The 72089-nt window shown below is 37.1% G+C and overlaps 3 protein-coding genes and 2 pseudogenes across 3 annotated transcripts; all 5 read right to left on the reverse strand.

Annotated features, from left to right (window-relative positions):
* Window positions 1-15434: 15434 nt before the first annotated feature.
* On the reverse strand, window positions 15435-16223 carry LOC133043763 (olfactory receptor 52N1-like; annotated as a pseudogene).
* Window positions 16224-28311: 12088 nt separating this feature from the next.
* LOC133044570 (olfactory receptor 52N2) lies at window positions 28312-29277 on the reverse strand. The gene has a single exon (XM_061126406.1). It carries the CDS (start codon window positions 29275-29277, stop codon window positions 28312-28314), a length of 966 nt encoding a protein of 321 aa, XP_060982389.1.
* Window positions 29278-37762: 8485 nt separating this feature from the next.
* Window positions 37763-47447, reverse strand: LOC133045102 (olfactory receptor 52N2-like; annotated as a pseudogene).
* Window positions 47448-48883: 1436 nt separating this feature from the next.
* LOC133053567 (olfactory receptor 52P1-like) lies at window positions 48884-49872 on the reverse strand. Its single transcript, XM_061138147.1, is given in 2 exon segments — window positions 48884-49794; window positions 49797-49872. Coding segments are annotated over 2 exon segments (987 nt in total).
* An 8688-nt stretch (window positions 49873-58560) lies between these two features.
* Window positions 58561-59484, reverse strand: LOC133045820 (olfactory receptor 52P1-like). The gene has a single exon (XM_061128758.1). The coding sequence runs from the start codon at window positions 59467-59469 to the stop codon at window positions 58561-58563; it is 909 nt and encodes a 302-aa protein (XP_060984741.1). The 5' UTR covers window positions 59470-59484.
* Window positions 59485-72089: the final 12605 nt, after the last annotated feature.

Genomic DNA, 72089 nt, shown 5'->3' on the forward strand with positions numbered 1-72089 from the left:
AAAAAAAAAAAGTTAATCCTCCTGTGACTATGTTTTTGTACCATGAGGTCTATAGTTACCACCTTCATTATTAGTGTCCACTCTACCCAGTTCCACAGACTCTATCTCTAAATTTGGTCTAGCAGCATTAAACTCTTAAAAGCTGTTGGCTTTGATTTACAAAAACAGAAGGAAGATGATATAATTAGAATGTATGATATAGCCTGGAATAATAATGAATATAAAAATGCCAATGCCATGGCTTGCAAACATGGCGCTGAATTTCTGTGAGCAGGAGTCCAGGCCTTCTGGAGTACACATGCCAAATCTTCTAGAATTGTGCTAATTCATGGAATTTCATGGAGACTGGTGCAGTAATAGGTTTTTTACTATACACACTCTGAGATCACAGAGATCCAGCATTTCCTCCCCCTGAGATCTAACATCATTGTGACTGAAAGTAGCAGCCTTAGTTTGCCATGTCGGTATTCAGATTTCAGACATGCCTTCTCATGATGTCTAAGCTCCTTGTCCCTTTTTGTTGAGATGCCCAACATATATTACACTTCCAGTCTAGATTACACCATGGATGAGTAGATTTACCCAACCAGGACAAAAGAGTGCTTGACGTAAAGAGGCTAGAAATCCTCCCACATGTGAGTAGATACAGGTAAGTAAATGCAAAATGGGAATTAGAGAAGTCAGTGAACATGGAAAAATAGTTTAGGAGGAAGAAATAGCAGAGAACAAAATAATTTACTGCCGAAGATGGTGGAGGAGTAGGGGGACATGGAATACATCTCTCTCCATGATACATCAGGGATCCCCCCTTCATACACAGAAGTGCATGCAGAACACCAGTTGAGAGCAGACAGGAGTACCTGATCAATGGAAAAGAATATATAGAACCAAAGTAGGATGAAGGAACTAGGGGGAAAAACAGGAGTGTTAGTAGGACTGGACTCGCTCTCAGCAGGTGGGGGAACAGATGCAGTGTTGATAATCACATTGCGGCAATCCTCTGAGTCAGAAGAGAAACATTTAAGGCTGAGAGTGAAACAGCTGATCTGTTTCAGCCTAAATAGAATGAGAATCAGACAGTCCTTGCTGCAGCCATACCCACTCCAGTCAGGGGTGCAAGTGACCTAGAAGGCACAGTGGCTGTGAGCTGGAGTTTAGGGATTGTGGAGCAATCCCAGGGTGGTGGCTGCTGCTGACTGCAGAGAGACAGATCGAGGGGATGTAAGGGAGGAGATTGTGGTGGGAAATGCCTGTGGAGGAAAGCCAGGTAGCCACAGAAGCAAGGCAATACTGCTGAGTCACGCATAGGGGGTGGAGTCATCACCATAGACTCTCCCCGCACGCCAGCATTGGCAGCTGAACAATAGAGAGGCTGGCCCATCAAACACCTGACACATTGAACCACAGGGTACAACCCCACCCATGGTGCCCCTTTAACTACCTGAAGCACTGATCTACAGATTAGGACCCCAGCCAGGGAGCCCCCTTTATGTGCCTGACCTATTGAACGACAGAGAAGGACACCAGGGCAAGGGAGCCCTCTAAATGCCTGAACAGGGGGAGCTACGGAGAAAGACTGGCCAAAGAGGCCTTCTGATCATCAGCTACAAGAGGCTCGAAAAAAGACTCTGATAGGGCCACAACTCCTGTGGCAGAGGCAGTCCATGTCCCCTGCACACTTGGCACCACCAGGGTCCCTGCAAGCCAAGCAGCTAGCCACCTTCACGCTCAGCCCTCACTGGGGCAGAGTTGCCACAGGCAAAAAAAGTCTTGCATCTATGCATGCAGGGTCACTTCGGTCATGTCTGACTCTTTTTGACTCTGTGGACTGTGGCCTGCCAGGCTTCTCTTTCCGGGGGGTTCTCCAGGTAAGAATGCTGGAGTGTATTGGCCAATACTGATCGCCATACCCTTCTAGAGCACTGTATTTCCTGCTGCCCTAGACATCGACTCCCCTGAGTACCTGCTGCTGCCAATACCCCTGCCACCCACCCAACTGCACCACCTCCACACCTGGCCTTCACTTGGGCAAACTCAGGTCCTCCAGGGCAGCCTCAGGAGCAAAGCCAGTGGACAACCCTCATGCAGAGGTGGAAATAAAACCACAGTTGAAAGCCAGGGGCAGTGTGACTAAGGAAGATGACTCAAAACCTTCCAACCAGCTGTACAAGCTAATTAAACCCACACAATCAATGAGGCAGACTCTGTCTATGGAATATATAAAGGGACACTGAGAGCTCCCACAAAAGAAAACGCACTAGTTCTGATAGCTGTGGACATTGGAGGCAAGAACACACAGAAGTAGGGCCAGATTAGAATCTGAGCATCCCCCCACAGCAGGTCCAGAGACCAGCACAGTGTTGGAGGGCATCCTGGGGAGGTGAGGTGGACTGTGACTCCCAGCGAGGGAAAGGACTCTGACTGCAGTAACTCAAGAAAAATTTTTATTATTCTTATGTTTTGACTTGTTCTGTAGATTCTTTTGGATTTTTTCTCTTTTTTCCCCATCCCCCCACCTCGTTTTAGTTGTCGATTTTATTGGCACTATGAAAACTAATTAAGCTTTTGAGCTTTTTTTTCCCTCAGTCACATTTTTTATTGTCATTATAAACTTCTGCCTCTGCAATGGGCTTTTGAAGTTCTGTGGAGTTTTCCTTTTTTCTTCCTTTTTTTCCTCTTTTTTATACATTTTAAATTTTAATTTTTTAAACCTACTATTATTTTTTTACATTTATTTATTTGTTTGCTTTTCCTACTGTTCTTTTCCCCTTGCAGATAATCTTTAATGCATATAAATCTTCTTTATCTACCTCTGTTTAAGTTTCCATATATAATCTTTCTTTCTTTTCTTTGTTTCCTTTCCTCTTAACATATTTGTTAGTTTTGTTTTCATTGCTTTATTCCCCACTTGGCACCTTGCTTTAGTTTTGTTTTTCAGTTTGTGCTTTAATTAGTTTTGTTCTTAACTGGTAGATATAATTTTTGGTTTCCTTTGTTTGCTGGGTCAATCTATTGTACTTTATTTTTGTTGGACTGTTTTGATTTTGCTTATGGGTGTATATGTATATATGTATAATCCACTATTCTAATTCCACTATTGCTTACCTGATTTTGTAACTGCCATTTGTCTGGGGTTCATCTTTGGTTTCTCGTTTTTAGTTATTTGTTTTAATCTCACTTAACACCATAACAAAACACTTGTGGAATATTCATTCCTGACCAGAGGTCGAGCCCTGAGCCTTTGGACTGGGAGCACTAACTCCAAGACCATAGGTTACCAAAGAACTAACCATGGGGAGTGTCAAATAGTGAGAACTCACACAAAGGAAACCACTTGAATACAAGACCTGGCATCACCCAACCACCAGTAGCACCCTGTGCAGGATGCCTCATCTAAACAAAAAGCAAAGCAAAAATACAAACCCGATCATCAGCAGTCAGGATTACCACCTCACTCAGCCTTGCCCATCAGAGGAAAAACAAATGAAAACAAAAACTCAGCACAAATCTCACCCAATAGTAAGCTTACACAAACCACTGGACTATTCTTAGGAGGGCAGAAACCAAAAGGAAGAAAGAATACAACCTTGAAGCTTGGGAAAAGGAGACCTCAAACACAAAGAAGTTAAAAAAATAATAATAATGAATAGGCAGAGGAATATTACACAAATGAAGGAAAAAACCAGAAACACAGAAGTCCAAATAAATAAAGAGAAAATAAACAAACTATCTGAAAAAGAATTCAGAATCATAATAGTAAAGTTGATCAAAAATCTTGAAAGGAAAAGGGAGAAAATGCAAGAATCAATTAACAAAGACCTAGAAGAATTAAAGAATAAACCTACAGAGACAAACAACAATTACTGAAATTAAAAATACTCTAGAAGGAATCAATAGTAGAATACCTGAAGCAGAAGAACAAATCAGTGAGCTGGGAGATAAAATGGTGGAAATAACTTCTGAAGAGCAGAATAAAGTAAAAAGAATGAAAAGAACTGAGGACAGTCTCAGAGACCTCTGGGACACTATGAAATTCACCAACATTCAAATTATAGGGGTCCCGGGAGAAGAAGAGAAAAAGAAAGGGTATGATAAAATTTTTGAAGAGATTATGGTTGAAAATTTCCCCAACATGGAAAAAGAAATAGTCAATGAAGTCCAAGAGGCACAGAGTCCCATACAGGATAAACCCAAGGAGAAACACTCCAAGGCACATACTAATCAAACTAACAAAGACTAAACACAAAGAAAGAATATTAAAAACAGCAAGGGAGATGCAACAAGTAACATATAAGGGAAACCCCATACATTTAACAGCTGATCTTTTCAGCAGAAACTCAGCAGACCAGAAGGCAAAGGCAGGATATATTTATATATATAAGTACTGAAAGGGAAAGATCTACAACCAAGATTACTGTACCTGGCAAGGATCTCATTCAAAATGATGGAGAAATAAAAAGCTCTTCAGATAAGCAAACGTTAAGAGAATTCAGTACCACCAAATCAGCTTTATAACAAATGTTAAAGGGACTTCTATAGTCAAGAAATACAAAAGAAGAAAAAGATCTACAAAATCAACCCCAAATAATTAAGAAAATGGCAATAGGAACTTATATATCAATAATTACTTTTAATCTAAATGGATTAATTGCTCCAACCAAAAGACACAGACTGGCTAGATGGATACAAAAACAAGACCCTTATATATGCTGTCTACAAGAAACCCACTTCAGACTTAAAGACACATATAGACTGAAAGTGAGAGGATGGAAAATATATATTCCATGCAAATGGGAAGCAAAAGAAAGGTGGAGTAGCAATCCTCATATCAGACAAAATAGACCTTAAAATAAAGAAGATTATAAGAGATAAGGAAGGACACTGCATAATGATCAAGGGATCAATCCAAGACGAAGACATAACAATTGTAAATATCTATGCATACAACATAGAAGCACCTCAATACATAAGAAAAACACTAACAGACATAAAAGGAGAAATTGACAGTAACATTATAATCGTAGGAGACTTTAACTTCCCACTCACACCAATGGACAGATCATCAAAACAGAAGATTAATAAGGAAACACAAGTCTTAAATGATACATTAAATGAGATGGCTCTCATTGATATCTTCAGGACATTCCATCCAAATGCAGACGAATACACCTTCTTCTCAAGGGCACATGGAACATTCTCCAGGATGGACCACTTCCTGGGTCACAAATCAAGCATCAGTAAATTTGAGAAAATTAAAATTGTATCAAGCATCTTCTCTGACCACAATGCTATGAGACTAGATTTCAATTACAAGAAAAAAACTGTAAGAAACACAAACACATGGAGATTAACAATGCATTTCTTTTTTTAAATTAAGTTATTTTAATTAGAGGTTAATTACTTTACAATATTGTAGTGGTTTTGCCATACATTGACATGAATCAGCCATGGGTGTACATGTGTTCCCTATCCTGAAACCCCCTCCTACCACTCTACCCATCCCAACCCTCTGGGTCATCCTAGTGCACCAGCGCTGAGCACCCTGTCTTATGCATCGAACCTGGACTGGTGATCTGTTTCACATATGATAATATACATGTTTCAATGTTATTCTCTCAAATCATTCCACCCTCACCTTCTCCCACAGAGTCCAAAAGACTGTTCTATACTTCTGCGTCTCTTTTGCTGTCTCACATATAGGGTTATTGTTGCCATCTTTCTAAATTCCATATATATGCATTAGTATACTGTATTGGTGTTTTCTTTCTGGCTTACTTCACTATGTATAATAGGCTCCAGTTTCATCCACCTCATTAGAACTGATTCAAATGTGTTCTTTTTAATAGCTGAGTAATATTCCATTGTGTATATGTACCACAACTTTCTTATCCATTCATCTGCTGGTGGACATCTAGGTTGCTTCCATGTCCTGGCTATTAAAAACTGTGCTGCGATGAACATTTGGGTACACGTGTCTCTTTCAATTCTGTTTTCCTCTGTGTGTATGCCCAGCAGTGAGATTGCTGGGTCATATGGCAGTTCTATTTTCAGTTTTTTAAGGAATCTCCACACTGTTCTCCATAATGGCTGTAATAACCAACAGGTTACTGAAGAAATCAAAAGGGAAATAAAAAAAATTTTCTAAAAACAAATGACAGTGAAAACACGACAACTCAAAACCTAAAAATGCAGCAAAAGCAGTTCTAAGAACAAAGTTTATAGCAGTACAATCCTACCTCAAGAACAAGAAAAACATTGAATAGACAACCTAACTTTACACCAAAAACAACTGAAAAAAGAGGACTAAAAAAACCCCAAAATAAGTAGAAGGAAATAAATTATAAAGATCTAAGCAGATATAAATGAAAAGGAGTGAAAGAAACAATAGTAAAGATTAATAAAATTAAAAGTTGGTTCTTTCAGAAGATAAAATTGACAAACCTTAGCCAAACTCATCAAGAAAAAAAGAGAGAATCAGATCAACAAAATTAGAATTGAAAAGGAGAGGTTACAACAGACAATGCAGAAATGCAAAGGATTACAAGAGACCATTATAAACAACTATATGGTAATAAAATGGATAACCTGGAAGAAACAGACAGATTCTCAGAAAAGTTCAATCTTCCAGGACTGAACCAGGAGGAAACAGAAATTATGAATAACATAATTTCATTACAATCACTGAAATTGAAGCTGTGATAAAAAATCTCCCAAGGAACAAAAGCCCAAGACCAGATGGCTTCACAGGAGAATTCTGTCAAACATTTAGTGAAGAGTTAATGCCTATCTGCTAAAACTCTTTCAAAAAATTGCAGAGGAAGGAACACTTCCAAACTCATTCTATGAGGTGACCATCACTCTGATACCAAAAGCAGACAAAGACAACACAGAAAAAGAAAACTACAGGCCAGTATCACTGATTAACATAAATGCAAAATTCCTCAACAGAATTTTAGCAAACAGAATTCAGCAACACATCAAAAAGCTCATACACCATGATCAAGTTGGGTGTATTCCACGGATGCAAGGATTCTTCAATATACACAAATCAATCAATGAGATACACCATATTAACAAACTGAAAGATAAAAAACATGATAATCTCAATAGATGCAGAAAAAGCCTTTGACGAAATTCAGCACCCATTTATGATTAAAACTTCAAAAAATGGGCATAGAAGGAACCTACCTTAGTATAATAAAAGCCATATATGATAAACCTACCACTTCAGTTCAGTGACTCAGTCACGTCTTATCTTTGTGACACCATGGACTGCTGCACACCAGGCTTCCCTGTCCATCACCAACTCCTGGAGCTTACTCAAACTCATGTCCATTGAATTGGTGATGCCATTCAACCATCTCATCTTCAGTCATCCCCTTCTCCTCCCACCTTCAATCTTTCCTAGTATCAGGGTCTTTTCAAATGAGTCAGTTCTTCACATACAGCAATCATTATTCTCAGTGATGAAAAACTGAAAGCATTCCCCCTAAGATCAGGAAGATGACAAGGATTTCTGCTTTCACCACTATTATTCAGCATAGTTCTAAAGTCCTAGCTACAGCAATCAGAGAAGAAAAATAAATAAAAAGAATCCAGATGGAAAAGAAGAAGTAAAGCTCTCACTGTTTGCAGAGGACATGATACTGTACATAGAAAACCATAAAAATAGTATCATAAAATTGCTAGAGCTAATCAGTGAATTTAGCAAAGTTGCAAGATACAAAATCAATGCACAGAAATCACTTGCATTTCTATATACTAACAATGAAAAATCAGAAAGAGAAATTAAGGAATCAATCCCATTTAACAGTGCAACAAAAAGAATTAAATATCTAGGAATAAACTTACCTAAGGAGACAAAAGAACTGCACACAGAAAATTATAAGACACTAGTGAAAGAAATCAAACATAACATAAACAGATGGAGAGATAAGAATTAAGACTGTGAAAATGACTTTACTACCAAATGCTATCTACAGATTCAATGAGATCCCTACTGAATAACCAACAGCATTTTTCATAGAACTAGAAAAAAAATTTCACAATTCATTTGGAAACATGAAAGACCCCGAATAGCCAAAGCAGTCTTGAGAAAGAAGAATGGAGCTGTAGGAATCAATCTTCCTGACTTCAGATTATACTACAAAGCTACAGTCATTGAGACAGCATGGTACTGGCACAAAAACAGAAATATAGACCAATGGAACAAGATAGAAAGCCCAGAAATAAACCCATGCACCTATGGGTACTTTATTTTTGACAAAGGAGGTGAGAATATAAAGTGGGGCACAGAAAGCCTCTTCAATAAATGGTGGTGGGAAAACTGGAAAGCTACATGTAAAAGAAATAAATTAGAACATTTTCTAACACCATACAAAAAGATAAACTCAAAATGGATTAAAGACCTAAATGTAAGACCAGAAACTATAAAACTCTTAGAGTAAAACATAGGCAGAACACTCGATGACATAAATCAAAACAAGATCCTCTATGACCCACCTCCAATAGTAACATAATTAAAAACAAAAATAAACAAATGGGACCCAAATAAATAGAAAAGCTTTTGCACAGCAAAGGAAACTTTAAGCAAGGTGAAAAGGAAACTCTCAGGGTGGGAGAAAATAAGAGCAAATGAAACAACTGGCAAAAGATTAATTTCCAAAATATACAAGCAGCTCATACACCTCAATACCAGAAAAACAAACAACCCGATCAAAAAGTGGGGAGAAGACCTAAACAGACATTTCTCCAAAGAAGGCATACAAATGGCTAACAAACACATGAAAAGATGCTCAACATCACTCATGAGAAATGAAAATCAAAACTACAATGAGATATCACCTCACACTTGCCAGAATGGTCATCATCCAAAAGTCTACAAACAATAAATGCTGGAGAGGGTGTGGAGAAAAGGGAACACTCTTGCACTGTTTGTGGGAATGTAAATTGATACAGCCACTATAGAAGACGGTGTGGAGATTCCTTAAAAAAATTAGGAATAAAACCACCATATGACCCAGCAATCCCACTCCTAGGCATATACCCTGAGGAAACCAAAACTGAAAAAGACACATGTATCCCATTGCTCACTGCAGCACTATTTACAATAGCTAGAACATGGAAGCAACCTAGACGTCCATCAACAGATGAATGGATAAAGAGTGTATATTCCATGTACACAATGGAATATTACTCAGCCATAAAAAGAACATATTTGAGGCAGTTCTGGTGAGGTGGATGAACCTAGAATCTATTATGCAAAGTGAAGTAAGTCAGAAAGAGAAAGATAAATATCATAAATCACTGCAGATGGTGATTGCAGCCATGAAATTAAAAGAGGTTTACTCCTTGGAAGGAAACCTATGACCAACCTAGACAGCATATTAAAAAGCAGAGACATTATTTTGTCAAAAAAGTTCCATCTAGTCAAGGCTATAGTTTTTCCAGTGGTCATGTATGGATGTGAGAGTTTGACTATAAAGAAAGCTGAGTGCCGAAGAATTAATGCTTTTGAACTATGGTGTTGCAGAAGACTCTTGAGAGTCCTTTGGACTGCAAGGAGATCCAACCAGTCCATTCTAAAGGAGATCAGTCCTGGGTGTTCATTGGTAGGACTGATTTTGAAGCTGAAACTCCAATACTTTGGCCACCTGATGTGAAGAGCTGATTCATTTGAAAAGACCCTGGTGCTGGGAAAGATTGAGGGTAGGAGGAAAAGGGGATGACAGAGGATAAGATGGTCAGATGACATCACTGACTCAATGGACATGGGTTTGGGTGGACTCTGGGAGTTGGTGATGGAGAGGGAGGACTGGCGTGCTGCAGTTCATAGGGTCGCAAAGAGTCAAACACGACTGAGGGACTGAACTGAACTGAATGCATATATACCGAATCTATAAAAATGTTCCTGAAGAATTTACAGGCCAGCAATGGAGAAACAGACATAAAGAACAGACTTATGGACATGGAGAGATGGGAGAAGAGGGTGAGATGTATGGAAAGAATAACATGGAAACTTACTTTACCATATGTAAAATAGATAGCCAACAGGAATTTGCTGTATGGTTCAGGAAACTCAAACAGGGGCTCCGTATCAACCTAGAGGGGTGGGATGGAGAGGGAGATGGGGGGAGGTTCAAAGGGAGGGGATACTTGTATACCTATGGCTGATTCATGTTGAGGTTTAACAGAAAACAACACATTTCTATAAAGCAATTATCCTTCATTTAAAAAATATATTAATTAAAAAAAAATTACTGCCTTATGTGATGGGGAGAACTGTGAGCATGATTCACTCTCTCAGCATTCAGTACTGAACTGATGACTCATCTATCAACAGATTGCATAGTATTCAGTAGGAGACCAACTGCATCTCTGAGTGTCCAACATTTAGGAACCTTGAAAGATGAACACTTGTTTATCAGTCTAATCACTTAGACCAAGGAGGCCTCTCTTTGTCATGCCTAATTCCATCAGAAACCTAGGCCATTTAAATCCATAAATCCGAGAGTCTGTTCATTAACATTGTTGAAGATGACACTGGTGAATACTAAATAATATACTCATGAAAACTGCCAAGGAACTATTTACAAGGAACAGCTTTATGCAGGTTATCTATATCATTAGGCAAGTGGTTCATTTGATTCTTCAGGGGAAGTAGGTACTAGGCACATGAAACGTCATTGTGTTGATTTTTGTAGTGTTCTCTTGCTGCCAGAACTGTGGAAGATACAAGCCATGAAATAATAAGCAAAGGTTTAGGATATTCTAATGATAATGAATTATCTTTCCACATGCTTGAATTGGTATTCATCGGAGTCTACAGTTGGAAGTCAGTGTCTCTGATTTGTCATTAAAATCATCAGATAACTCCAGGGTGCCAGGGCGACCTTCAGCATGTAATTCTTCCATCTATGGAATAACTGATTAACAATTCTAACCTCATAAGGTTGGTGTACAAGTTTTTAATCTTCATTGTCCTAATCTTCCAGATGATTCACATTCTCTCTTAACATCCTTTATATTCTAATAATTAAGGGATCAATGCATGAGCACCAAACCTTCCAACAATCATGAGGAGAACTTCTATATCTCAGTATTTTTGCCATAACAGGGTTAGGAATACAATAAATCTCAACAATTTTGTTCCTGGTTAGTTTAGTGAACTTACTTGGTTCCCATTGGAATCACCGACTTAATGATGGGGAGGGGTGGGACAAGATGGGGAAATCATTATCAAGTGGTTACATATACCCACACTGTTAGCCTCTTTCTTTCTGTTCCCACTTAATGAAGGTGAATGGCATCCCAGCAATAATGCGCTATGAGAGAGTGGCTCTCTGAGTCTCAAGACGAAAGTCAGAGAATTTATTCATTTGTTTCACCTTGCTATAGCAAATAGATATGGGGAAATGTAATCAGGTGTCTCTTCTATGCATTTGGATTTTTAAATTGTATTTTATTCAGCACAATGGAATTTATTCTCTTCAACATCTAGATATTAGTTTAGCCCATCCCTCAGGGAATCTATGACATTTTGCTTGATTCCCTCTAAAACCATTGAAAAAAAGGCTTTGGAAGTCTCTGTTTATGAAAGATTTACTACTGGGAAATCAAAAGTATTGGAAAACAAGTAACCTTGAAATCTTTATTGGGTAGATTACTTATCTCCACTTGACTTATTTTTGCTTAAAGCGTTTTACCTTGTGCCTTTGTTTGGAACATACAGTTTATTGCCTCATTTTGCCTAATTCTTGTTTATTTGTAAATATTTTGTAGGTCCTTTACTTAAAAAAAAAAAAAAAAACATTTTTTGATCTTGGACAAGTAGACTTATTTGGGGGATGTGCTATGGGGCCCAGCAGCACAGTCCCCTCTGGTCAACAGAGCTAGAGACTTAGGGATGCCACTTCAAGCAGATTATTCTTATCTCTTAAGTGGTTCTTTGGTCTCTACTCACTGGTTCACTTTCACAAAGTATACCTTTAACTGACCAGATGATTGGCTCCCTGAACTAACTCTGCCAGACAGCTCATTGACCAGGCCTATAGGAGGAAAATGTATTTACTGGAAGACATTTGTGGAGAAAGGAGTATTAGCAGTTGTGCAGATTTTTCCTTGTCAATTGTAATCCAGGGTAGTATTCAGATGTCTTATAGGGCCAGATGTCAGATTCTAGGAGAATAAACCCTGATCCTTGAGTTGGGGACTTCAAATTATATTAAATCACCAGTCCCTTGGGATCCATTGGGTTATAAAACAGCATGAGGGGCTAGAAAATTAGCTTCCAACTTTATTCTAACATCTCACATTCTTTATTTGGGGGAATGATAATTAGAATGGTTGGGGGGTCAGGGTACAAATAATGCTGATACAACAGTGTATCCTGTTTAAAACCTGGCCACTCACCTGTTTCTGCTTTTCAGTAGTCAGGATGTGAGAGTCAAACACCTCCCTGGCATGACCCAAGGGCTTGCAGACAAGCCTCGTGATTGCTGATTATAACATGTTGACAAGTACCCTGATCCACCACCTCAGGATGTTACATGTATCAGCAAGTTTGAGCACTTATCAGTGACCATTTTCCCTGATGATGTATTATGTGTCAACTATATTTCTAGCAGGTCTGCATGGAGAGAATTCTTCAAGTTAACTTTTACTTTTAACTCATACTTTAATTGTAGATCTCAAACTTCCTTTATAACCCGCAATACCTGTATTATCTATGATGCAAAGTCTTCTGGAAATTATTTTAATTTTAGTCTATATGACTTTCCAGTTGATGAATTTAGATTAGTATTTTGTAGAGTAGCAGTTATTTATTCTTCCATCTAACAAATATTTATTTAGTACCTGCATGTTGTAAGAATCATTCCACTGAACACAACAATGATTCATTTATAGTGACTTTTTTCCCTACTATTCAACAACTTCTGTACTTGATGCTAAAGTCCCTGCTCAAAAAATTATTTTCCTGTTTATCTGACATGAAGTTAATTTCTTAACATTGACTTTATTTATATTTTATACCTTTTTTTTCTTTTTAACATTTATTATAAAGTTTAGAAAGAATGTAGATTGTCAACTGAGCACTACTCTAATTGTTATATACCAATGAAATGGCTTTCAAAAGAAATAAGAGAACACGCACAAACTGACATCAGTGATAGTAAGTATAATTTATAAGTTCATATGTTATCTTTTTACATATCTTTTTAATTAGTTATCTTTTTTTAACCTCTAAATTGAAGCATGATTGACATTAAAAAATGCTGTGCATACTTAATTTCTATGACTTAATGAGTTTGGGGATAAATATATACCCATGAAACTATCACAACAATAATGCAAAAAGCATATCCATCACTTCTAAAATTTTCCTTTTGGCCTTTGTCTTTATTCCTTCCTCCCTTCCTTACTTTCTTCCTTTCTTCTGTCCTTTCTTCCTTTGCTTTCTTTTTTTCTTAGTTTCATTCAACAAATGTGCTGAGGCTTTGCTAAAGCTATGCCAAAGACATAAGTCCTTTCAACTTACGGTGCTAGAATAATTAGATAGTCATACACACAAACCAGCAAAACAAAGAAATAAAAATGCAAACTTTCATCCTTACCTTACATTATTTAAAAAATTATGCAAAGTATCACAAAAATAAATGTGAAATATACTATAAAATATCTAAAAGAAATCATAGAGAAAAAGTTAGAGACCTTGAGTTTGGCAAAGTTTTTGAAATTATACTATAAAAACAAAATAATGAGCCATTAAATCTGGTTCATTCAAATAAAAATAAATTGTTCTTCAAATATTATTGTTTCCAAAAGAAAGACAAGGCTTAGATTGAGACAAAGCATTTGAAAAATTTATCCTGTATACAAGGTTTGTATTCAGAATATAAAAAGAACTTTGCAAGTTAATAATAAGGAGGCAAATAGCCCAGTTTAAAAGTAACAAAATATTTAAACAGATATTTCAAAAGCAAAGGTGTACAGATGACAAGCAGAGATAAAGATACTCAACATCTTTAGTCATTAGATAAATCCTAAAATAAAAAACAGTAAAATACCAACACACTCTTACTAAAATGACTAAAAAAGTAATAATAATAAAGCTGACCATACTAAATGTTTGTGAGGATGTGGAACAAGTAGAACTTTTGTACACTACTTGTGGGAATGTAACAGAGAAATATTCTGGAATAACTTTAACAGTGGTTTTTTTTTTTTGGTTTTTTTTTTTTTTGAAGTTTCATGTATATCTGCTATTCTACTGTTAGGTATTTATTCAAGAGAAATGAAAATACATCCCTGACCAAAGACTTGCATATGAATGTTCATAAAACCTTTTTTGTAATATACTGGACTATATTGTAAATAAACTGGAAGCAAACCAAATGCCCAACAACAGATAAATGGATAAGCAAATTTTCATGTATCCATGAAACAGAATACCACTCAGCAGGAAAAATATTTGCATAATTAACCCAAACAATAACTTGATGAAACTCAAAGTGACTGTGAGTGAAAACAACCAGACTAAAAAGAGCATTCAGTAATATTTCACTTATATAAGATTTAAGAATTTTATACAGCTAATCTACAGTGACAGAAAGGATGTCAGTGGTGTCAGGTTTGGACCATGCATGGATCACGAAGGTGTACAGGGTATTTTGAAAGTGATGATATGTTAATTGACTTGACTCTAGTGATAGCTTCATGTGTGTATATACATGTAGTAATGTTTTGTTTTTATTAGTCTTTGTACTAAAAATTCATAAGACACAAGGTATTTAAAGACGTTTATGGTATGCATGAATAAACGAATAGGCAGCATTGAACTTTATTCCTTAATAAATAATACATTTTCTAGTTTAATGAAAATCTACAATTCAAGAGGCAGTGGTTTCACTATACATTATCAATATTTTTGATTAACTGGCATGCTGCCTTTTCTCAGTTTTATCTACTAGTGGAGAAATTTTTGCTTAGGGACAAAACTCTTATATATCTCTTCCAAATAGCATCAAATTCAGTAATAGGACTAATGGAAAGGCTAGCGATAGTGTTATTAGATTTAATTAAATTGATTTGTGGGTCTTTTTAAAAGGAAAGGTTCTCAGCTTTATATATAAGGTTCTAGAGAAGTATAAGTTCTGTTAACATTCATGGTTTGAAAAATGAATAGATGCTGTCAAATCACATATAGACAGCCTGGTACAAATGTCTTCATCTATGAAGATGTTTTCCTCTCATTTCGTTGGGATTTTCTTTTATCTCTTTCTTCAGTGCTCTTTTGCTAAAAAAGGTTTGATCATTCCTTCCTGTATTTGCTTAGTCTTTATTCCATAGATAATAAAATTCAGAGTAGGTGGCATAAACAGTTATATGTTAGCCACAAAAGTGTGAATGCTGTGAGAGATTGTATGACTCCCAAATCAGTGGGTACAAAAGGTGAAGAAGGCTGGGGCATAGGTAATTATGATGGCACAGATGTGGGCAGTGGAGGTACTGAAGTTCTGCTGAGCTTCTGCTGAGGACAGGCTGACCACTGCCTCGAGGATCATGGTGTAGGAGACTGGATGCACAGATGTCAAAGCCCCCAATCAGGAGGGCAACCATTAGACCATAGATGGCATTGACCTTGATATTTCCACAAGGCAACATGGCCAAAGACACGTGGTCACAGTAGGTATGGAAAATCATATTGCCTTTGCAATAGCGCAGTCTTTTGGTGAGTACTGTAAAAGGAATGACAAGTACCATGCCTCAAAGGAAGGTGAGAAACCCACCTTGGCAATGACAGAATTGGTGAGGATAGTAGCAAAGCATAGAGGGTAGCAGATGGCCACACAGCGGTCCAGGGCCATGAGCATGAGCACCCCAGATTTCATCCCTGCGAATTTATGAGGAAAGAACATCTGCACCAGGCAAGCACTGAAGCTAAGCTCTTTGAGATCAAACCAGAAAATGCAGAGCATTTTGGGTACAGTACTTTGTACACTGAACAATGTCAGTGAAGGAGAGTAAGGCTAAGAAATACTACATGGGCCAGCATAGGGACTCCTCAAGATAAATGAGATAGAGGAGCCCACAGTTCCCCAGTACAGTCACAAGGTACATGGAGCAAAATGGGAGGGAGATCAGATATGTGTTTCTTCTAGCCCAGGTACCCCATTCAATATGAATGATTCTGGGGTCAGTCTAGAACAGTTGTAACCATGCATGGTGGCCAATAGAGGATATGTTACTTTCTTCAATTTTGATGCATCTCTGAAAAGAAAGAGTTTAAGAAATATATATTAATGTATTAGTTATTATTTTAACATTTTTGCATAAATCATCTCAATGATATCAATTACCCATAGACAGAAATTATTATATCATAGTTAAAAAAAAATTGATACTAGTGAGGTACCATTGGCTGTAAGTCTTGGCTTTTTACCACAAAGAATGCATATATATATATATATATATATATATATATATATATATGTATATTTGTAATTTTTCTCCTCTTAATCCCTTTAAGATCTCAAATTCTATGTTATTACCTAATCATTAGTATAATTTTGACCAATGATAATGTGTCAACTAGTGAGTATTAAGATGGTTAACAAATTCTTTACCAGGAAATTGTGAAGTGAGTTGTAAGAATTTTCCTACTTTCCAACTGTGGATATGGGTAAGGAGATCTGCTTACCAGCACGAGTATCAGCTGTTCTTCAGGTTCTGAGATAGAAGATTTCAAAACATTGTCAATTATACTCTTGGCTATTCCCCTCTTCATAATCTAGACAGGTTGATCAGCAGAGGATAATGAAAATGGACTCATTAATAAGGGAACGCACTAATGTCTTTATGTGGCTAAAAAGTGATACTAAACCTTCAGCACAAATACCCTGGCACCACATCAGAATCCACATTACTCTTTCAGTTGCTGTTCATCTCTTCATCTTTGAAACTAAGTCCCCCAAGAACTAAGTTCCCCTGCTGATTTTATAATTAACCTCTCTATCCAAATCTTTATTCCCTTTTTTGTCCCCCACCACTCATTCCCCTCAAGACTGAGGTGTATAAAAGAAAAGGAATTGAAACCAAGCAGGACCCTATGGGATGTCCCAGGCACAAGTTCTTTTGTGTCCACCTCTTGTTTGTGGAATAAAACTTTAGTCTCCTAGATCTCCCCAAGTTCCAAAGAACAGGCTCAAGCAGTTAGTTATTCAAAAAGGGGTAAAAATGGGGAAGAAGAAGGTGCAGTCAAACAAGGAAGGAGGTAATAATAACTTAAGAGATACGTCAAACTATGGGATTGCATCATAATTTTCCTTGAGGAAAGCAGATACCAACGTCTGACACAAATTCTTCAGTTTTTTTTTCTTTTTTCTTTTTTTAACAAAAACCAGTCCCCTGCCCTGTCCTCTTCCCCCACCCCCAATCAGGTGGAAACTGCTGACCTCAAACATGTAGACCCTGGACTGGAGTCAAAAGATTGATAATGTTAAGTCCTGAAACACCACCACCATCCTACTACCTCACCTAATCAGAAAATAGTCTATGGACTGATCACACATCGCATGAGCCACTTTCCTAACACTGTCTTTAAAAATGCTTGCTTAAAAGACATCAGGGAATTTTGACAATGAGCTGCTCATTTTTCCTTGCTTGGCACCCCTGCAATAAACACTGCACTTTTCTTCATCACACTTTCAGTAGATTGACTTTGCTGCATGTCAGGCAAGCAGATCCAAATTCTGTTTGGTAGCGTCTTACTCTCCAGCTTTATGTCAGGCTTCTAATATTGTTAAAGAACCCTATTTGAGTCCTTTAGATCTGGCTCCAAAACTTATTACTGAGTGAGGCAAACCATGTTGCTCACTAAATACCTTTGTCTTAATTGAAAATCTCAACATCCACTCCTATTTTCAGTCTCAAGTACTTCTCTGTTTATATCTATATATTTTTTTCTCCCACAGTGGAGTAACAAGGCATATATTAAAGAAAGAGACTCCAATTGGTAAATCTGCTTTAGTAGATCTGGCATAACTATATATATACCTGAAGCATAAAGAAAGGACAATGGCCTAGGAATCTAATGACAACGCTGTATATGCTATCCACAAATTACTCACCAAGGTTCTTCCTATTCTACAAACTTGGTTAGTCATACTCATTTTAGCCTCTCAGGGTACGCTGATTCCTAGAATCTTGGATAAAGTATCAAGAATATTGACCATCCTATTTACCTGTTACAACCTCAAATATGTTCTATTTCTTCTTTCAGTCACAAACAGCATAAAAGTCAAAACAAGAAGTAGAGCAGGGGATTATTTTTTGGAATAATACATGGAAAAGTTAATGAAACTCAATTTCCTCTTCTAGGGCTCTGCTATGTCACCACAGCCTTTCCCATCATTTTCTCATTCTTACCAAGAAATTACTTACCAGTTTCCAGCTTTTCTTTCCAAACAGAACTCTAATTCTCTACCTGTTATATAATGACCACATACATCTGTTTTTACACTCTTCAGGGTCAATGTCTCTATTCTAGTACTTCAGAGGCAAATATGTAAGATGAATATCATTCAGTATTTTAGACTCTGAGTTTATAACTCCAGGGACTCCAACTCCCCTCTCACGACACCATTTACCATATAGACATTTAAGTCATATGACTGCATGGAATCCTTGGAGAATATGTCATCTCAAACTTAATGCAGGTCAATGAGTTCTAGATTTCAGAACTGTGACTTGGTGTAAAAGGCATAATACATGAATATTAGCATTGCTATGTAAATTTAGCCTAATATGTAGAGAGCTGACTAGATATATCTAAGCAGGAGAAAAGAGAATTATAATTAGAAACTAAAATTCCCAAATCTTGTCCCAGATAAATCACATTTTGTGATCCTGAAGAAAATAAATGCACATGGGATAAAGTTTAGGAAATGCATGTACTTTAATCATTGTATGGCAGAATTAACATACCCACTCATGTTTACAATGGATTGTGAGTGAAGTTACTGGGGAGAAGTGAACAACCTTACTGCTTTAAAAATATGGTTATAATTATTCATTGTGAAAAATATGCATTCTTAATAAATGAATTGAGGTATACAAAATGCTGACAATAGACAATTTCCTGTCCTTCATATGTTATCTTTTCCATTACAGAACTCCAAACTCATCACTATCCTCTATCTAGAAGCAGAAGTGGGATGAGGATTAGATGGATTTTAAAAATAGCAGTACTTAAAAAAAAATTACAAGATACATAGGGGACAGGAAACTTGATTTCTGAGAATAGAATAGGGCTTTCTGAAAATGGAGAAAGGAGTTAAAGAAAATTAACACCTAGTCTTCAGTTGAAAGTGATTGATCTCTAATATAATGAAATGCTAAAAGACAAATATCAACATTAAAATCTAACTGGATTCTGCAAGTGCCTTTCCAAGTGATAAATATGCCCCATTAAAACTGCAGGCTAAGGAACTTATATAAGTATTTGATGGTATCTGTCTTTGTAAAATTCTGGAGAAGGAAATGGCAGCCCACTCCAGTGTTCTTGCCTGGAGAATCCCAGGGATGGAGGAGCCTGGTGGGCTGCCGTCTATAGGGTCGCACGGAGTCGGACACGACTGAAGCGACTTAGCAGCAGCAGCAGCAGTCTTTGTAAAAGAACTTTTCAAATCTCATAAATCAGCATTAACAGATGACCATTTACAATCAATTTTGATGAGTGGAAACAGTAATCTTGAGCCCTATGTAACTGCAATGTTACCACAAAAACAGGACTCTCTTTCCTCACTAGCAGATCTGAATTACCAAAAAAATGTACTAAATAATTTTTATTGTGTTTTGAATTTTTTCAGTAAAAATTGTAGACATTTGTTTTCTATTTTTATAAATGACTACTTAATATTCTTGCATCTTGCTTGCAAAACCTAAATTAAGTACTATATTGCCATTTATAGAAAATGTTACCAACTCTTGGTTTGGAAAACTGTGGAAAAAATTTCCTTTAATTTTGGAATTCCAATTTTTTATTTCCTTTCCTAAGATGTTAATCTAATATTAGTATTTATTCTGTGCTTTCAGAAATAATCAATGCTTATTTCTTTATTCACATTTGCATGTTATAGTGGTTCAGACATGTCCAGCTATTTGTGACCCTATGGACTGTAGCCTGCCAGGATCCTCTGTCCACTGAATTCTCCAGGCAAGAATACTGGAGTGGGCAGCCATTCTCTTCTCCAGGAGATCTTCCTGACCCAGTGATTAAACCTGGGTCTCTTGTATCACAGGCAGATTCTTTACTGTCTGAGCCACCAGGGAAACCCTACTCACATTTTATGCTTTATAATTTTTAATTTTTTGATTTGTAAATTTTATTTCAAAGAGTCTTTATTAGTTGTCTAAGTTATGCTTAGTCTTTGCTAATGCAAAAATTAGGCAATGGATAATTTAGAATGAAAATTCACCTAAATTCTAGGGAATTCTTGTCTATTAAAGAGAAAAATGAAAACTCATTGATCTCAAAACTTTCATCATATGGAAGGCTAATAAGTCTGCAGTAAGCAGTTCTCATGGGTAGGACTCTGTTTTGTTCACTAAAATATCTTGCTGGCTTGTAACAGTATGTAGTATCTCATAGGTACACAACATCTATTTGTGGAGTGGACAAACAAATGAACTGTAGGGATGGAAAACTTTTTCCTTCTTCCCTAATAGATTCTTTGACTGGTTTAGCAATTAAACTGACATAAGACAGGTGAACAGGAGGGAAAAAAATTTTGTATGTATAGGAGCCTCACAAAAATATGAAACTCAAAGGCAGTTAATCAATTGAGGCTTATATGCTATCTTGAGATTAAGAATAGGATAGAGAAGGTCTTTTCTCCACTGGATATCTTTCCCCCTTTGTTATAGATTAATTGATCATAAGTGTTTAGGTTTATTACTGGGTTCTAAATTCTGTTCCTTTTGAACTGTGGTGTTGGAGAAGACTCTTGAGAGTCCCTTGGACTGCAAGGAGATCCAACCAGTCCATCCTAAAGGAGATCATTCCTGGGTGTTCATTGGAAGGACTGATGATGAAGCTGAAACTCCAATACTTTGGCCACCTCATGCGAAGAGTTGACTCATTGGAAAAGACCCTGATTTGGGGAGGGATTGGGGGCAGGAGGAGAAGGGGACAGCAGAGGATGAGATGGCTTGATGGCATCACCGACTCGATGGGCATGAGTTTGAGTAAACTCTGGGAGTTGGTGATGGACAGGGAGGCCTGGCGTGCTGCAATTCATGGGGTCGCAAAGAGTCGGACACGACTGAGTGACTGAACTGAACTGAACTGAAATTCTGTTCCATTGTTTATATTTCTGTTTTTTGTGCCAGTATTATAGTGTTTTGGCTACTATAGCTTTGTAGTATAGCTTGAAGTCAAGAAGCATGATTCCTCCAGTTCTGTTCTTCTTTCTCAAGATTGTTTTGGCTATTTAGGGTCTTTTGTGTTTCTACACAAATTTTAAAGTTATTTGTTCTAGTTCTTTGAAAAACGCCTTTGGTATTTTGATAGGGATTGCCTTGAATCTGTGGCTTGCCTTGAGTGGTATGATTATTTTAACAATATTGATTCTTTCAATCCAAGAGTATGGTACATCTTTTCATCTCTTTGAATTGTTTTCAATTTCTTTCATTCATGTCTTATAGTTTTCCAAGTATAGGTCTTTTATCTCCTTAGATAGGTTTATTCCTAGGTACTTTATCCTTTTGATGTGATGGTAAATGAGACTGTTTCCTTAATTTCTCTTTCTTATGGTCTGTTATTAATATATAGAAATGCAACAGACTCTCTTCAATAAGTGGTGATGAGAAAATTGAATAGCTACATGTAAAATAATTAAATTAGAACATTCTCTAACATCATATACAAAAATAAACTCAAAATTCATTAAAGATCTAAATATAAGACCAGAAATAATGAAACTCCTAGAGGAAAACATAGGCAGAACACTCTTTGACATAAATTATAGCAATATTTTCCTTGATATGTCTCCTAAAGCAAAAGAAATAAAAGCATTACAAAAAAAAAAAAAAAAAAAAAATGGGACCTAACTGGACTTAAAAGCTTTTGTAAAGCAAAGGAAACCGTTGACAAAATTAAAAGACAATCTACTGAATGAGGAAAATATTTCATATGACCTATAAGGGATTAACATATATAAACATGTCATACAACCCAACATCCCCTTTCCAAAAAAAGCATTTAAAAAAGGTCAGAAGACCAGAATAGACATTTTTTCAAAGAGGAAATGAAGATGGCCAACAGATACATGAAATAATGCTCAGCATTGTGAATCATTAGGGAAATGCAAATCAAAATCGCAATGAGATATCACTCTAAACTATCAGAATGACTATCATCAAAAAGACACAAATAGCAGATATTGGTGAGCATATGAAGAAAAGGGAACCCTTGTACATTGTGTGTGGAGATGTAAATTGGTTCAGTCACTATGGAAAACTTGTAAATGAGCTCTGTTGTGTTGGCTTAAAGAAAATTTAATTTTAATCCCCACATAAATGTTCAAAAAAAAAAAAAAAAAAAGCGAACACAAATGAATTTCAGGTTCATGTGATCAGAAAAAGATTCAATATTATATGAAAACTGGTATTAGAGTTAGTTTAAGTTTGTTGGTTTGATTAACACAGACCTATCTGTATATATATATAATATTGATAGTCATCAATATTAAGTATAATAATTTTATTATACCTAGACTTACTGTAAGTCAGTGAGATCTTATTATTTCTATTATAAAAGTTTGTCAGCAAGAAAAATAACTTGGTCTGATAAAACTTCTAAGTAAATTAAATGTAAATGAAATATGAGTTTTTAGGTAAACCTTTTAAGAATAATTATATTTTAGGTTTGTCTATCTAAAAATAGTTTCTCCAGAATTTTGGTAACTTGCAACTTTAGAGTTTTTCAAAGTTAAATAAAGTTAATTCATTGAATAATATTTATCATTTCCAAACAAGATAAAGCACTGGAATATTAACCACTAAACAAGGTTAAGTTTACCCACTTTTGTCTTATTAGAGAAAAACTAAAGATGTTTAAGTTGGTTGGACACACATCTTGTACTACGCTGAGGAAAAAGTTATACTACGAGAAAATAAATGTTTCTTGAGATTACAGAATATATTCATAAGTTTGTCAGTTGGGAAATACTGATATGACAAACATTTCACAGTTACTTGCTTCTTGGTTTTTGCTAAAGCTTAAGGTTTTAAGGTTAAAGATTGAAATATATATAGACATGTCATTAAAGTTACAAAGAAATAATAAAAATATTTCAGTATGCAAATAAAGTAAGATGTGTGTTTTCAGTAGAATAAGGTACAAGAAGTGGAAATGTATTTTAAGGGAAGAAAAAGTAATTTTATCCCAAATTTGGTTGTTTCTCAATTTAAAAAAAAAAGGGAAAATTAATATGAGTACAGGAAGTTTTGGAAAATTTTTGGAAAAAGAACCCTGAGAAAGAAATTTAGTGTATGATAAGGACTGGCTTGGCAACCCGCTCCAGTATTCCTGCCTGGAGAATCCCCATGGACAGAGGAACCTGGCTGGCTATAGTCCGTGGGGTTGCAAAGAGTTGGACATGACTGAATGATTAAGCACAAGGACTGGCTAAAATTAGGTTGAATTTAATTGAGTAAATGAGTAAATGACTGAGTAAATTGAGTAAATGACTTTTGTTATTGAGAATAATTTGGAGCAAAATCAGAATTTGATTTTCTGTCTCTGTTAAGAGAACAAAGTTTTCTTGGAATGCTGATATGCTTTAGATTATAAGTTTCTCTACCTTTAAGTATTCTGTTGTAACTTTCTGCATTTGCCTTTAAAACTTTTATTGTCATTTTGATTAAGTGAATAAGTGCTGTTTCACAATAGCCTATGATCCTTCCTGACCAAGTGTTTTAAAATCTCTTGAAGACTTTTGCATACTTACAAACTTTTCAAGGGTCAGATTTTAATTAAATTTCTTTTGGTATTTAATTAACTTTGGAATGCTTTGGAGGGGTTCTCAAATATGTAAAGATATATTAAATTAATTAGGGTTATGTGGTATGTTAAATTGATGGAAACACTGTTAAATAAGTGGTGCTAAACTTCATTAGGTTGTATTATATGAGCAAATGTCATAATCTAAATGCTCTAAAAATTATATAATATTAAATTTCTAAAATTTGTGTATGTCCTAGCATATTATCTTTCATAATTCTAGTTATTATCTTAAAGTATTATATGTCACAAAAATAACCAAATTTCTTTCTCACTTACATTGTAATAAGATCTTTCACCATGACCTGCTAAATCTTTGTCATTTATTGACAATTATTGTTGTCTCCCATGTTTTTGCAAAAATGTTTCATTTTCAAGAAGATTCATACAAAGGACTTCTAGACAATGACACCTTTCTGATAAATTTCAGATCATAACACTGAATTGGGTAAGAAATTAAAGAATTCTAGTGGAAACTCAGATGATTTCATAAAAAAACTGTTGCCAAAAGATTAAGATCAAGGATGAATTACATAGGACTGTGTGAACTAATGAAGAAGGTCATAAGTTTTATGTCTTTTGCCTAAAGTATTACTGACTTAATTTTTGCTTTCTGTATATTAGGCACTCTTTCCCCTTAAATTAATTATGACTTACAGAAATTTAGTAAATTGTACTTTTATAAGTAGAATTGAAATATTTACTTTTTCTATCTATCTAATTCAGCCAGAATTTGGAAACTCAGTGAGCATTTTTATTTTTAGTAATATAGTTACTTGCATAAGTTCAATAAGGGTTGCTCCTTATAACAGACATAACTGGAAACATTGGTTATATTACCATGATGCTGATTGAAATATTATATTTGTGAATACCCATAAAATCAGATATAATCAAACTGCTTTAAAAAACTAAAGTAAATTTGTGGAACTGTGAAAACTCTTGGAAAAACTACCTGGTATCTTGCTTACAGGGTTTCCCAGCAGCCTTACCAGTTCACCACAGTAATCTATCTTTAGATGAAGATTAGATGCCCTATGACCTGAAACCTGGAGATTATGCATATTGGAAAAGATATCAGATAAAAGACTTTTTACAGCCACATTGAAAGGAATCATATCAGGACTCCTCTTCTGAATGGACTGCAATTTCTGGATGAGAAGAAGAGGACATCTGAAGTAGACAGCTGACCCAAAATGCTGGACCAGGTCTGTATATGATTACCTTGATGATTGTTCACACTTTTGCTTATAAATAAATGTATTTCTCTCTTGGGATCAGTCATATGCAAGTATCAAAAACCAGTTCAACTTTAGTTTAGTGGCCAATTTCTAGTATTCCTAGGTTACCTAGGTTGATTTGTCCTCATCATTGCTCTAGTTGGATGGCCCTTTAGGAAGTTTATTTTAACAAAAGGAAGTTATAGTTCTGTTCTGATCAGTATTGATATTACTAGATAAGACCATTTTCTGTTGTTGAATAATCATACTTGCTCTGGCCATGGCCATAAATGTGAGCTTTCTTTAAAGTTACACAGACTCCATTAGAGCAAAAGGCTAAATTACAGTCAAAGAATATAACTTCCCTGTTATTAGAAGGGCCACTTCCTCAATTATGGGATGAATTTGCATGGCTAACAACAAGCTATGGTCATTTAAATTTAAAGGCCCTCATGTTGGGAATAGTTAAATCATTTTAAGGGTAAACAGCCTAATAACACTAGGAAATTGAGCTGAGTGCCTGATGAACAATGGATATATCATTACCTTTGAGAATCAGTAGTTGTTTTGGAACTGATTGAGATGACCAGGAAAATACTGTGTAGCTTTTAACAGGATCCATTGGATTTATGGAACAAACTTATGGACTTGGCTCACCCCAGGTTGGTAGGAAGATGCACAATTGGTTTCCTTCGGGCTCAGGTTTGCTTGATTGGGCTTCCCTGGTGGCTCAGTTGGTAAAAATCTGCCTGCAATGCAGGAGACCCTGGTTTGATTCCCTTCTTCACTGGAGAAGGGATAGGCTACCGACTCCAGTATTCTTGAGCTTCCCTTGTGGCTCAGCTGGTAAAGAACCCGTCTACAATGCAGGAGACCTGGGTTCAATCCCTGGGTTGGGACAATCTCCTGGAGAAGGGAAAGGGTACCCACTCCAGTATTCTAGCCTGGAGAATTCCAAGGACTAGTCCATGGGGTCACAAGGAGTCGGACATGACTGAGCGACTTTCACTCACTCACTCAGGTTTGCCTATGGGTAGCCTTGAAAGTGACCCTACCAATCTACTTTTAATGTAGCACACTGGGTCCAATCAGTTTTCTAGTGGTAAGGTCATTGGGCTGCAATGTTTGCTTCTTCGCTTGGAATGAAGGATGTCATTAATCACATAGAGGTTTTAACAAAATTTACTTAGCAAGCTTTGAATGATAGTAATCAAGGCATTAACTTGGTAAATTTGAAGTCTCCATGATGAAAAAAGTGGTCCTACAGAATCACTTGTCCCTCAACTTCCCAAGGGTGAGACTTATGCTATAATATGTACTGAATGTTGTGTCTTTAAATCTGATGAGTCTTCTAATATAACCCATCTTATGATACATAAGAAGAATCAAATTTCTACTCTGAATGATCCTTTTCTTAGTTTAGACAAAATATTAGGAAAATAGACTTGTTAAGGAGAATCTGGCTTAAATCTGTATTAATGACATTGTTACTCTTACTGGCAATTTGGATTACTTGTGTAAGATAATAATATCTAAAAAAGTTGAACTACTGGTCACATTTGTAGTTGTTTATAAATTAATGAGCATAAACAATGTACTTGCAAGGTAAAATTGGCATAAGTCTTGCTGGACAACTTGGAATTGACTGTCAGTCCTTCCAGACATCCAATCAATACAGCCTATATAAAAGTAAAGAAATAACTAGACTAAAAGGCCTGGCATTGAGGGACATGATTGATTCAAGACAGGAAAGCAACCATGCTGGCATCAATGGATGAGATAATTGATCAACTAATTCTTTCTATCAAGAGATTAATAATCAAAAGGGGGAATTAATGAAATAAAATTATTTTTATGACAGGAAAAGAAAAATTCTACATAAAATTTTCTCTGCCATTAAGCGACTACCATCATTTGATAAAAAGCATGGAAGCTGAAATTTAGAGAGATTAAAGTCTGTCAAAACTTGTAATAAGAAATTAAGACACAAAATTTATGCTTTGGAACTCTCCAAATCCAAAATTAATGTGGTCCCCAACTCTTCTGCACTGATTTTTTGCTCTCTCAATATTGAATCCACTTTTTATCTTGTCTTCTCTTTCACATATGTTTCCTCTCATGATCCCTGGCTAAAATCTAGCTTCCAAGCACCTTGAGGCCAGAGATTACATCATACTCAATTCTGCGTTTCTTTCATTAAACCCAAGGTATGACCCACAATATGACCTTAATAAGTATCTGGGGAAAAAAAAAGAATGAGTGAATGAATTATAACATATACTAGAAATTTAACAAGTGCCTTTGCTTGCTTGAATGATAATATCACAGTTATATTTTTAGGTGTATTTTAAATGGAGAGTCCCAAACTGATAAAATGAAAAAAATAGAATACTTAGATATACATAAAATGAAAAATATTTAAAAAAACTTTGTTGATAATTAAAATTGGGAGATTTCACAAAATATCTGAATTTAGCTTGCTTAAAAAATACTGGAAAGTATTTAATACTTGGCCCACATAACCCCATAGCAATAATGTGCTTTATTTGAGTAGAATCTGTCCGTTATGGAGAGGATGTGCTTGCTACACATCACCACAGCTTCTCGTTCTTACACACAATGCTTTCATTGATATTAAGCCTGTGTTTGTCATTTTCTTACCTGTCTCTTCACACGTCATGAGTCTATTAACCCTTACATAAAATATAAAACCTATAAGAAATGAGTATGTGACTTCTTTATTCTGCATTTTCTTTTTTGGTAGAATAAAAAAAATTTTTTCTACACAGGAAAAAAATTTCATAATGTATACTTGAAAAGGTTTCAAAGAATCTATCTACTGGAGGACTTAGCTTTTAATACTTTTTTTTTTTTTTTTTTTACAAACATTTCACAGCTTTTACAGATTTCTTGCTTCTTTTACAAATGTATTCACATCTTTTACAAATTTCTTCTTCATTCTATTTTACCACCCCCCCCCACCCCGCCCTGCATAACCCATCCCAAGCAATGTATCTGTTTTAAGATTTATGTGTCTTGGGTAAAAGCAACCTTCTCTCCAAGCAAAAATTTGATTACACCCTCACGAATCTGTTTGGTCTTGATACCATAAACAATTGGGTTCATTGTAGGAGGCAGTAGCAGATAAAGGTTGGCCACAATGATGTGTATGTGGTGAGGGATACTGTGTCCTCCAAAACGGTGGGTGAAAAAAGTGAAAAAAGCTGGGACATAGGTGATCACAATAGCACAGATATGTGATGTACAGGTGCTGAAGGCTTTGTGACGAGCATCTGTGGATGACAGGCTCACCACAGCTCGCAAGATCATAGTGTAAGACATGGAAATACAGAACATGTCAAACACACCAATGAGGAGAGCAACCATCAGACCATAAATAGCATTGACCTTGAAATTGCCACAGGACACCTTGGCCACAGACATGTGGTCACAGTACGTGTGGGGGATGAAGTTGCCTCGACAATAGGGCAGGCGCTTGGTAAGGAAAGTGAATGGAAAGATGAGCATCACACCCCTCAAGAAAGTGGCAAGACCAGCCTTGGCAATGACAGCACTGGTGAGGATGGTGGCATAGCGTAAGGGGTAGCAGATGGCCACATAGCGGTCCAGCGCCATGAGCATGAGCACCCCAGACTCCATCCCAGTCAACATGTGGACAAAAAACATCTGAGCCAGGCAGCCATTGAAGTCAATCTCCTTACGGTTGAACCAGAATATGCACAGCATGTTGGGTACCGTGGTGGTGCACAGGGTGACGTCCGTGAAGGAGAGCAGGGCCAGAAAGTAGTACATGGGGCGATGCAGGGCCTCCTCATGGCCGATGAGGTAGATGAGTCCACAGTTGCCCACAACAGCAATGACGTACATGAAGCAGAATGGCAGGGAGATCCAGATGTGTGCAGCTTCCAGCCCAGGAACACCATTCAAGATAAAGAATTTCGGGGTTAGACTGGAGCTGTTGGCTCCAAACATAGTGGCTGACAGGAAGAGGGCATATTACATTCTTTAAAAGTGGTCCTTTCCTGGAGAAGAAAATAACTCAGAGGTGAGCAGAGGGCTTGAAAACAAAATGTAAAACAACAATAATCAAAATGACTTTTCAAACGATAAGTATTAATTAAGTTCCTTGGATTCACCTTATCTAAATTCATATTCCATCTCTGGTTCTTACCTAGGATATGATATTGATGAGTTTATATTGATGAGTTTAGCCATTTTATGTCTGTTTTCTCAATATAAAATGAAAATAATAACTGTGGCAAGCTCAGAAAGTTGTCAATATTGCTCAATAAGATAATCTAAATGTTGTGCCAAAACTGTGTATAACACATAGTGAATACTCAAAAAATATTAGCAGTAATATGCTGTTGTTATCACTATTATTATCATTTCTTGCATGCGTGCTAAGTTGCTTCAGTCATGTCTGACTCTGTGTAACCTATGGACTGCAGCTTACTAGGCTCCTCTATCCCTGGGATTCTCCAGGCAAGAGTACTAGAATGGGCTGCCATGCCCTCCTCCAGTGGATCTTCCTGACCCAGGCATCAACCCTGCATCTCTTATGTCTCCTACACTGGCAGACAGGTTCTTTATCACCAGTGCCCCCTCACCTTACCTCAGGTGAGGTAAGGTGAGGTAAGAGTGCCCCTTATCTCAGGATAAACATCCCATGTGATCGAACTTGCCCTGACTAATATAGTAAATTTAAATGGAGCTACTCAGCTCTGCTGTAATTCAAGTGCCATAGTGCACTTTAGGACAGGAGAGGAATATGAGATTTTGAAAAACCTCAATTATATTGAGATGATTGAGAGGTGAATTTTAGATAGCAAGTGTTAGTTACTAGGAACTCCAAGATTAAAATATATTCTCATATCTTAGAAAAAAATTATAAATGTCTCAACTCTGAAATCTAGGGACATCTTATCCAGCTCAATCCCTGCAAGTTCTTGCTGATTCCAGGTAGCAGGTAAGCATGTAGCAATTGGAACTTCTGCAAAGAGAATTGGCATATATGAGATTCCACCTCTGATGTCTGCCTCCTTCTAAGATAGTTCCAGGGCACTAAAGCCACAAGACTGAAAAGAAAAGACCAAGATATTAAGATATCAGAGGAGGAAAAACTTTTGGCTCTGCTTATCTAGCTTGTAAATTAAAACTGATTATGGCAAATTCTCAGGGTCCCAAACATCAACACCATATAAGTAAACAATCTATCCACACTTATTAAATCATAAACAGATGAACAGATCACCTCAGTAGCCAGTTCTTTTCCCCCTACCTTCAATAAGATTTCTCTTATATCCTCCCTGCTAGATGATTTTGTTATAATATGAGCTATGTTTAAAACTTAAAATATATTTGTAAAAGGAAAATTAGATGGATATCTGAAAATATGAGAACAAAGTTTTATTGTATGCTTATTTGTAGAGACATAGACACTCAGACTCCATGATGGACTTGAGCAAGTCTCATATCTTCCTTTTTAAAATTTTCGTGACTTTTAAAGAAGGGCGGAGGTGATAAAAGTATATAATTAGAGGTGTTAGAATGGTTAAATGGAAGTTAGTCCTCCAAGTAGGGTCTAATAAGACATTAATGTACATTACATATTATAATAATAAAAACAATTCTCTGGCTATATGCTAAAATGTATATATTTAACAGAGGTTTATTGATATCATTCTAGTTTCTAGAGATATATTCATGACTGAAATAGAAAAAACACTCTCCATTCATGGAGCTAATATTCCAATGGAGGTTGACTTCTACCTTCAAATTTGTACTAATGCCAAGGGTATATGTTACCATCCTTATTTTATATTTGAGGAAATGCAAGTTCAAAGTAATTTGATGAGAAGTGTGTCAACAAAAATTTAGAAATTGGTAAAGCCAGGTTTGTTTGACCTTGAAGCTGTGTGTTTAATCATTCTATATCTGTTGCCTAAACTGAAGAACTGCATTAACTGCACATAACTAGCTTACTTTATGATGACAGAGGAAGAAAGAAAAAGCTTGCTCTTATTACTGTCTTGGAGAAGAGATAGAATAAATGTGTAAAGTTATAGAAAGTCAGTCTTTATGTAAAGGACCTATCTGCAGCGAAAGAACTTATCTGTGGAATAGCCAGATTCCTATTCCTAGATTTTTTCACATAAACACTTTACAAAACCTGGTAGGGGAGTTGCATGAGATTTCTGCTTCCCTGGTGGCTCAGTGGTAAAGAATCCACCTGTCAATGCAGGAGACAAGGGTTCTATCCCTGGGTTGGGAAGATCTTCTGCAGAGAGAAATGGCAATCCACTCCAGTATTCTTGCCTGGAGAATACCATGGACAGAGGAGCCTGGCAGACTACATCCATGGGATTTCAAAAAGAATCAGGCACCACATAGCGACTGAACAACAGTGAGAAGATATCTACAGGGAAGCCACTCAGGAATTCCTCTCACTACCTTATAAGATTCAAGTCTGCTCATCAATTACTTTCCACAAAATCTATTCTCTTCAAAGCTATTTTGAGTATAGATATCTATTAATGAAGGCAAAAACTTTTGTTTTCTGTCCTTTCAAGTCCACTGTTGTCTGGAGTTCTCCATCATCAGTGAACCATGAGGTGGTTTTAAATATATTTCACAATTAGGGGAATGCTGTTTCTTTCCTTAGTTCCCAGAGATAAAGTCATCTATTCTGCTTAGAGTCAAAAAGAAATACTGAGTTTCCAATCAACAACATCTCAAAGAAATTGCATTTCTTGTATGAAAAACTTTATATTTGGGGAAAGTGTAAGTCTTTGGGAATCTCTGAAACTCACCTTAGTGTGGGCAAAGACCAGATTCATGGGCATGATTGAGACTTCTGAGTGTCAAAGCGTTCAACAACTAGTTTCCACCTCTACATAGAATTTCTGTGTCCTTTGAGGATTCCACATACTTGGGTGTTTACAGCTGATTGGATTTCCACATTGATCTATCAGGGGACTCTGCTTAGAATAAAATTCCTTTGGGACTTTTGAAATTATTTCTATATTTATCAACTTTTATGTTCATAATTATCAGTAGGAGAGATGTTGATAAGAGTATTAAAGTTAAATACCTTCCCCCAGGGGTGGTTTCTGACCAAGAATTCTAATAATTATAAGAACTATTTGCTTTTCACTTATTTTGCTTTATAAAATAATGATCTAACTATATAATCACAAAATTTCAAAAATATACTGAAGCATATTCAATGCATATAACCTCTATTGCATATATGTTCATAATATATTTTCATGGAAATATATATATATATAATATTTATTTTATATTTTATATTTAGAGAGAGAGAGGCAGAAATTGAAAGTGACAGATACAGAAAATAAAATATATCATATATGAATAATAGAAATATTTTGTGCCTACTTTGTGGTTTGTCCTGAGTTTATTAGATAAGCTAATAAATACACAAACCCACACATCTGACCATATTATATATATGTGTATATATTGTGTCAAAAAAGTTTTGCATTTATTTTACATTTTATTACCTGAGTTTCCCCTGTACTATTTTATTATGAAGAAGACTAGTTCTGGAATGATTGAAAAGCAAATCGAAATGATTTTTGTCATTCTCAATGGTGAATGTGTAAAGATTCCTGTTAAACTCAGAACAAATGTTGAAATTCTCTCAATTAACCATTGAAAGTGTATCACAAAACTCCCCTGATACTGCAACTCTATCACAATATTGGGAAAAGTTTAAAATGGTATGGCTATCTTGCAGAAAAACTGAAATACTTATATACTGAGAACTATAAAATACTGATACAGAAAATTGTAGATGATTCAGAGAAATGGAAAGATATGCTTTGCTCTTGAGTTGGAAAAATCAATATTGTTAAATGACAAAACTATCCAAGGCAACCTACAAATTCAATACAATCCCTCTCAAATTATCAATGGTGTTTTTTCAGAGAACTAGAACAAATCATTTTTAAATCTGTGTGGGAACACAAAAGACTTTGAATAGCCACCACAATCTTGAGAAAGAACAGAGCTGGAGACTGCATGCACTGAAACTTCAGGCTATACTACAAAACCATTGTCATCAAAACAGAACAGAGAGCCCGGAAATAAACCCATGCAATTATAGTCAATTAATCCACAACAGAGGAGGCAAAAACTTGCAATGGAGAAAGACAGTATCTTAATAAATGAACAGTTTATATGTCAGTTCAGTTCAGTTCAGTCACTCAGTCATGTGCGACTCTTTGTAACCCCATGAACCGCCGTGCCAGGCCTCCCTGTCCATCACCAACTCGCCAAGTTTACCCAAACTCATGTCCATTGAGTCGGTGATGCCATCTAACCTCTCATCCTCTGTTGTCCCCTTCTCCTCCTGCCTTCAGTCTTTCCCAGCATCAGAGTCTTTTCAAATGAGTCAGCTCTTTGCATCAGGTGGCCAAAATATTGGAGTTTCAGCTTCCACATCAGTCCTTCCAATGAACACCCAGGACTGATTTCCTTTAGGATGGACTGGTTGCATCTCTTTGTAGTCCAAGGGACTCTCAAGAGTCTTCTCCAACACCACAGTTCAAAAGCATCAATTCTTCTGCACTCAGCTTTCTTTATAGTTTACATGTAAGAGAATAAAATAACTGGACAGTTACATGTAAGAGAATAAAAGAACATTCTCTAACACCATATACAACAGTAAACTCAATAACACCTCTGTTTTTTTCGCCCCAGTTCAGCAAGTTCTATCAGAGACAAGGAAGTTAGCATCAAAGTATCAACAATTTTATGGCATACATCAGGGAAAATAAAGCTTTAGATCTTCAGTCAAAAGGGCTTGTTTATATTTTGCCCCCGATTTAGGTGAGTTTGCTCACTCAGGCAGCATAGACAAATGAAAATCTCAGTGGGAGCAGCTGGCCACTAACCACACCAATGTGGACAGATCAGAATGTATGGTCTAATCAAAGAGAGGTTGACTAGTAAGAAGGAACAGGGCTTAAGTTATAAGTCACTAATATCAGATGCCCAACTGAAACTTCTAATTCAGATGAATGAGTTAGAACAAAAAGTTAAGAATTTTAATCTAAATGAGGCCCCTATACTTTAAGTAATAATTGAGGAGAATAATTGTTCTCCATCCCAAGTCTCCTTTTTTTTTCTCCTTTGCTTGCAAACATTACTATTTGTTCTTTCCTGTTGTACCATGTCTTGTACAATATTCAGATTGTGATAAACTCCCTTAAAATTTCTTTTTCTCTTTCCTCCTTTTCCTTTTCTTCTGTAATACTTTTATTTCTCTTTCTTTCCTTTTTGCTTGATTTTCCTCTTTTATGGCCCCAAAATTCCAAATTTAAGTGCAACCAAAGTGCTTATCACTATTCTAGGGTGCAATATTTTACTCTCAAGAACTGTGCTTAGCAAAATGCTCCACTTGATACATACAACTCTTTCTCCACAGAACATTCAGCACCACTTGCACAAAACCTCATACACAGAAGCCTACAAACTCTTTGTGTGCTATTGTTATCTGGGGGCTTAGGGTATGTTTGGGTACATGAAGATAGTATTGATTGTATAAAAAAATCTGTGCCTTTGATCATTTAACATAAAATATCCAAAGGCAAATAGATAAGCACAATTGTCTAGTATTTCTATAGATATTTATTGTTCCAAAGGAACTGGGGGAAAATACCAGACTAATATCAAACTTCTTTTCTGTTGACTGAGACGCCTTTGACTTCTGAGCTCAAATATAGAAATGGTAAAGTTAAAATCTCTGATTATCCTGCAAAATAATTAAGCCATCTCTATGCAATCTTGTTCAATTTTTAGCATTCTATAAAATTGCTTTGGAAATAGCTTAAAGTTAATTTGAAAGACAAGGTAGGTGTATGGTATTTTTCATTTCAAAGAGAAGTTTGTTATTCATGGATCCTGAGAGACAGAACTAAAGGGAAGAGTGAAAAAAGATTCTAGTTATAATTTTAGCTTAACTTTTCCAGCTCATTAAAACATAAAACCATACTGTTGGCAGAGTCTTGTGAAAAGGTCATGTGGAATGCTCACTTAACTTTGTATTGTCCTAGTTGTACTGTTCTGTTGTTCTATTTTCTTTATGTCTGTACATCTGCACATGTGTCCATATAGAAGTGGCCAAATGATTCTGGAGATTCTGCAAAAGCAAGATAACTTTCACTACGTTGGCATCCCCTTGTAATTTCTTTATACTTATTTTCCTTTGAAAATATTAATATATCATATTTTAAAGGAATTATGATTTAATTAAACTGAAATATGAGTTCTCTGTACCTAATACATTGGTTCTAGATCTAATCAAACTATGTGAGGTTGAATGTGGGAAGACTGGGTCTTTTTCACAAAGCCCCCTGAGCCTAGCCTCACAACTTTGTTACTAGGTCATGAGATGGAATTTGAAATACCATCCACCTTTTTTTCCATGTCTTTACTTCTCTCCTTCTCTCTCATTTTCCTCTTTCTATGCTTTTTTCTCGCTCTTCCTCCTCATAAATACTGAGTAGAATATTCTTTCATCACCATTTATTTTATAATTATTTAAAAATTCCTCAATGATTCCAGCCTGCTGGCTCTAATTTAGTTGTAAGTCATAATTCAGAATTATACTGTTGCTGTTTTATTTATTTTCTGTGAAACCTATTTTGTGTTAATAATGTGGAAGATAGCATAAAATTAATTGGTAATTCTTACTCAGTGCCTCAGATATATTTCATTTATTGCATTTTATTTTTCCAGAGTTTAAAAGTTATGTTCTTGCTTTACTTTTTGCTATTGTTGCCTCCTATACACTCTCTCCACAATGTAAGCTTATTGACACTACTGTATTTAAACTTTAATTTTAATATTCTGAGATTTAAACAGTCTAGCTGTACTATATATATACTCCTTATATATAAAATGAGGATAATAATAGCTATGTCATAATTTTGAAGTAAAAATTCAATAATATATGTATGTTTTAAAATGGCAGTTTAGGTAAATTTCTTGATCTGTTTCCTAGTGTGTGGATATGATTTAAGTGAGAATATATGATGGGTAAAATTTACCAAATCCCAAAACAGAAGTTCAGAAGAGAGAAATTTTTCTGATTATCAGTTTACAATTTTTATTACATGCAAACACTTAAATTATTTTATTTTTTAAAAAATTCATTTTAAATTTTTTAAAAAATTCAGGTTTTTCTTCCAAGAATCAAAAATCTTGCAAAAGTACATGGAATTTTCAATGTAGTTCACAATTATTTTATCATACACTTGCTGTTTTTCAGTCACCAAATTGTGTCCAACTCTTCATGACGTCATAGACTGTAGCATGCTAGGCTTCCCTGTCCCTATAACATTATATTAAAATATATTATCCATATTAGCAATGATGAGCATAATCTTAATCTAACATTTCTAACTCTTCCTCTGTTTGTAACCATTTCCTGATCCCATTCTGTTTCTTCAGTTTTCCCTTGAATTATGCCCTTATTTTCTTCACTTTTCATTCAATATCATTGTTTCTTAATACCTATTTATTATTCCTCTTTCATTTCTTTTATTATTCATATTTCCAGATGTCTAAATAAGGTGATCTTCTCTTCATTGCCCCTGATGATTAATTGTTGCTCTTTCAGTATTAAAACTGAGGAAAGTAGTTAGCTCAGACATCTTTGATTTGCTGACTACATAGATTTTCAAGTCTGTTTTCCTCTATTTATAAATCCTTTCCTCACATAGCCATCAAATATTATCCTGTGTACCTTTTAAGAACCTGTCTGAAATAAACTCAAAGGAGTACATTCCAGATTATGAGCAGCTCTAGTATTTGTATCTACTCCCACTTCATTTGTATTTGCACTGACACAGTCAAAGGCATCCAGATAATTTCCTAGGAACAAAAATGTCAGAAATAAATTAACAGTCAAGGTTTTTTGTTCCTCTAAAGTTATGCAAGTGCCACATAAATATTGAACAAAAAGGTTGACAAAGACCCTTGAAATCAGCACATTCAGGAAAGTGTTTCTTGCTTCCCTGTAACACACAATATAGTTCACTTAGGTGACTCCCTCAAACCTCCGGAGTTTCTCCAGGCTACCAGCCCTTCTTTATTCTTACTCTCTCATGGTGTTTGGATCAAAGTGCATTTATCATCACGCATTTACTTCAAGTTATATATTCTATTATTTCATCCTGTGCACCCATTCCACAAGGTCTAGCTAAAGTTAAACTCCCTAGGAATACAATAGTTTCTTGTCAATTTTATTTTTTCTATAAAATTAGAACTCTCAGATTACAAATTTTGTGATTGTTTTATAAATCTTATAAGAAAATATTGACAGGTGTTTTCTCTTGACCTCATGGTTATTGAGTTTTATGTTTTTTCTCTTCCTTTCTATATATTTCTTTATAATTATGCTAAATCCAGATTTTATGTATTAGACTTATCTTACATTCAAAATGTCTTTCTCTCTAAAAAACAGTTTGGTCGCTTCTTCACAGATCTGCTTGGTCTTCACTCAATAGACAATTGGATTCAAGGTGGGAGGCAGCAGCAAATAGAGCTTGGCTATTAAAATGTGGATATGGTGAAGTATGCTGTGTTCCCCAAAGTGATGAGTGAAGAAGGCTGGGACATAGGTGATGACAACAGCACGTATGTGTGATATACAGGTGCTGAAGTCTTTGTGACAAGCATCTGCAGAAGATAGATTTCCTACAACATGGATAAGTATGGTGTAAGACATAAAAATGCAGAAAATATCAAACCCTCCAGTCACCATGGCAACTATGAGACCATAGATGGCATTATTCTTGATGTTGCCACAGGATAGTGTGGCCAGAGACATATGCTCACAACAAGTTTGTGAGCATTCAACAAGTGTGTTGAAAGAGGTTGCCTTTGCAGTAGGGAAGACACTTGATCAGGAAAGTGAATGGTATCATAAGCAACACACTTCGAGTCAAGGTGACAAGGCCAACTTTGGTAATTGTGGTGTTGGTGAGGATGGAAGAATATCATGTGTGTGTGTTAGTCGCTCCGTCATGTCTGACTCTTTGCGACCACATGGACTGTAGCCTGCCAGGCTCCTCTGTCCGTGGGATTTTCCAGGCAAGAATACTGGAGTGGGTTGCCATTTCCTCCTGACCCAGAGATCGAACCCGGGTCTCCCACACTGCAGGCAAATTCTTTACTATCTGAGCTACCAGGGAAGAATAACATAGAGAATAGCAAATGGTCACAAAGCGACACAGAGCCATAAGCATGAGCATGCCAGACTCCATGCCTGTCATCATGTGGATAAAAAACATCTGAACAAGTAGGCATTAAAGTCAATCTCTCTGAGACTGAGCCAAAAGATACACAACATATTGGGAACAAATGTAGTGCACCCACTAGCATCTGTAAGGGGCAGGAAGGCTAGGAAGTAATACATGGGCCAATGAAGGGGCTCCTCATGACAGATAAGATAGATAAGCCCACAGTTCCCTATGACAGCAATGATGTACATGAGTCAGAATGGCATTGAGATCCAGATGTGTGCAGGTTCCAGTCCAGGAATCCCATTGAAGATGAAGTATCTTGGTTTCAGGCTGGAGCTTTTGATTCCATGCACAATGGTCAACTGCAAAGTATGTTACTTTGGATACCAATAAATATGTCCAATAAAAGAAGGTAGTAGTTTTTCAGTCAGAGTCAAAAGATGGATAAGTTTTTGCACAATATAAAGTATGTTTAGAGGAAAAATCATCTTTTTGTACCCTGACTGTGCTATTTGATCCTACTGAAGAGTCTTGAGTTTGCTACCAAATAAAAAGAATTCAAACAGTGCAAATATAGTAACAAAGACCTGGTCTTGCTTGGCTTTCCTCTTAACTCTTTCTATAAGTATCTATTCATATTCCTAGACCATTCACTAGTCCTTGCTTTTGTCTCATCTACCAATTTCCAAATGATGGACTCAGTTTTAATAAAACTGATTCTCTTAAGTCATATAATTTCCCTTCTTCCAAGAAGTCCTTTCTGTTGTGTCCACTGGATTATAGTCGAATTTTGAAAGCACCTAATTATTGCACACGTTTTCCAAGCTGAGCATGATCTCTCTATAATTCTTGATATTCGAAGTCAGAATAATTATGGACAAAATGTTTGACAGGCCAAAAAGTTACAAAGATTTACAGCTTAAAAAGCACAGCCATAGATATTTCTATTATATCTCTAATTGTTTCTTGTTGATAAAAGATTTTAGTTTATATTTAACTAATGGGCTTGTTAAACTCTAATTAACTCTCATGTTTTCTATTTAATCTCTTGAATCTATGTGTAGGTAAGCAGGGAATATATATGTATAAGTAATCACATGCTCACGTCTTTTTTGTGTGTTAGTTTTAGCCCCCAAATAGCTATGAAACATTATATTGGGTAGGACATAATATTTATTAATAAAGTTGTGTTTTGAAAAAGTTCAGTTCAGTTCAGTCACTCAGTTATGTCTGACTCATTGCAACCCCATGGACTGCAACATGCCAGGCTTCCCTGTCCTTCACCAACTCCTGGAGCTTGCTCAAACTCATGTCCATTGTGTTGATGATGCCATCCAACCATCTTATCCTCTGTCGTCCCCTTCTCTTCCTGCCTTCAGTCTTTCCCAGCATCCAGGTCTTTTCCAATGAATCAATTCTTCACATCAGGTGGCCAAAGTACTGGAGTTTCAGCTTCAGCATCAGTCCTTCCAGTGAATATTCAGGACTGATTTCCTTTAAGATGGGCTGGTTTGCTCTTGCAGTCCAAGGGACTCTCAAGAGTCTTCTCCAACACCACAGTTCAAAAGTATAACTTGGGAAAGTTAGAGTTCCAGTTTTCTTCTGTACTCTGGGACACAGATAAAGTTTTTTTGATTAATATCAAAAGACTTCAGGAACCTTCTTTTTTGAGAAAATTCTTTATTTATATTTTTAAATATTCTTCTTTAGTCTCTTTTGATAACCACCTTGATTATATTGTATTTTATACTATATATTTTTTATCATTTAAAATATTTTATATATTTTCTGTTATATTGTAATCTTCCCCATATCACACACTTTTCCAAAATTCTGATCTTGATTGTACTCTTTCTCGATCACTCTCTCTCTCCATGAGATTTAACCTAGAGTCGTCTATTAGTGCTTGTTTTTAACCATTATTTTAACTGGTTGAAAATTTTTTAAGTAATGCTATATAAATAATATCAATATATAAAACAGGATAAAAACAAATTTTTCTAGAAAGAAAAAAGGATTAGAGCTGAAAATTTTAAAGCAATTTTCTCAACTGTAAATTCTTTTAGCACTAAGAAAAACCATGGAGATTTTGACCATAGGCTGGGACATTTTCAACAAAATATATAAGACTATCACAATTATGTTTAGTATTACTACCATTATTTGGCTCTATAAAATAAATAGAAGGAAAGCCATGCCTGCTGCTGCTGCTGCTGCTAAGTCACGTCAGTCGTGTCCGACTCTGTGCGACCGCATAGAGGGCAACCCACCAGGCTCCCCCGTCCCTGGGATTCTCCAGGCAAGAACACTGGAGTAGGTTGCCATTTCCTTCTCCAATGCATGAAAGTGAAAAGTGAAAGGGAAGTCGCTCAGTCGTGCCCGACTCTTTGCGACCCCATGGACTGCAGCCTACCAGGTTCCTCCGTCCATGGGATTTTCCAGGCAAGAGTACTGGAGTGGGTTGCCATTGCCTTCTCTGAAAGCCATGCCTAGCCATCTCTTAAACCTCTATATTGGTTTCAGGTGTATAGCAGAGTGATTCAGTATATTTACAGGTTGTACAGCATTAAACTTTATTGCAAGATGATGACTAGAATTCCCTGTGCTATATAAGATATACTTTGGTGAAAGTCTTACCATTTCCTAATGAAGATTCCTCCGCCTTTGGAGAGCAGAGAAATTTTTCTATTATTGAACAGAAATATGCTTGTTTGTAATACTATCTTTGGTCCTTGTCATATCAACATCACACAATCTTCTTTCTCTCATGCCTGGCCTACATTTAATTTTTCCCCCATTTCTACTTTTTCTTCATGGCAGTTGGCAAATCCCATTGGTTTCAGAAGACCAAAAGTAAGATAATTTAGTCTTCCTTATTCAACCACCCTATGATTCAAATCCCTCCTCTTTAGTAATGTCTGTGTATCACTTGGTTTTTCTTCTGAATCACTCAAACTCAGCCTGATGCAAAGTGTTTTAGAATCCTTATTCATGACTGATCTTGCTCAGAATGACTGTTCTGCATTGGTTAGTAGCTTCTCTGGAGATTTTCCAAGCAAAGGGAAAACATTTATTTAGAGCTTCACAGGTAGATGCTCTTTAGGTCTCTAATGAGAGAGGAGACAATTTTAGCTTTGTTGAAACTAAGTCTACCTTTAGAAAATATTTGAAAATGGGGCGGGGGGGAACCTCAATAATTACCATCTAATTTTAACATTTTTTCTTTGGTAAGACATATGAACTGTGTCTAGTATTCACTGATGTATAAACTATAATTATATATGAATTCCCAGAGTGCTTCAATTCCAGCCTTATAATTTTTGCCATAGCTTTATGTACACAGTATGTATGGGGCTCAAAGTTTTCTCAAAAATATTGAATAAACAATAATAATAATATTTTTACATCATTAAAAGTGGAAGTCACTGGTTAGAAGAAAATATATGGCAACATATGTAACTGAGAGAAGGTTTCCAAAATACTTAAAGGAATCCTATACACTGAATGAAAACAATATTCTAAAGTGAAATGGACAAAAGTTTTAGCTTCTACCTGCCTCCTCGGAAAAAAGTATTCAATAATCAAGAATTTAGGAAAGTGTATTCCATTCTCATCATCACCAGGAAAAAGCAAATTAAGATCCTATTGTTGATGCTCAGCCAGGTGTGTCCATGTCTTTGTGACTCCATGGACTGAAGCATGCCAGGCTTCTCTGTCCTTCATTATCTCCTGGAGTTTGCTCAAACTCATGCCCATTCAGTTGATGATGCCATCCAGCCATCTCATCCACTGTCACCCATTTTTCCTCCTGCCCTCAATCTTTCCCAGCATCAGGGTCTTTTCCAGTGAATCGGCTCTTTGCATCAGGTGACCAAAGTATCGGAGCTTCAGCTTCACCATCAGTCCTTCCAATGACTATTCATGTTTGATTTCCTTTAGGATTGATTGGTTTGATCTCTTTGCTGTCCAAGGGACTCTCAAGAGTCTTCTCCAGCATCACAGTCAGAAAGGATCAATTCTTCAGCTCTCAGCCTTCTCTAAGGTCCAACTCTCACCTTTGTACATGACTCCTGGAAGAACCATCGCTTTGCCTATATGAACCTTTGTCAGTAAAATGATGTGTCTGCTAATGAAATACCACAGTTCTGACAATATCAAGTGCTGGGAAGAATAGAAAGTGGCAAGAAGTCTCATACTGCTGATGAGAGTTTAAACTAGTGCAACCACCTTGTAATATAGTTGATACCAAAAACTAAGCTAAAAATACTACATGATCCAGAAATCCCACTTTTCGGTTGTAAACCAAAGAAATGCACAAATATTGCTTCAAAAGACATATACAAGAATGTTCATAGGAGTATCATTCACAGGAGTTTGCCAAAAAAGTCTTCAAGAGTACAATAAATAATTGCTGTATATTCACAAGTCACAATATTACTTAGAAATGAAAATGATCCAAATAATGCTTCACAAAACAATATGGATAATTTTAAATAAAATCACTGTAATTTTTAAAGCTCAGAACTGAGCTCACTCTCTTCTGAAGTTAGGAGTTGCAGGATAGTACATAATAATTGCATAATGATAATAATAATTATTATTGCATAATAATAATGCATAATAATTGCAAGAATACACCTACATTTCTTTTTCATTCTGTCTCCCCCCATTTATTTCCTTTCCCTTCTCTCTCTCTTTATTCCTCTTCCCTCTTCTCGTTTCTCTTTTACCATACCTATTTTCTCTTTTGTTTTCTTTACATGTAACCTATACCCTGCCTGAATCTGAACTGGATTTTGTTTTTAATCATTATTGTAGTGCTAATATTTTTAAACTGTCTACTGTAATCTCTTGAAGTGCTTTTTGTTTGTGTGTGCTGTACTCTTTGAACTTTCATGTGTGCATCCATATTAACTTTAGATCCATTACTTTCTTTATGGCTTTGAATATTGTTTGTGTTCATAATTCTGATCACTGCTTCATTATCCCCAGGAATACTTATTTTATTCTTCATTCTCTGTCCTTTATCTTCACATAGCATTATCACCTCATTATAGTTATCTACTGTCTTCTATAACAACTTATAGTATTTTCTAATTCCTAATTTCTAACAATCGCTAATTTAAAAGCATGGATTTTAATATTTGTAATTTTTTTGCTTTCCTAATTAAACATTTTTATTCTCATTTATCATTTTTGTTACTATCCCACTTTATTATCTCTCTGTCTAATCTGGCTATCCATTGTATCTCTGTCCTATGATTTTTTTCCTTCAATTTTCATAGATTGTATAAAATTATTCCCATTTTTGAAAACTATAAAAATAGTCTTTTTTATCTAGCATTAAACATTTTATATACCCACAATAATATTTTCATTGTCCTACATGCTATATCTTGTCTCTCCTTTATCAGGATATTATTGTAGGCTCAATATAATGATTGTCTGTGGTGGTATTGTTTTCCCTTTTTATTAATCTCTAACCAGAGTTAGATTTGTCTATTTTGAGTGTTTTTCAGCAAACAGGGAACACTCATATATGTGTTTCTTTCACTCTTATCCTTGTACTTAGATATGGATGGAGGAACAATGATCTCTTCAAGAAAATTAGAGATACCAAGGGAACATTTCATGCAAAGATAGGCTCAATAAAGCACAGACATAGTATGGACCTAACAGAAGCAGAAGATAATAAGAAGTGGTGGCAAGAATACACAGAAGAACTATACAAAAAAGATCTTCACGACCCAGATCAATATGATCTGATCACTCATCTAGAGCCAGGCATCCTGGAATGTGAAGTCAAGTGGGTCTTAGGAAACATCACTATGAACAAAGCTAGTGGAGGTGATGGAATTCAAGTTGAGCTATTTCAAATCCTAAAAGATGATGCTGTGAAAATGCTGCACTCAATCTGCCAGCAAATTTGGAAAACTCAGCAGTGTCTACAGAACTGGAAAAGGTCAGTTTTCATTCTAATCCCAAAGAAAACAATGCAAAAGAATGCTCAAACTACTGCACAATTGCACTCATCTCACATGTTAGCAGTGTAATGCTCAAAATTCTTCAAGCAAGGCTTCAGCAGTATACGAACCATGAACCTTCAGATGTTCAAGCTGGATTTAGAAAAGGCAGAGGAACCAGCGGTCAAATTGTCAGCATCTGCTGGGTCATTGAAAAAGCAAGAGAGTTCCAGAAAAACATCTATTTCTGCTTTATTGACTATGCCAAAGCCTTTGACTGTGTGGATCACAATAAACTGTGGAAAATTCTGAAAGAGATGGGCATACCAGACCACCTGACCTGCCTCTGGAGAAATCTGTATGCAGGTCAGGAAGCAACGGTTAGAACTGGACATGGAACAACAGACTGGTTCCAAATAGGGAAAGGAGTACATCAAGGCTGTATATTGTCACCCTGCTTATTTAACTTATATGCAGAGTACATCATGAGAAATGCTGGGCTGGAAGAAGCACAAGCTGGAATCAAAATTGCTGGGAGAAATATCAATAACCTCAGGTATAGAGATGACATCACCCTCACGGCAGAAAGTGAAAAAGAACTAAGGAACCTCTTGATGAAAGTGAAAGAAGAGAGTGAAAAAGTTGGATTAAAACTCAACATTCAGAAAACAAAGATGATGGCATCTGGTCCCATCACTTCATGGCAAATAGATGGAGAAATAGTGGAAACAGTGGCTGACTTTATTTTTGGGGGCTCCAAAATCACTGCAGATGGTGACTGCAGCCATGAAATAAAAAGACACTTACTCCTTGGAAGGAAAGTTATGACCAACCTAGATAGCATATTAAAAAGCAGAGACATTATGTTGCCAACAGAGTTCCATTTAGTCAAGTCTATGGTTTTTCCAGTAGTCATGTATGGATGTGAGAGTTGGACTATAAAGAAAGCTGAGTGCCGAAGATTTGATGCTTTTGAACTGTGATGTTGGAGAAGACAAGCAGAGGCTTGTCATTATATTATTCATTATATTATTGACCTCATGGTAAGCACTCTCTGTTTCATCTTTAAGATATCATTGAGAAAACAGAGAACTTTGGTGAAATATAAGAATGCACAGTACATTTTGTTCAGAGTTAAATCACAGTTATTAAATTTAAATTTCTTTCACAAGTGAAAACAGAAGTTTCAGTCATCTAGCCCCAGACCATTGGTTTCTGTAGATCTACATTTCAAGATCACTCTTCCAGTTTCCCATTCATATTTTTCTTTCCTGCAACCTGATGTTATTGAGACTTGAATTATAGGGAGAACTCATGTGGAAGGTGAGATCACATGAAATTTACTTGGTATTCTGCACAAAATATCATGGGGATGGACATTCAAATTTAGAGTTGCTTAATAACCAAAGATTTTGTTTAAAAATTAACAAACAAATTTCAATTAAATAGAGTTGGGAGATCAGAAAGGGAAGCTTTCACACCTTAAGGTGAGACTAGAGCCCAACAGGAAGAAAGACCTTTATTCTTTCAGGCAAGGATTTAGCCATAAAAAACCATGAAGCCTTGGTTCACTATGGTCCTCCCAACTTTCTTTCTCCTGCTACAAAAAAGTTCTTTCCTTGATATACCAGATATGCGCATGTCTCAGCAGGGTTTCAGAGCCCAGATTGCAATTCCCTGGTGATTGCAAATAGACCTATCTGTACTGGAAAAAATATCTGTCAGTCTATTTGTTTTGGGTCAACAGTATGGACATTTCAAAAAATCTCTAGTCTTATTGTACTGAGTTTTGAAATATTTTTTATTATTATTCCTGTGGACCTCATTGAGGTTTTCTTTTTGATCTAATATAATTTTTTTTCAGAACATGAAGGAAAACATGTTTACTTGGAAGAAAAGATCAGAGAGTGCAGTATCAGGGAAGTCAATAGCAGACAGATGGTGGAGAAGTACATTGGTCAATAATAGAACTTGTTGAAAATTATTCCAATTAGTCAAGATACTGCTGACTTTGATGACCCACACTTCACTGGAAACTTCCACCTGCAGTTGAAGCCAGATTATACTGGGGGGAAGAGATAGGAAGCAAGAAAGCAGAAATGATTAGTTCCAAAAATATTTATCAAACACTTGCATAAAAAAGAAAAGTCACTATTAGATGCTATTAGATGTAAAAGTCAGTAAGTTCAAATGCATTGTGAACACAAGAAATAGAGAAAGTGAGTGATGGTCTGAGCTCCCATGAGCATATTTTGAGAACTTTGCTTGATCAGAAAAATAAATTAGTAATAAACAAATACAATAATATGAGAAAATAATAACTGTAGATGTCAAAAGATTGGAATTTGAGATACTTTGCTTCTATAGCGATAGTGAGATAGTGTTAGTCATTCAATTGTGTCCAATTCTTTGCGCCCCCATGGACAGTATCCTGCCAGCCTCCTCTGTCCATGGAATTCTTCAGGTAAGAATACTGGAGTGGGTTGCCATGTCCTTCTCCAGGGGATCTTCCCTCCTCAGAGATCGAACCCAGGTCTCCTGCATGGCAGGCAGATTCTTTATCATCTGAGCCAACAGGGACGTCCAGTTTACTTCTAATACTTTCATTTGTCTTTATGGAATAGAAACTAATGGAATATGGAAGCCATGACGAGCAGGAGGTATATAACAGATTTGGTATGATAAAAAGTTTATTGCTATAAACCATGTAATAAGTAAAGCATAGTTATGCAATGAGATACCAGGTAAAATCTGAAATTATGAGCAAATGGTGCTTGAAATCTGCCCATCTTTATACTTTCTTCAGAAGTGCTCCATACTGGGAGTACAGCAACACACGACACAGAGCACAGAATTGTTCAGAGTTGGTGTTGTAGGGCTTGTGCGCTAGCATGATGGTCATTTTGAAGGATAAAATAGAAATTTAGTTGAGGAACCATGCTGTTAAGAATTGTATACAATTCTTAAAAGTCTGTTAAGAACATTTCCATTTGAGGACTATAATTTAAATAAAAAAAAATTAAAATCAGTGCCACTCCCTGCAATGGCAATCTTCTTATAGAATAGTGTAATGATTACCTTTCCTTTGAAAAATAGTGTTTGGCATATTTTATTGACTTCTGGTATTTGCAAACTGTTTATTCCCATCTATGTAAAGTATCAGGATAATTCATATTCATGGGAATGGAACCTTTAAAAGCTCATCTTAGTTTTTTGCCCTTGAGACTGGTGTGGGAAAATCTGTTAATTACAACAGGGAATTTTGTGTCTCTTCCACCTAACAGCATGAGATGGTGAACTGAGAGGTTGACAAGCAGACAATGAGTACTATTAATAAATTCACAATTAAAAATTAATTTATCAGCTAAACGTGTCAGGCCAATTGTCTGAAGTTATTCTTTTTGAAAAGCAGAAGACTTAGGTTGTACAGTAACAATTTCCAAGCCCAGTTTCAAATATGCAATTAAGACCTTTCCACTAAATTTTGTTAGCTAAAGATTAAATCAACTTGAAAGATTAAAATCAACTTGGGGCTTTTTTCCTTCTACATAAATGTATGAATGAATGGCTAAGACTTCCTATCCCAACTAGTTAGAGCAAGTGACTCCTAGGTTCAGAGTTACGAGTCAATGATCTCTGAAAGGACCTCTTAGTTATATGAATGCATAATAATATTTAGAAACCTTTGTCCCAGAATGATTTCCAGGTCACTTGGACTTAGGTTGGATCCCTAGAGATGGGATTCAGAAATTTATCTGTGAGATGAATATTCCAAGTTGAGAAACAACTCTTCCTTACCTATGTCGTGCCCTCATCCATGAAGGTTTTACTGTTTTAGGAGTCTAGGTTTCAAGCCCTTGATCTGCCACTTGCTAAAACTGAGAGTATTGGTCAGTCCTTTTTCTGTTCCTGCCTTCAAGTTCTAATGGAGAAATATAGCATTAATGCAAAAGCACATAAGTCCCTTGTAGCTCTAATTTCTTTAATGGTATAATGTCCTATTATTTGATCTTTCTGAGAGTAATATACCTGCCTAAAATATGAGGCTAGAAATTCATGCCTGCAGAACTGGGAGAGGGCCAGGTAGCGAGGAAAGTTCCGATGACTATGCCGAAACTCCTCTAACCATGTTATACTTTCTTAGATGAAAATTAACAATGATGAACCAACTTGACCTTCACTGTGATTTCTTATGCTTTAGAATGGTCTAGAAAATACTGTAACCCAACATAACCTTAAGTTATTCCAGTATCAAATATTCCAGTATCAAACACTAAGGACAGTTTAATCTTGAAAAGCTTATTACCATATGGACTAAGTTCCTTCTATACTCCTAGGTCACTCCAATGCCTTAAGTCCAGTTCCCTGCCCCTTTTGAAACACTCTGACAACTCTTTCCCGAATTTCTTTGGTCTTAACTCCGTATACCATAGGGTTAAGAGCAGGTGGAAAGAGCAGATACACATTGGCCAAAAGAATGTGAATGTGGAGTGGAACATGGTGGCCAAAGCGATGGGTAAAGAAAGAGAAGAGGGCAGGTGTATAAGAGATTAAGATGACACAGACATGAGAACCACAGGTCCCTAGGGCCTTGGACCGAGCTTCATGAGATGAGAGGCGAAGGACAGCTCGTGCAATGAGGAAATAAGAAAGACCAATGCAAAACAAGTCCACCCCAATGACCAGAAGTGCTGCCGTCAGCCCATAAACACGATTAGGCCTGGTGTCTCCACAGGCTAGCTTCACTACAGCCATGTGCTCGCAGTAGGTGTGCGGGATCACATGGCTTTGGCAGAAACTCAAGCGCTGAGTGAGGAAGGGGCATGGGAGCATGAGAATGGAACCTCGCACCATAGCTACCACCCCAATGCAGGCAATGATGGTGTCAGTGAGGATAGTGGTATAGCGGAGTGGGTGGCAAATGGCCACGTAACGATCAAAGGCCATGGCCAGCAACACAGTGGATTCCATCATGCAGAAAGCATGAATGAAGAACATCTGCGCCAGGCATGCAGAGGCAGATATGCGTCCGGCTCCACACCAGAGGATGGCCAGGAGCTTGGGAAATGTGGAGAAAGAGGCAGCCAAGTCAACGGTTGAAAGCATACACAGGAGCAAGTACATAGGCTTGTGCAGGGCCAGCGCAGTGGCAATGATGACCAGGATGGTTATGTTACCCACAGCTGTGGCTGTGCCCAGGAGGCACACAGGGAGTGAAAGCCACAGGTGGGACTGTTCCAGACCGGGATGCCCGTGAGTACGAAAACAGAAGAGTCCAGGGAAGTATGGTTAGGAGACTCCATGGTCTGGCCAAGATGACTGGGCATCTTCTCGGGTCAGAAACCCTCACACAGTATGACATCACCTAAGGAAACAACACAGAACAGGGATATGAATGAGCTGGACTCACACTTCTCTTTCTTACTCCACATTTCTATTTAACAGAAGACAAGAGAAGTAAACTCTCCTATTCCTTAGTAGACCAGATGCTACATGTGTGTAGTCACAGGATAAGAAAAATCAGGGAAGAAACTGTTTTATTTTGGTTTCATAGAATATCCTTCCTTACAAAGTGGATGAATTTAAGAGATACCAGATAGCCCAAATGTGTAACATCAACTGTTGTTGTTCATTCTCATAAACATAGGGATTAAGAGGAGACAAAGTTGGTGAGAAGCCCTATTCTATCAACAGGTCAAGACCAATAAACTACATGACCTCCACAGAAGATGTATAAATATGGCTTATTACATTAGGTATTTATGTAGAGTATTGTTGGACACATTGTCCAATGAACTTATATCTGAGGGGGCAGAGATAGCAAAGATCTGATGTTCTGATCTATTTAACTTAGGATCTTTTCATTCCTAAATTAAAACTCACTGAAGTAAAAGTTTTTACTGTTCCAAAAATGTGAACATTATTTATGTGCTTTGAGCTCTCTAGCTCTCCACCAAATATTCAAGTGACAGTATAATCTAGATTTTTTTGTTTTTTTTTTTTTTTGCCATCTCATGTTTTTTAAAATAGGCAGGAATATTTTAGAGATACAGAATCTTAGAACTTTTAAAGCTGGAAGGTATGCTCACACACACACACACACACACACACACAAAGAGCTTGGGGCCCATATAACTGGGAACAAATTTCTTACTGATAGTATTGCTTTGGACAAGTCAATTTTCCTCTAAGACCATATTTCCATTTCTGGTCTGGAATATGGTAATAATACTTTGTAAGGATGTTGAAATGTAAAGAACACCACCTTTTACAGTGTGTGACTCATAGAAGGTGTTCACTAAACAATGTCATTTGCTATTACCATTGCTTTCATATTAATAGGTCAGTGACCTCATATCCTAACACAATTTCCTTAACCTACTATTTATTAGAATCTAATCTCATCTTACGGAGAAGGCAATGGCACCCCACTCCAGTACTGTTGCCTGGAAAATCCCATGGATGGAGGAGCCTGGTAGGCTGCAGTCCATGGGGTCACTAAGAGTCGGACACAACTGAGTGACTTCATGTTCACTTTTCACTTTCACGCATTGGAGAAGGAAATGGCAACCCACTCCAGTATTCTTGCTTGGAGAATCCCAGGGACGGGGGAGCCTGGTGGGCTGCCGTCTATGGGGTCGCACAGAGTTGGACACGACTGAAGCGACTTAGCAGCAGCTGCAGCAGCAGCAATCTTATCTTGAATATTTATACAATAAGAATTAGAGGGTAAACCTACTGACAAAATACATATTGTTTATAACTGTTTTCCGTGTGATCTCTACAGTTAAATGACAATCATTTGGAGACTGGAAAACAGCTTCCCAGTCTGATCTCAGCTACACTATATGTCCTCAGCTCTTACTTTTATGACACAGATTTGCTCAGTGAGCTAATGTCAAGTGCTCAACATGGATAGCAGGGCTGGAGTCAGATTGTGAAAGCAGAAAACCTCTGCTCACGGCACCTCCCCGACCACTTAGTTTATGCCAGACATCCCTAAAGCTTTCAGTCTCTCACAATTTCACTCACCCTTAGCCCGGGCGCTTAATTTGAGGACTGTTCTCTGAGTTTCCTTCCTACTTCTTAAGTCACTGGCTTCATGCCTTATGACTTTTTTCCTGTAGAAGTTGGACTTATCACGTATGACTCAGATCACCTGACTAGATTGGCTCATAATGTGATTGATGCAAGTGAACATGACCTGTAGTCCCTGTAGTTTCCTTCTAAGGAATCCCTATCTTTATGCATACCACCACCTTCATACATCATGTCCTCTTATCATGTCACTCTCTCCCACTATCATCTCATCTAGATCACAGGAATAAACCCTCAACCCACACCATCTCTTACATAAAATATTTTATGATATTGATAAATATTTGGGGTCATTCTTACTCACACTTCAGTTTGAACCTGGCCTTCTGACAAAATTTCTAATCCAATTCTTATTGTGATGTTAAAGCCAATGCCCTCAGTAAGATAAAAGTTCCAACATCACCATTTGGTGAAAGGTAGGTTGGGGAAAACTTTCCATGCCTGAAACTACAGCACAAATCAAAGCCTGTCACTCTGTCTGTGTAAGAGGACAGCTAAACCAGGGTAGCTCTGGCAACTGCAAGACCATGAAACATGAAAGAAGTCAATGGCATCAACAAGGTTCTGCTGATCCCCCTGCCCAATATACTGTTGTTAACCTCTGCAGAGTGTCACTACACACACATTCCTCTCAAGTGCTTAGTGAGTAATTAGTTTTTAGTAAAGGTCTTGAATTTACTTCATAATGCCTCCCATTTCTCTGGTTTGCCTAATACATCACTTGCTACTTGCTCTGTTGAAGGCTCCCCCACTCAGTTCCCCTTTCCAACTAGAGGGCTTAATGCCAAATGAAAACTCCCATTTTAGGAAATCTGCTGAACAAACTCCAAATTAGATTACATAGAGATGTTATTTAGCAAAATCCCCTTTCCATCCTAAGTCTCACTTTCCCTTTTGTGAAGTAAATTTTCCATCACCATCTGCACAGAAAGATTTTTCTTGAGGGCTAAGAAACATCTTTCCTAGAATCTTTACCTAGCTCAAACTCACATAACTCCAGGACAGCAGAGAAGAGAAGGCACAACATTGTAGAAATATCCTCGGAAGATGGAAAGAACATGACTAGTCTCCCACCTTCAACTATCTGAATACTGAGCTCAGAGGTTGTTATACTGATGAAAACCATCTCACAGTCCCACTTGGGAGTTAGGTGAATTGCACTGTGTTTATGGCCAAAGCCATCTAGGGAACATCTGTGTTTCCTAGGAAACTGAACATCCAAGCTTTTCTTTTCCAGATAATCAGGTCAAACTATAGAGGTGAAGCTAGAGGTTTTTGTTGAAGAGTCAGGAAATAAGTATTAATAATCTGTATCCTTGGAATTCTTTCTCTATTTTTGTTTTGTTTTCTTTCTAATTCTCCACCTCTCAGAGATGGGACTATTTATCTAAGGGTACCTAACATTTTAAAGCACTGCAGGTACAAGTGCTTTGGTTATCTGACCTGGATCCCTGTTTCCAATGCAGCTGAATTTTCCAAGGTTCCCAGGATGGATATGCTTTCTTTTACATCTCCCTGTTTATCTCAGATTCATTCTGCCTTGTTAATTTTTTCCTGAGACTACACTGTTATAGAGGATTTACTGCACATGTCCCCAGACTGGCCACTGTTAGACAGTTGCACAGTGATTGGCTTTGTTAGACACTTGCCTTTTTTTTTCTTTTTAAACCTGAGCATGATATAGCAAGCTGGTAAAGGCATTCAATAGGAAATTATACTGGTATCTAGGAGATGTGAATGCTAAAGGCAGTTTTTCACCATATGAAGTAATTACATTAAGAAGTCTTATACATTAAACATTACTAAACCTCTATCTCCTGTTGTTCCTTGCTGAGAATTTATCAACTGTACTAATCTCAGTGAGGGCTTCCCAGGTGGCTCAGTGGTAAAGAATCCATCTGCCAATGCAGGAGATGCCAGTTCAACCCTTGAGTCAGGAATATCTACTGATGGAGGAAATGGCAACCCACTCCAGTATTCTTGCCTGGAAAATCCAATGGACTGAAGAGCCTGGCAGGCTGTAGTCCATGGGGTTGCAAAAGAGTTAGACAGGATTTAGTGACTACACAACAAATCTCAGTAAACTGTACTGTTAGAGAGCTCCCCTCCATTAAAACCACGGTCCTATTTTCACTGGGTCTAATTCACTCTTGGTAACAATACCAAGTGGTGCATTCTATGGAGCTTACAGTAGTGCTATAATGTGTCAGCTTGGATAGTCTAAACTACAGTTTGAGAGGGGGAAATTGCCCCTTCTTTTTTTCTTGAGTTCTTGTGGCCAGATGAATAATAAAATTGATATATAAAAATTAGCAGGAGAAAATGAAACAAATTTAATCCATGTACATTGAAGTTTTGTACAAGCAGAACTTAATAAATGCAAAGCAAGCAGGTTTTATACATTTAGAGAAGCAAACTATAAATCTGTGAGGAATTGATAAGACAAAGAAATTGAAATAATTAATGAGGAATCTAAACAGAGTGTAGGCTTGAGGTAGTAGATTAGAAAAGGAATAATATTTCTTTATACAGGTTTCTTGGCCCCAGTATCCTCTCTGGTGAGGAGGTTGTCATTCTGACATGAGAAACTTATTGTTTGCTTTCATGGAGGGAGAGAAGAAGGTTAAAGTGTATCTCTTTCTTTCCTTCTCTTTCTTTTTGAGATTCGTCTTTATTATTTTTAATTTATTTATTTTAATTGGAGGATAATTACTTTACAAGAATACACAGAAGAACTATACAAAAAAGATCTTCATGACCCAGATAATCACGATAGTATGATCACTCACCTAGAGCCAGACATCCTGGAACGTGGGCCTTAGAAAGCATCATTACGAACAAAGATAGTGGAGGTGATGGAATTCCAGTCGAGCTATTTCAAATCCTGAAAGATGATGCTGTTAAAGTGCTGCACTCAGTATGCCAGCAAACTTGGAAAACTCAGCAGTGGCCACAGGACTGGAAAAGTTCAGTTTTCATTCCAATCCCAATGAAAGGCAATGCCAAAGAATCCTCAAACTACCGCACAATTGCACTCATCTCATATGCTTATAAAGTAATGCTCAAAATTCCCCAAGCCAGTCTTCAGCAATACATGAACCATGAGCTTCCAGATGTTCAAGCTGTTTTTCGAAAAGGCCGAGGAGCCAGAGATCGAATTGCCAACATCTGCTAGATCATCAAAAAAGCAAGAGAATTCCAGAAAAACATCTATTTCTTCTTTATTGACTACGCCAAAGCCTTTGACTGTGTGGATCACAATAAATTGTGGAAAATTCTGAAAGAGATGGGAATACCAGACCACCTGACCTGCCTCTTGAGAAACCTGTATGCAGGTCAGGAAGCAATGATTAGAACTGGACATGGAACAACAGACGGGTTCCAAATAGGAAAAGGAGTACGTCAAGGCTGTATATTGTCACCCTGCTTATTTAACTTATATGCAGAGTACATCATGAGAAACGCTGGGCAGGAAGAAGCACAAGCTGGAATCAAGATTGCCGGGAGAAATATCAATAACCTCAGATATGCAGATGACACCACCCTTATGGCAGAAAGTGAAGAGGAACTAAAAAGCCTCTTGATGAAAGCGAAAGAGGAGAGTGAAAAAGTTGGCTTAAAGCTCAACATTCAGAAAACTAAGATCATGGCATCTGGTCCCATCACTTCATGGGAAATAGATGGGGAGAGAGTAGAAGCAGTGTCAGACTTTATTTTCTTGGGCTCCAAAATCACTGCAGATGGTGACTGCAGCCATGAAATAAAAAGACACTTACTCCTTGGAAGGAAAGTTATGACCAACCTAGATAGCATATTAAAAAGCAGAGACATTACTTTGCCAACAAATGTCCATCTAGTCAAGGCTATGGTTTTTCCAGTGGTCATGTATGAATGTGAGAGTTGGACTGTGAAGAATGCTGAGTGCTGAAAAGTTGATGCTTTTGAACTGTGGTGTTGGAGAAGACTCTTGAGAGTCCCTCGGACTGCAAGGAGATCCAACCAGTTCATCGTAAAGGAGGTCAGTCCTGATTGTTCATTGGAAAGACTGATGCTGAAGCTGAAACTCCAATACTTTGGCCACCTCATGCGAAGAGTTGACTCATTGGAAAAGACCCTGATTCTGGGAGGGATTGGGGGCAGGAGGAGAAGGGGACGACAGAGGATGAGATGGCTGGATGACATCACCGATTCAATGGACATGATTGAGTAAACTCCAGGAATTGGTGATGGACAGGGAGGCCTGGTGTGCTGGGATTCATGGGTTCGCAAAGAGTCAGATGTGACTGAGCGACTGAATTTAACTGAACTGAATTACTTTACAATATTGTGATGGTTTTTGCCATATATCAACATGAATGAGCCATGGGTGTACATGTGTCCTCCCATCCTGACCACTCCTCCCACCTACCTCCCCACCCCATCCCTCTGGGTTGTCCCAGAGCACTAACTCTGAGTGCCCTGCTACATGCACTGAACATGCACTGGTCATCTAATTTACATATGGCAATATACATGTTTCAGTGATATTCTCTCATATTATCCCACCCTTGCCTTCTCCCACATAGTCCAAAAGTCTGTTCTTACATCCTTGTCTCTTGCTGTCTTGCCTATAGTTTTGTTGTTACTGTCTTTCTAAATTCCATATATTTCATTAGTATACTGTATTGGTGTTTCTCTTTCTGACTTATTTCACTCTGCATAAAAGGCTCCAGTTTCATCTACCTCATTAGAACTGACTCAAATACATTATTTTTTATAGCTGAGTAATATTCTATTGTGTATATGTACCACAACTTCCTTATTCATTCAACTGCCAATGGACATCTAGGTTGCTTTCATGTCTTAGCTATTGTAAACAGTGTTTCAGTGAACACTGGGGTACATGTATCTCTTTCAACTCTGGTTTCCTCAGTGTGTATGCCCAGCAGGGGGATTTCTGGGTCATATGGCAGTTCTATTTCCAGTTTTTTAAGGAATCTCCACACTGTTCTCCATAGTGGCTGTGGTAGTTTGCATTCCCACCAACTGTGTAAGAGGGTTCCCTTTTCTCCACATCCTCTCCAGCATTTATTATTTGTAGACATTTTGATGGCAGTCATTCTGACCAGCCTGAGATGGTACCTCATTGTGGTTTTGATTTGCATTTCTCTGGTGATGACAGAGAACATCTTTTCATGTGTTTGTTAGCTATCTATATGTTTTCTTTGGAGAAATGACTGTTTAGTTCTTCAACCCATTTTTTTATTTCATTGTTTATTTTTCTGGAATTGAGCTGCATAAGCTGCTTGTATATTTTGGAGATTAATTCTTTGTCATTTGTTTAGTTTGCTTTTATTTTCTCCCATTCTGAAGACTGCCTTTTCACCTTGCTTATTGTTTCCTACATTATGCAAAAGCTTTTAAGTTTAATTAGGTCTGATTTGTTTATTTTTGTTTTTATTTCCATTACTCTGGGAGGTGGACCATTAAAGTTGAGAGAGTCAATTCCTAGACAGGCTGATAAGAAGTCTAGGGTCCCTGATGAGGAGAAAAGTGTCTGGGGCTCTCAAGGAGATAGGGGTCTGAAATTCTCAGCGAGGAGGAAAGGGCAAACTTTTTTTTCTACATTCCTTAGTCTTAGTAGGATTATATAACAACAATGTATCCTGCTTGAGGACACATTTCTCCTTCTTGAGAACCTTCTGACTAATCCTGTTATCTTAAAATGTATATTATGAGAGTGGGTCTGGTAAGATCTTTTTATTATTAGTTCTAATCCTGCCATCTTAAAATGTAAATTGTGGGAGGTCTAGTAAGATCTTTACAACCTTGAGACATTCTTTTGATTTATTGTAACAACCAACTGAAAAAGTATATAATTCCCTTTCTGGAGACTAGTGAGGGGGGCAGAGAATGTCCCCCTTCTGATGTCTATGTCAGAAGCTTCCTGTCATTTTCACTTTAATAAAACTGTTACACAAAAGTTCTTGAGTGATCAAGCCTGGTTGTTGGTCCTGAAGCTAAATCTACTTCAGAAATCACAAATCTGACATCACTCACTGTAAACTATCAAAGTGTATCTCTTTCATTGCTGTTTCTTAAGTAATTGTTTTATTGAAATATAGTTGATTTACAATATTATATTAGATTCTGATGTGCAACATAGTAATTCAATATCTTCATAGATTAAATCAATTTAAAGTTATTATAAAATATTGTGCTGCACTATGTTATCTTGTAATTATTATTTTATACATCTTAATCCCCTATCATTATTTTACCCTTCCTCCCTTCCCTCTCCCCATTGGTAACCACTATATTGTTCTCTACATTTCTTTCTGTTTTGCTACAGTCATTCATGATATTCATTAATGATAAGTGATAGCACTATGTGTTTGCCTTTCTCTGATTTATTTCACTAAGCACAGTACCCTCTTGGTCCATTGCACTAAAAAATTCAGAAACATTACACATTAAGTGATATTTCAGATAATGAGTATGTCAGGTCCCTTGCAGCAATACAATACTATTTAGAAACAGACATAGAATTAGAGAAATAGAAAATTGAAACAAATACAAACTTTCCACCAAGATAGGAAAAGTTTATCTTGGATCATTCACAGAAAAATTTTGTCTGCAGTTAGCAAACATGAACACATATATAAAAATTATAAAGAGACCCATGCAATAAGAGTGATAGTGTTAACCAGACATAGAAAGAGATATCCTAGGCTTTCCCCTTTCTAGTTTACAAATCAATGAAAGTGCAATCATATTTGTTCTTCATATAAACTAACACATGCATAAACACTCCTTCATGGTCTATTCTTAGCACAGTTCATCTGGAGATACAACTGAATCTTGGATGGTTGGGCAAAGGTATATACAATTGTCCTCATGGTTCACTTACTCTCAGGTACGTTATCAGGATGTATAATCTATGAATGTCTTCTGCACAGACATTTGGCCACCTTGACTTGTATATCCTTTGTCTTCATGCCATAGATGATGGGATTGAACATTGAGGGTAGAAGAAGATAGAGATTGGCAAGAAGAATGTGGATGTGAGGTGGGATATTGTGACCAAGGCGGTGGGTGAGAGAAGAGAAGAGTGCAGGCACATAAGTGATAAGGATGACAAAGAGGTGGGCTGAGCAGGTGTTAAGGGCTTTGCAGATGGCATCTTGAGAATTGAAACGTATCACGGCCTGCAGGATGAGACCATAAGAGAAGCCAATGAGCACCAAATCAAGTCCCACCACAAGCAGAATCACAAAGAGCCCATAGATCCGGTTAGGTCTGGTGTCATCACAGGCCAGTTTCACCACAGCCATGTGGTCACAGTAGGTATGAGGAATGACCATGTGGCAGAAGGTCAACCTCTGCAGTAGAAGAGGCATGGGCAGGATAAGAATCACCCCCTTGGCTAAAGCCATCAGTCCCAGGCGTCCAACTGAGGAATGGCTCAGAACTGTGCTGTAGCGTAGTGGCCCACACACAGCTACAAATCGGTCAAAGGCCATCGCAACAAGTAGGGCTGATCGTACCACGGATGTTCCATGGATGAAAAACATCTGAGTGAAACAGGCATTGACAGCTATGTCCCGATCATTGAACCAGAAGAGGCAGAGGAGCTTAGGCAACAGAGCCAGAGTGGATATAAGGTCAGCCACCATCAGCAGAGCCAGGAGCAGGTACATTGGTGTGTGAAGTGTGGGCTCCCTGGCCACCATGAAAAGGATGGCACCATTGCTGATGAGGATAGCCAAAAACATGGAGAAGAAAGGAAGAGATAACCACAAGTGCTGGGACTCTAAGCCAGGTATGCCCATCAAAGTGAAGGTCATAAAGTTGGAGCGGTTGAAGATAGCATAGTAGAAATTGGTGGTGGTTGATAAAGGAAGTTTTGACATTTCCCAATGAGACATGGTAGTGTGCTGTTTTTTTATATCAGTTTGGCTTTCAATGAATCACTAGAGTTGGGGTTCAGAGAAAGATGGAAGAATACCTCTTTGGAAACATGGAGTTTTCAACATGGCTTCAGTTCTATCAAAACATCATTTTCACGCTCACTTCTTTATGAGCCTCAGGCTTCTTTTCTGTATAAGGAATGTTGTATTGGACTTTAACTCTCACCTCTTCCAGTTCAGCAATTCTCTATGTCAAAAATTTTGTCTGAAATTCTGAGTAAGAATAGGAGAAAAGATTTTCAATCTTGATTAAAAGATGGAAGAACATGATAGAAGAACCATAACATTCTCATTGGGAAGCTTCCTACACAGAGAGGAAATATGCTTACCCTTTATCACAAGAGTGATGAGCTGAGAACTCCTGTTGAGTTTCCTTATGTGTTATCCTTCTTTCAGAAGTCTAGTCTCTGCTTATGATCCTATTTCTCCCCACTGGATTCCTCTGTTTTTTTTTTTTTTTTTGGACAAAATATCATAGATACATTATCTAAATGAAGACAGCATCAGCTTGCTCCTTTTGTAAGATAAGACCTGACAATTGGATTTTCTCTTATTTTGTAATGCAAGTGCTTGCCTTGAGCTTTGATTGCCAAAGCATCTGCTTCGGAGATGGCTATCTCATACAACACTTTTACAGCCAGAAGATTAGATGAATGGGGAGCCAGTTTTCTTTGTTTTAGGGTTCTCAGTTGTTTTTGATATCTGGCCACTTGGATCCTTTGTTTTCTCTCTCCCCACACTTCAGATTTCTGCTCCTATGTTTTAAATTCACCAACAAACAGTGAGCCTACAAAATACTAGGCTCACATGCTTGAGTCCAATAAAAGAAGAACCCAAGACCTAGGTGCTACCCATAACCTCACTGTGTGGTCCCAAGTTTGCTATGTAATTTCCAGCATTTCTTAGTAATAAACATTCTTCTCCTTCCCCACTTGCTGTAAAGTTTCCTTATGGCTATTGCTGAGGGCATTTGCATTTATTCCAAGAACTACATGGACAGGTCCAACTAACTCACTGATTATCCATAGGTAGTGTCACGTACAAAACAATCTCCTACTCTCTCAAGCTATGTATTTATGCACTTGATGGACAGTCTTCTGTGGTTTTTCTCCTGATTTGTGCATCTTTCTTTCATTATATAGATTTCATGTATAGATTGAATTGCCTTTAATCTTGAGTAGTTTACATCAAATTAGTTCACTGGGCTACTAATTTATTCTTCAGCCATATCATGAAGTACTTGAAGCATGATAAGTTTGTTCCTGCTTCAGGGTATTTGCCCTTACAGTTCAATTTATCTGTGTACTTTCACATGACCCACTCCCTACCCTTATGTGGGTCTGCAAGAAAAAAAAAAAAAGAAAATACTGGTTTATTAAACTATTTTTATCACAATAGCTGTATATCATCTTCTGAAGCAGTCATTTTTCTCTCCTGGTTTATTTTCCTACTTCACAGAATCAAAAGAGTGCTTCCCAGTCTTCATTCCATATTAGAAGAATCTGAAAAATTTGTAGATTTCTGATTCCCAGAAAACTTAGGTATATTAAGAAATAGTGAGAAATTCAGTGTGACTTTGCTGTCAACTGAGTGGAGTTCTGGAGACGAGGTTAGAAGTGGATTCATGACTGACAGTTCCTTTTACCTAAAATGCTTTCCTAAAATTTACCTAAAATTTTTTTCTTTTTTCCTTGAAAACTCAAGAAAACTCTAACTTGCTAGGCTTCTCTGTCCATAATATTTTCCAGGCAAGAATACTGGAGTGGGTTGCCATTTCTTTCTTCAGGGGATCTTCCCAACCCAGGGATCAAACTCTGGTCTCCTGCATTGCAGGCAGATTCTTTACCAACTGAGCTACCAGGGAAACCACATCATTCTTCTGCCCATGTCTCTGCCCTATTGCATAGCACTTAAGCTAAGTTTCCTTTCCTTAAGCAGTTTCTCTTACTTAAGTAATACTTATTAAGTACTCACTATGAACCAAAGCTATGGTTTTTCCAGTAGTCATGTATGGATGTGAGAGATGGACCATAAAGAAGACTGATCACTGAAGAAGTGATGTTTTCAAATTGTGGTGCTGGGGAAGACTCTTGAAGGTCCCTTGGACTGCAAGGAGATCAAACCAGTGAATCCTAAAGGAAATCAACCCTGAATATTCATTGGTAGCACTGATGCTGAAGCTGAAGCTCCAATACTTTGGCCACCTGATAAGAACACCCAACTCATTGGAGAAGACCCTGATGCTGGGAGAGATTAATAGCAAGAGGAGAGGCGGGGCAACAGAGGATAAGATGGTTGGATGGCATCACCGACTCAATGGACATGAATCTGAACAAACTCTGGGGGATAAAGAAGAATAGGGAAGACTTGTATGCTGCAGTTCATGGGGTCACAAAGAGTCGGAAACAACTTACTGTCTATACAACAACAATGAGCCAGGACTTGTAAATCAGCCCTACATGCTCATATCTAACTACATTTCTGCATTATTTGAAAGCCATCTGATTCTTGAAACTTTTATTCACCTCCTATATCCCTTGTAAACCAGTTCATTTTTCTGAACTGAGGCAATACTTTCAGATATCTGGGGTAGCAGTTGCTAAGTGACTAGCAGATGAATGGCCAGTTCAAATTAGTGGTTGCTACAGATGGAAGGCACTTATAGAAGACAATCTAGTTAAAAGAAAGGGATTTAGGAGTAGTTCTAATGATTTACATCAGAACTTACCTGGAAATGTTTTACTATATTCTCCCTACCAGCCTCTTTTCTTCTGATAACCAGAGCTTGTCATTCCAAAGTCACAACTTGAATCTGCCTATTTCATGTTTCATAGAACACTATTTTTCTTTCTGCTGAGTTGATCTTAGCCCCTGGGAAAGGGATCTCTGCCAGCCTGCATCTCTTCCTGTGTCTTGTTCTTGAGGCACAACATATAGCGTCCTTTCTACATGGACTAATGTTCTGACACTATATAAGGGAAATTTTGAAGTCTATGATTTCATCATCCAAGAACTTAGGGCACAGCCTGATTCTATAGAGATCAAAGAAAGAGGGAGGGTTAAGAGAAAAAAAAAAGTCACTAGCTCATTAGAGCATCCCACTGGGCTGGATTCATTCAAAGAACAACATAACCTGAAAAGCAACTCTCAGGAGAAAAGGGATAATTTTGACCATTCCCAGTTTTTACATAATGTTGGTTTTGTATGACTTAACCTCTATTTGGTGGATGCCTACAGATAGTTTTAACTCTTTAATATATACTTTTTTGCTATTTCTTTTAAAAAATATTTATTTTTAATTGGAGGATAATTGCTTTACAGTGTTGTACTGGGTTCTGCAATCCATCAAAAGAATCAGTCATAGGTATCAGCAAGACCAAGCTCACTCTGCTCATCACATAAGAGGCCAACGAATAGAATCAGAGATGAAATGTTGAGGCAAGGAATACAACTTTATCCTGAGCCAGCTGATTATTGTCTCCGAAAAACCATCTTATTGAGGTCTAGAAGCAATCTTCCTTTATGATCAGAGATGGGAGGGAGGTGAGGAAACAAAGTAAAAAGGCCGTAAATCTTGCAAATATCTCGTAGAATGACAAGCTTTAGGCCGGACATGTGTTAATTTCTTCCTTCCTGACATCCACAGGTGAACAAGGTCCTGAACCAAGGCTCTTTAGCTTAACACCAGGGCAGAGGGGCAGGATTCTCTGAGGCAAGGCATTACATATGATTTTAATAACAAAAGCAAACAGAAGCAAGTCAAAGAAACAGTTCCAACTTGGAGTCTTGAAGAAGGAATTCATAGGGCCTGGACTCCATCTCAGGCCTCTCTGTGCTGATAGTGCTTGGCCACCTCTCCAGTGGACTCTGAACTCTCTGCTTAGTGCCTGTGGGAATGATAATGGAAGGATAAGACCCCCTCCAGACAGGGGAATCTTGAAGATCACATCCAGGTTACTCATCACCTAAGAGAAAACAGACACTAATCACCCCTGCCTCCGGACACTATCTATCAGAATGTAAGCACAGGCTTATCGGTTATTAACTATTTGGAATGTAACTGCGGGCTTATTGATTATTGACTGTTTGGACATGTACACATGGGGTAGGTGGTGGGTTTGGACACATACACATGGGGTAGGTGGTGGGTTTGGACACGTACACATGGGGTATAAAAGATTTTCACAAATGCTGGACGGGGTCCTTGGCTAAGAGGAGACTCTGTCTTGGGCCCGCCGGAGTAATAAACTGCACTCCACTATCTGCATTGTCCTTCTGAGTGAGTCTGTTTCCCGGAAAGCGTGGCTATAACAGTCTGAATTGCCTTTTCCTTGCAACAGGTATGCATACATATGTTCCCTCCCTTTTGAACTCCCCCACACCTCCTCCTCCACCCCACCTCTCTGGGTTGTCCTAGGAGGAGCTCCCTGCATCATACAGCAAATTCCCATGGGCTTTCTATTTTACTTACGGCAATGTATATGTTTCAGTGCTACTCTCCCAACAGACTTTTGAATGAGGCCATGCTTCAGATGATAATAGTGTAACTCACATAGCCCTTGTATACAACAATGCTCTGGTGGCTCAGCGGTAAAAGATGCAGGAAATGTGGCAGTGATCTCTGTGAGGCAGCAGTGAGTGGTGGCGTGAAGCAAGATCTTAAATCCTAAAAAAAAAAAAAAAAAAAAAAAAAAAAATCTTAAATCCTTGTCCAGTTATTGAACCTGGGTAACCTGGATGAAAACCAGGAATCCTAGCCACCAAACCAGCAAGGCTAGACGTTAGAGGCTAATGTTCCCAGGATCATTGTCCCCAGTGAAAAATGCATTTATCATGGAGGCAGAAGCTGTAAATAAATGCTGGTGTAGTGAAGTGAAGTGACTCAGTCTTGTCCGACTCTTTGTGACCCCATGGACTGTAGCCTACCATGCTCCTCTGTCAATGGGATTTTCCAGGCAAGAGTAGTGGAGGGGGTGGCCATTTCCTTCTCCAGGGGATCTTCCCGACCCAGGGATCGAACCCGGGTCTCCCGCATTGTAGGCAGATGCTTTACCATCTGAGCCACCAGGGAAAGTTTATTATAAGAGACACAGCACAACAGCAAGTGGGAGAGCACGCAGAGACGTAGTCTGTTAGGTGAGACAGAAGCGAGGCAGAGATGCACACCTGGAGAGAAAGGGTGTGGGCGTGCCCTCCAGTGACAAGAACTAGTCAAGAGGCAGTTAAATCCTTCATGTAAGGCAGCTCTTCCGACTTTGCCTTCCTTCAGGCCAGTTATCTGGTTTCTTTTTCCACACCTGCCCTACCCTGGGACTCTCCCGTGGGGTGCACATGCACCCCTCAGCCAAGAATGATCTCAAAGTGAAGGCTTCTGGGAGGAACAAGACTCATCATGGCCTGGCATTATGCCTTGGCTTTTGACTCTAAGGAGCCTTTCTGGGCATGTATAGTGTCTCCTTTACCTTTTACTCTGAAGAATCTGTGCCTCTCTCTGTCCTTGCCATGATTATTCCCTTGAGGTGTAAACAAGAGAAAAAGACTAGCTATTTACCCTGTTTCTGTTGTTACTTTCATTCCCAAGTGTGGAGCTGGTTGTAAATTCCTCAGCTGAAGCACACATATCTCTTATCTCAGAAAACAAAAAGGAGAGGCTGGCTGATTGTGAACTTTCAACCTGGAGCCTGTCTATCTCCTACCTCAGCAGGAGCTGAAGATTCCATCCTGGGCTGGGAAGATCCCCTGGAGAAGGAAATGGCAACCACTTCAGTATTCCTGCCTAGGCAATCTCAGGGACAGAGGAGACTAGCAGGCTACAGTCCATGGGGTCACAAAGAGTCAGACATGACTGAGCCACCAAACAGCTAATGGTAACAAAATTTGCCACTTTAAAATTTTAAGAACACAATACATAACAATACCCTGGAAACAAACATATGTCTATCAATAGATGACTGCTGAAATGAATGTTGACAAACATCTACAGGAATGCTAATAGAGTCATGAAATGGAATAAAATAGGTCTATCTATGCTAATATGGAATCATTGCTAAGAGATATTATTACATAAATAAATTTTAAAAACATGGTAATATGTTATCATTTATATGTTTTCCATCTACAATGCTGTCAACAAAAGTTATCTCTTGTTTAATTTTTCCTATGCATATATTTTTTCCATAGAAGACATGTAAAGACATCTGTCTTATCTTTTTCTCTTTTTTTTCTTTTTTTTAATTATGAAATATGATAACATATTTACAGAGGACTTGGAAATGCAGAACGAAGTTACATAAAGTGTTGTAGCCACACGTTCCAGGAGACAAACTCACTCAGAAGGACAGTGCAGATAGTGGAGTGCAGTTTATTACACCGGTGGGCCCAAGGCAGAGTCTCCTCTTAGCCGAGGAACCTGACCGACTTTTGTGAAAATCTTATATACCTTAAGTGTACTGCTCAAGTCCACGTCCCCAAATTCCTGAAACCTAGCCTGGAAAATGTTAAAGGGAGATACAATCAGATTATAGCCAAGATTCATAATCAGAAGGGTTAGCTGGTTATACATTGTAGCCTACACCAATGGGTGCTATAAAGATTACAAAGGTAATTGACTACATAGAGGATTATTACATTCTTTTTGGCAATGGGAAATCTTGGTATGGAATCTGGTGTTTGTCAGTCTTGGAGGCCAGTTCGGCCATAGTATGTTATACCCATGGCTACCAGGCACATAGTCCAAAGCTCTCTGAAAATGCAAGATGGAATTTCCTTCTTTTTCAAGATGGAGTCAGTTCGGCCTGTTCCTTTCCTCCCTCATTAGTGACACCTATCTTATCTCAAAATGTATTTTCTTAAGTTCATTTAGTAACTGACTATAATTAGAATATTCTACCAACAGATTTATGGTGGTTTCTGAGCTGTAACATCCATCCTTCCATGCCCTGATCTTAGTTTTCAAGATTTCAATTTATCTAAAGAACACAGTCTGGTTACATTATAGTGGACAAGAGTGTTATGATGTTTTGTGGTATTAAAAATAAAAGTATATCTTTAGACTACTTACCTACAAAATTAGTTGGTTTTACCATTAATACATTTGAGCAAAGAGCAGACTCTTCAAATATAATGGGGTGAGGAGACTTGATTCAAATTGCAATCATTTTTATTTTTCACCTATCAGCCATTACTGAAACTTTTTCTGATGAAATCCCATGTATATAGCCCAGAAATCCATAGTGAAACTTCCCTGAAATCAGACCACTTCTGAGATAGCTCAGCAACAGTACAAGTGATATTGACAGAAGATAAAATCTACCAAACTCTGAGGTGGTTTTCTTCCACTATGGTCAGTAGTGTTTTGCATGACCTATATGACTGTTTTTCTTATTCTTCTGATATTAACTATTTCAATTAATATTTACATATTCAGTTTTTCTCCTTGGCTCATAATTGAAAAAGAATCAAATTTGTAGCTTCTTCCATAGAACTATAATATATAAACACTGAAAATTCTCTAATAATTCCCAGAATTATAATAGGACATCTATCTGGATAGATCTTTATCAGTTCAGCTCAGCGCAGTCGCTCAATCATGTCCGACTCTTTGTGACTCCATGGACTGCAGCACGCCAGGTTTCCTTGTCCATCACCAACTCCTGGAATGCTCAGACTCAAGTCCATTAAGTCCGGTCATGCCATCCAACAATTCTATCCTCTGTCATCCCCTTCTCCTCTCGCCTTCAATCTTTCCCAACATCAGGGTCTTTTCAAATGAGTTAGTTCTTCACATCAGGTGGCCAAAATATTGGCATTTCAGCTTCAGCATTAGTCCTTCCAAAAAGCATTCAGGACTGATCTCCTTTAGGAGGGACTGGTTGGATTTCCTTGCAGTCCAAGGGACTCTCAAGAGTCTTCTTCAACACCACAGTTCAAAAACATAACTTGGGAACGTTAGAGTTCCAATTTTCTTCTGTGCTCTGGGACACAGATAAAGTTTTTTTGATTAATATCAAAAGACTTCAGGAGCCTTCTTTTTTGAGAAAATTCTTCATTTATATTTTTAAACCTTCTTCTTTAGTCTCTTTTGATAACCACCTTGATTATATTGTATTTTATATTGTATATTTTTATCATTTTCAAAAAATATTTTATATATTTTCTGTTATATTTTAATCTTCCCCATATCACATACTTTTCCAAAATTCTAATCTTGATTGTGCTCTCTCCCTCTCGGTCACTCTCTCTCCATGAGATTTAACCTAGAGTTGTCTATTAGTGCTTTTTTAACCATTTCTTTAACTGCTAGAAAAATGTTAAAATAATGCTATATAAATAATATCAATATATAAAACAGGATAAAAGCAAATTTTTCTAGAAAGAAAAAATGATTAGAACTGTAAACTTTTGAAGCAATCTTCTCAGCTGTGAATTCTTTTAGCATTAAGAAAAACCATGGAGATTTTGACCAGAGACTGGGACATTTTCAACAAAATATCTAAGACTCTCACAATTACATTTAGTACTACTACCATTATTTGGCTCTATAAAATAAATATAAGTAAAGTCATGCCTAGCCATCTCTTAAACCTCTATATTGGTTTCAGATGTATAGCAGAGTGATTCAGTATATTTACAGGTTGTACGGCATTAAACTTTATTGCAAGATGATGACTAGAATTCCCTGTGCTATATAAGATATACTTTGGTGAAAGTCTTACCATTTCCTAATGAAGATTCCTCTGCCTTTGGAGAACAGAGAAATTTTTCTATTATTGAACAGAAATATGCTTGTTTGTAATACTATCTTTGGTCCTCGTCATATCAACATCATACAATCTTTCTTTCATGCCTAGCCTTCATTTAATTTTCCCCCCATTTCTACTTTCTCTTCATGGCAGTTGGCAAATCCCATTGGTTTCAGAAGACCAAAAGTAAGATAATTTAGTCTTCCTTATTCAATCACCCTATGATTCAAATCCCTCCTCTTTAGTAATGTCTGTGTATCACTTGGTTTTTCTTCTGAATCACTCAAACTCAGCCTGATGCCAAGTGTTTTAAAATCCTTATTTTAAATCTTGCTCAGAATGACTGTGCTGCATTGGTTAGTGGCTTCTCTGGGCACTTTCCAGGCAAAGGGAAAATATTTGTTTAGAGCTTCACAGGTAGCTACTCTTTAGGTCTCTAATGACAGAGGAGGTAATTTTAGCTTTGTTGAAACTAAGTCTATATTTAGAATATATTTGAAAATGGGGGGCAGACCTCAAAAATTACTGTCTAATTTTCACATTTTTTCTTTGGTAGGACATATGAACTGTGTCTAGTATTCACTGAATTATCTATAGTGATATATGAGTTCCCAGAGTGCTTCAATTCCAGCCTTATAATTTTTGTCATAACTTTATCTACATGGTATGTATGGGGCTCAAAGTTTTCTCAAAAATATTGAATAAACAATAATAACAATACTTTTAAGTCATTAAAAGTAGAAGTCACCGGTTAGAAGAAAATATATGGCAACATATGTAACTGAGAGAAGGTTTCCAAAATACATAAAGGAATCCTATACACCATATGAAAACAATAATCTAAAGTGAAATGGAAAAAAGTTTTAGCTTCCACCTGCCTCCTTGAAGAAAAAGTATTCAATAACCAAGAAATTAGGAAAGTGTATTCCATCCTCTTCATCACCAGGAAAATGCAAATTAAGATCCTATTGTTGATGCTCAGCCAGGTGTGTCCATGTCTTTATGACTGCATGGACTGAAGCATGCCAGGCTTCTCTGGCCTTCATTATCTCCTGGAGTTTGCTCAAACTCATGTCTATTCAGTTGACGATGCCATCCAGCCATCTCATCCGCTGTCACCTGCTTCTCCTCCTGCCCTCAATCTTTCCCAGCATCAGGGTCTTTTCCAGTGAATCGGCTCTTTGCATCAGGTGGCCAAAGTATCGGAGCTTCAGCTTCACCATCAGTCCTTCCAATGACTATTTATGTTTGATTTCCTTTAGGATTGACTGGTTTGATCTCTTTGCTGTCCAAGGGACTCTCAAGAGTCTTCTCCAGCATCACGGTCAGAAAGGATCAATTCTTCAGCTCTCAGCCTTCTCTAAGGTCCAACTCTCACCTTTGTACATGACTCCTGGAAGAACCATCGCTTTGCCTATATGAACCTTTGTCAGTAAAATGATGTGTCTGCTAATGAAATACCACAGTTCTGACAATATCAAGTGCTGGGAAGAATAGAAAGTGACAAGAATTCTCATACTGCTGATGAGAGTTTAAACTAGTGCAACCACCTTGGAATATAGTTGGTGCTATATACCAAAAACTAAGCTAAAAATACCATATGATCCAGAAATCCCACTCTTCGGTTGTAAACCAAAGAAATACACAAATATTTGCTGCAAAAGATGTATACAAAAGACATATATGAGAATGTTCACAGGAGTATCATTCACAGGAGTTTGCCAAAAAAGTCTTCAAGAGTACAATAAATAATTGCTGTATATTCACAAGTCACAATAATACTTAGGAATGAAAATGATCCAAATAATGCTTCACAAAACAACATGGATAATTTTAAATACAATCACAGAAATTTTTAAAGCTGAGAACTGATCTCACTCTCTTTAGAAACTTGGAGTTGCAAGATAGTACATAATAATTGCATAATAATAATAATAATTGCAAAAATATATCTACATTTCTTTTCATTCTGTCTCCTCCCATTTATTTCCTTTTCCTTCTCTCTCTCTTTATTCCTCTTCTCTTGTTTCTCTTTTACCATATCTATTTTCTCTTTTGTTTTCTTTACATGTAGCCCATTCCCTGCCTGAATCTGAACTGAATTTTGTTTATAATCATTACTGTAGTGCTAATATTTTTGAACTGTCTATTGTAATCGCTTGAAGTCCTTTTTCTTTGTATGTGGCATAGTCTTTGAACTTTCATGTGTGCACCCATATTAACTTTAGATCCATTATTTTCTTTATGGTTTTGAATATTTTTTGTGTTCAGTAATTCTGATCACTGCTTCATTATCCCAAGGAATATTTATTTTATTCTTCATTCTCTGTCCTTTATCTTCTCTCAGCATTATCACCTCATTAAATTTATCTACTGTCTCCTAAAACAACTTATCATGTTTTCTAATTACTAATTTCTAATAATCACTAATTTTAATGCATTGATTTTAATATTTGCAATTTTTTTCTTTCCTAATTAAACTTTCTTATTCTCATTTATCATTTTTGTTACTATCCCATTATTTTATTATCTCTCTGTCCAATCTGGCCATCCATTGTATCTCTGTCCTATGGTTTTTTTCCTTCCTTTTTCATAGATTATATAAAATTATTCCCATTTTTGAAAACTGTAGTCTTTTTCATCTAACAGTGTGTGTGTGTTAGTTGCTCAGTCGTGTCCGACTCTGTGTGACCCCATGGACTGTAACCCACCAGGCTGCTTTGTCCATGGGATTCTCCAGGCAAGAATATTGGCGTCGGTTGCCATTTCCTTCTCCAGTAAACATTTTATATACCTACAATAATCTTTTCATTGTCCTACATGCTATATCTTGTCTCTCCTTTATCAGGACATTATTTTAGGCTTAATATAATGATTGTCTGTGTTGGTATTGTTTTTCCTTTTTATTCATCTCTAACCAGAGTTAGATTTGTCTATTTTGAGTGTTTTTCAGCAAACATGTAACATTCATATGTATGTTTCTTTCATTCTTATCCTTGTTGTACTTAGACATGGATGGAAGAACAGTATATAGTTTCTTATACCACTGTCAGTTTTTAGCAAAGTTTGATCAGTTTTTCTCTTCTTGAGGAATTGTTCTTCTGCCATGGCTATTAGTGTACAATGTATAAATTCAAGGAGCTTCTTAAATCAAGATTTATCCTATCAATATCCCCCTGTATAGCAATTATTAGTAAAGACTTATGGACCTAATTATTAATGTATATTTCTTGCTACATTTTAATACTTTCTTGTTGTTTAATTGTCTTCTGTACTTGCAGCTTTCTCCAGTCTGTTGAAGGTAGTGTGGTGTGGTAAATTATCTGTGTGGTATGGGGAATTAAGAAAGTTGTGTAAAATGTCAGGATATACACTGATTACTCCACTGTATAGAGAAAATAATTGAATGTAGAGAGAAAGATTACTGCCAGAAAATGTCTTTACTGCAGTAATCTTTGTCTTTTTGATCCATTTATAACAATATGTGTTGCATGAGTGTTTCCAAAAATTATGACAGTTATAATATTTTTTTCTCTATCTTTGGGCTAATGGGCATAGATTTTAGTTCCCCAGAACAGTATGATGATTTAAGATTCTAGGATTAATGCTTATATAACTTTTACACGTGAGCAATAGATTATCGATACTGAAGTTATTGGAGTAAAAGTCTTGTATAGGTACTGAATTTTCACCTCTTTCTCTGCTTTTGTGATTTCCCTTTTTATTTCTAAATATTTTTTTTGCTTTTAGTTTTTC

This window comes from Dama dama, chromosome 1, assembly GCF_033118175.1.
Source record: "Dama dama isolate Ldn47 chromosome 1, ASM3311817v1, whole genome shotgun sequence".
NCBI lineage: Eukaryota > Metazoa > Chordata > Mammalia > Artiodactyla > Cervidae > Dama > Dama dama.

Coding starts and splice junctions, on each gene's coding strand:
- LOC133044570 (XM_061126406.1), bottom strand. CDS start 29,277: ATGTTTGGAGCCAACAGCTCCAGTCTAACCCCGAAATTCTTTATCTTG.
- LOC133045820 (XM_061128758.1), bottom strand. CDS start 59,469: ATGACCTTCACTTTGATGGGCATACCTGGCTTAGAGTCCCAGCACTTG.